At 44.2% G+C, this 72089-nt stretch overlaps 1 protein-coding gene and 1 long non-coding RNA gene across 2 annotated transcripts; one reads left to right on the forward strand and one right to left on the reverse strand.

The window, feature by feature from the left end:
- Window positions 1-38482: 38482 nt before the first annotated feature.
- LOC136488922 (protein transport protein SEC31-like) lies at window positions 38483-56475 on the reverse strand. Its single transcript, XM_066485694.1, has 5 exons — window positions 56273-56475; window positions 41126-41671; window positions 40908-40974; window positions 40010-40113; window positions 38483-39743 (listed from the first exon to the last, which is right to left on the reverse strand). Exons 1-5 carry the CDS (start codon window positions 56473-56475, stop codon window positions 39716-39718), a joined length of 948 nt encoding a protein of 315 aa, XP_066341791.1. The 3' UTR covers window positions 38483-39715.
- Window positions 56476-59099: 2624 nt separating this feature from the next.
- LOC136484931 (uncharacterized) lies at window positions 59100-63269 on the forward strand. Its single transcript, XR_010766266.1, has 4 exons — window positions 59100-59537; window positions 60725-62257; window positions 62336-62413; window positions 63017-63269. It is a non-coding gene; the product is annotated as an uncharacterized lncRNA (long non-coding RNA).
- The last annotated feature ends 8820 nt before the right edge of the window (window positions 63270-72089 follow it).

The raw sequence follows: 72089 nt of genomic DNA on the forward strand, positions 1-72089 counted from the left end.
AGCATACAATTCCTTATCATAAGTAGAATAATTCAGAATAGGCCCGCTCAATTTTTCACTAAAATACGCAACAGATTTGCTTTCTTGTAACAAAACACCACCCAGTCCAATTCCATTAGCATCACATTCAAGCTCAAAAGTCTTATTAAACTTAGAAAGTTGGAGGAGAGGTGCATGTGTGAACTTATCTTTCAGCATGTTGAAGGAGTTCTCTTGTACTTTGCCCCAACTAAAAGGCACTCCCTTCTTTGTAAGCTCATTCAAAGGTGCAGCAATGGTGCTAAAGTCCTTCACAAAATGGTGATAGAAACCAGCAAGTCCTAGGAAACTCCGTACTAGTGTGATAGTCTTTGGTACAGGGCGTCCCTGTATAGCCTCTACCTTGGCTTGATCAACCTCAATTCCCTGTGGAGTCACAACATAGCCAAGAAAAGACACTCGATCGGTGCAAAAGGTGCACTTCTCAAGGTTATCAAATAAGCATGCATCTCATAAAGCATTAAAAACAGCACGTAAGTGATCAAGATGTTCATCCATGGATTTGTTGTGAATCAATATATCATCAAAGTAGACTACAATAAATTTTCCAATGAAAGCACGTAGAACCTCATTCATTAATCTCATGAAAGTACTAGGTGCATTAGTTAACCCAAAAGGCATGACTAACCACTCATACAAACCAAATTAGGTTTGAAAGCAGTTTTCCATTCATCTCCTAATTTCATACGAATCTGGTGGTACCCACTACGCAAATCAACTTTGGAAAACACAACAACACCACTCAGTTCATCAAGCATATCATCCAAACATGGAATAGGGTGTTGATATCGAATGGTGATATTATTAATAGCTCTACAATCAACACACATACGCCATGTTTCATCTTTCTTAGGCACTAAAATAACAGAAACAACACAAGGACTAAGGGACTCACGCACATAACCTTTGTTGAGTAGTTTTTGCACTTGTCGCTGAATTTTCTTCATTTCTTCCGGATTTGTCCTATATGGCGCATAGTTTGGCAAAGATGCACCAGGAATAGATCAATTTGGTGCTCAATCCCTCATATTGGTGGCAGTCCCGCTAGTATCTCACTTGGAAAAACATCCGAATACTCCTACAAAATGTTAGCAATAGCAGGGGGCAAAGAATGCTGCATATCATGAACTGAAATCAAAGCATCCTTGCATACCAAAGCATAGGCAACAGAAGTGGAAGCAACCAATTCATTAATATCAGATTTAGTAGCAAGCAAGCAATGTCCTTTCAATCTTATCTCATCTTTCTTACTACTAACAGATTTGACATTTCTATCGATCTCTGTTTTAGTTTTCTTAGCTTTAGCAACATCATCACGCACAATAGCTTCAGGAGACATAGAAAGCAAAACAATTTTCTTATCATGGTGTATGAGAGAATACATATTTGATCTACCATGATGCAAAGTCAGTAAACTCACTAGTAGCAGCTCTAACACATGTATTTTCAGGAAATTCATGACATGCAAACTTTTGGTCAACGGCAATTTCCCAAGAAATGTATGCATCAGGATCATACTTACCATCAAAAGGAGGTATTTTAAATTTAATTTTACTGAAAGCATCATTATTATTGGGTACCTCGCGTCGGCGGTGACCACCCATACCTCTACAATTATGGCATAGGCGACGCCGGTCATGAGTGTCATGAGCATCATGTTCAGTATCAGTAGTATAATCATCATCATAATTATATTCGAGTCGCTCTTTGTCCTTGTTCTCCTCATTATGCTGCTCTTTGTCTTTCGTGTAGAAGTCATCAAAACGCTTCAGAAGAGTAGCAAGGCTTCTGTCCATACGGGCAATAGATGCCTCCAATCCTATAAGCTTGGTGATGGTGGCAAGTTGGGTGGCCTCCAATTGCCTAATCTTGTCATTGGTCACATGTAAATCTTGATCAAGTCCTTCTGTATGCAGCTGCACTTGCCTTGTAAAATGTTGAATGATGCCCTTAGTGCGAGAAGGTTGTGGCATCTTGTTAACATCCTCTAATCCTAACATGGTTTAAAAGACAAGGACAACAAGAAAACAAGTAAAGAAATAAAAGCCCTACATCTATTAGGATGTAGCTACAGCAAGACGCTCACTCTCAACCCGTTACACAAGCTCTTACCAATTCTTACCTTGCTCAATAGGAGGGGACAACAACCAATAAGTCTGCAACCATGGGATGAAGTGTATCGATGCCGCAACAACAACACCTGTCAAGTTGTAGTCGAAATATGTGGAGTTGTAGGTGGGCTGAAGCAAGGAAGTACTAGCACCATGTTAGTCACAAAAGCAAGCTGAATAATCGTTCAACGGTGGTACTGTGCTGGACCTAGCCTAGACCATGCTAGAGGCGTGAGCCTGGACACAAAGGAAGTCACAACACACCACCATAAACAATGGAGAAGCACAACGAACAACCCCTTTTCTTCCTATTGTTTTCTTTCTTTTCTTTTTTTGTTTGTTTTTTTGTTTTTTAGGGGATCCTCAAAACTGATTATATAAACAAAAAGACTTCACAAGAGTCACGCACCACACAAAGTTTTTCCAAAAGGATAGGGGTATTCCGGTAAAAAAATAGATACTCTCACTCTCTCTCTCTCTGGAGTAAAAACCAAGCCAATATGTATGCACAATGTGGAGGAGTCGAGTACAGGTATGGACTTCTGCTACCTTTTTGGAATACTTCAATATATGTAGCATAAGTGCAAACAGCAACAAGATTTGGTAACACGGCGCAGCAACCAATTCGGACTCCACACCGATAACAACTCGGTCTTTAACATGATTAGGACTACTACTGCACAAAGATGTACTCAGATTTAGACTCAAAATAGCAACAAGGCAGCTATCAATTCAAACTCAAAACCAACTCAGATTCCTACTCAGACTTGAACACAAGGATGTATTCGGATTCAGCCAACATAAGGTTTATATGGTAGCACACGGCTATGACTAGAATGCGACAAGAACTTAAAACTCTAAAGGACTAAAACTAAGACCAGCAACTCGACACAACCGATGCAAACCAAAAACTCATCAAGCCCCAACTAAGCAGTGCAAGCAAAGGCTCAAAGGGTTTATAGGATTGCCGGTAAACTAACCTACTATTTTTTTGCTTTTCTGGACTATAGGAAAAATTAAAAACAGCGAAGGATTCAGAGTCTCTCACCGATAAACCTTGCTCTGATTACCAACTGGTTTAAACCTAGTAGGGTTGAATCCCAATCTTTCGATAAGAGGGCATGGGATAACTCGATCGGTGGATGGAGACGGCGTTCACGGCCTGACTACAGCCTTCCAAGCTATGCCTTAGCAACCGATACACCACCTCCAATGGCTACCGTGATCTTGTGGAGCGTGTCACCCGGCCACTAGGGCACTCATCCTACAAACAATCGAAGAACTAGCAAGAACATGTATAACAAGTACTAAATTTACTAGATGAAGATGAAGGTTTCAAACTCAATCTCAAATAAGGTAGGGTTCTAGAGACAAGAAGACGGGCGGCTGATCCATCACGCGCGCTTACAAGCAAGTAGCAAGAGCTAAACTTGATCTAAATAAAACCCAACTATTCTTGGTGGTGGCTAAGGAGTATATGAAGGTGGAGGGACGACCACTAGGGTGTTGGGGTTGTGCTCCAACCCTAGAACGCATCCCTAATGGACCCGACTTGATACATGGCCCATTGTGCCAAACTAAGGCGACGTAGCACCTTTGGACAGAAAACCTCTCGGTAGTAATTCAGTCATTGTGGCCGCCTCAGAACAGATATGGACTTGATTCTAGATCCATGTCAAAATAGACTTCATAAGGATTCCATGAAGTACTTGAATGCCCTAATCTGAGTCCGTATGCGACCGTGGTGACTATCACAAGTTGGAACTATCCTGGAGTCTAAATCCAGCCTACGTGAATCCTTTTCCCTTTTGCTCCTCTCCCTGGTTCCTAACCAAAACAAGAGTGCACGTGCATCCATGGTCTAAATATGATGGACAGGAACTCAAGAGTGAATTTACTTGATGATTAAGTTGACGAGCACGGGCATGAGTAATAGGACCAAAAACTGGTACTTGTGTTGGCGTGGATGTATCATTGGTGTTGATGTCCTCATCACCTAGTGTAGGAGTAGTGCATATGTGGGTGGTGTGTACATGATCTTAATTTGAAGAGCATGGCAAATCTTTCATAAGGGTCAACAAAGCTTGACAAAACTCACTGCAAAAGCAAGCAGCATATATGCAGAAGTTTTCCTAGTCTAAATAACATGTTTGGCTCTGGTGGGAATTCAAGCTTTGTCATATAGGAACTCATCATGTAGCATTTTATGTTTTTCAAAATATAAATTTCTAGAACTTTGGTGTCACTTTGTGGGGGATTCGACCCTAGATACCCATGGTAGACCACATGGGCTGCGCCCCTAGGGCCGGCCTAGCTCACAGGATGAAGCCTTGCGGAGCACGGCGCTGCTCGGCGTGTCCCACAAGACATCGGGAAGATATCCTAAAGACACTACGAGATCTGTTAGGATACGTATGATCCCATGATTCCTGTAATCTGTTATTACTTTCCGGTTATCTCCTAGATCTAACCGACTTGTAACCCTGCCCCCTAGACTATATAAGGTAGGCAGGGACCCCCTCCAAACACACGCAATATCATACGATAGCCAGTACAATCCAACAGACCACAGGAGTAGGGTATTACATCGTGCTGATGGCCTGAACCTGTCTAACTCTTGTGTCTCTGTTGCCTTCTTGTTCTCGATTACACGCATCTCTATCGATCAATCTACCTTTGTGAGATACCCCTCGGAGGACTGTCAATGATATTCTATTGACAGTTGGTGCACCAGGTAGGGGTGTGCATGCTGTTTCCATGTCGAATAAGATGGTATGTTTTGTAGGCTCTTCGTCCCTCCCATAGCCTGGATCATCAACGCTAATAGAGTCGGAGAGCTCATTGAGCCGGTGCAGATTGATTCTACGCCGATCACCCCAACACCTGCCACTACAGATCTAATCTCGGAACCACCTCCGAGGTCGCCTTCATCGACAATTCACCGCCCGCTCCCCCGCTACTCAAGGAGGCAAATCAACAACGATGATCTGATCGCATCCATCGATCAGGTTGTCCAGAAGCTCATCGATTGCCTCTCCATCGCGGAATTAGCTCTGACCACTCTAGTTCAATGCCGACCACCCTCTGATTCAGATCTATCAGAGGCTAATCAGGAAACACCAAGGGTTATGACCCTGCCTTTTGGGCTCACAAGTCATCGCCACCTATCAAGATGCCCTAAGGGGCAAATTTGTCGACCAGGTTGGAAATATCCATCCTCTCGCTGACCAGCACTCACCGACTGTCAACATGCTATACGTCGGCCGATGCCTCGAAAGCATCCCTCCAAACCATCCTCAAGGAAAATCCAGACTTCAAGTCCTAGGGCTCTATGGAGACTGTCGCCGAAACCATGTCGTACAACCTCCTTTCTCTCCCTTCCATGGAGGCGGAATTTTTAATGTCAGCGTCGATAGCCCCCCATGGGTGGGGAAACTAAGGAGGACCGTACCGCTCACATCAATAGGAACATCAACCATGCACAGCGCCAAGCAAATGAGGCTGCCCTTGTGCTAGTTGAGGCTGCTCGCAACGATCAGCTCAACTCGCAAGGAAGGCCACGCCCACTCCAACACAACCCCGACGACAAATTTGTCCATGTTGACGGCCACGATGTCTACAAGACCCCAAGCGCCAACTTGGCCATGGCCGCCAATGAGCTTGCTCGACTCCCGCAAACACCGGAGGTCGCCAAGGTCATCGCCATGCTTAAAGCGGCACACTGCCAGGTCAACAAGATCTGTCAGGATCAGAGACCTTCCTACTCGATGAGCTCGATTCGCCAATCCACCGCGCCAAGATCTAATCATCACCCTAGCCAAAGTCATTTCGCCGACCAGCACCGTGATGATGGACAACCTCTCTAGGGGGAGCTAGGGGCAACCACATCGACCACCCTTGCCAACACGACCAGGAAGTCGACCAGGATGTCCGAGCGCACATCAACAATCTCCAAGATGCACGATGTCATATTGACGAGCATTGTTTCTCTCGCCATGACAAAGAAGTACGCCACTATCAAGAATACGAGCAAGAGTTTGGTAATCCGGACTCATCCCTCTAGCCAATCAACATCGGCAACGCCGTAGATCACAACGATGATGATCCCAAAGGGCCTCGAGCATTCACGAGGGCACTCTGAACACACCAATGGCCCCGTGGTTTCAAAATCACTGGGGTTGAGCCCTATGAGGGACGGATGAACCCCACATAATGGCTACAAGCCTATGCCACTGCTATGCGCGTCGCTAGAGGAGATACAAGCGTCATGGCGAACTATCTTCCCATCATGCTCATGCCAACTGCGATGAACTGGTTCACAAGCCTCGCCCCGGACTCCATTAGATCCTGGGAAGAGCTAAAGAAGGTCTTCACCAACAACTATATGGCTACGTGCACTCGGCCGAGCACCAAGCACGATCTGAATCGCATCTACCAGAAGCCGTCCGAGCTCCTCCGTAGCTACATCAGATGCTTTTTCAAGATGATGAATTCTATTCCTAACATCACGGAAGCTGAGGTCATCACCACCTTCGTCCGAGGACTCCATCACTGCGACCTTCACTCCAAGTTCAATCGCAAGCCACCAAAAGGGATTGGCGAGATGATTACGACCGCCGATTAGTATGTCGATGCCAAAGAGGCCAAAGTACATTTCAACGAGGATGTAGGCACTCATCGCCCAACTCACCATAGTGACGAGCGACCTGACGACCGATGCCACAGTGACCGCCGCTACGACGACCGCAGTCACCATCGGGACCGTGATTGGCCTGAAGGGTCCAAATCTGGTCAATATCGCCACCGCCGACCAGACCACATCATCGCCACTATTGACGAACCTCACGCCAAGCACAACTATGATGAGCAGTACAAGAAGATCCTCAAAGGCCCATGCCTTCTCCACAAAAATAGCAAGCATAAGGTGAAGGACTGTCTTGGCCTAGCTAAGGAATTGTAGGCTAAAAGTCGGACGACGACGACAACAACAGAGCCAGAGGCTGTCGACCACCTGGGGACAACAACAACACCTTCTAGGATCATGATAAATTGGTCGCCACCATCTTTAGGGGCCTTGCCGCCACCAAGAGCAGAAGAGATCATAAGCTCACCGCCCCTCAGGTGCTTGCCATCAACGTGAAAGACGCCGTTGCCAACCCTAGCTTTCACCCCTAGTCTGAGGTCCCCATCACCTTCAGCAGGGCCGACCAGTGGGTGAACATCCCTTACATAGGGTGTTTCCCCCTCGTTCTTGATGCAACCGTCAGGAAAGTGCTTTTTAGGAAAGTACTCATCAATGGCGGAAGCGCCCTGAACCTCCTCTTCGCCGAAGCCCTAAAGGAGCTAGGCCTTGGGATAGGAGACCTCGCACCCTCTGACTCCTTCTAGGGTGTGGTACCTGGCAGGGCATCCAAACCGCTTGGAGAGATCACCCTCCCAGTATAGTTCAGCATGGCTAGCAACTACCACGTTGAGCACATCAACTTCTACATCGCCGACTTCAACACCGCCTACCACGCCATACTTGGTTGGCCAGCTCTGGCCATGTTCATGGCTGTACCGCACTACGCCTATCTGGTGCTGAAGATGCCTTCGCCTGCAGGAGTCCTGGCCCTACGGGCCAACCTCTCCATCGCCTACGCCTGCTAGATAGAGAGTCTCGCCCTCACCGAAGCCACCAACCTCTCCATCTAGATGGCTAGCATGGTCACCGATGCTAAGATGGTGCCCGCTGACGACCTAGAGATCCCAGTGATGGAGCCTCCGTGCGCCTCCACCAAGTCCAAGGAAACTATGGCGGTCAGCCTTGGCCTCGATGACCCCACCAAGACCATGAAGATCACCTCAACCCCAAATAGGAAAGCATGCTCATCTCCTTCCTACGTGCCAACGCTAACGTGTTTGCTTGGAAACCTGCAGACAGGCTGGGGGTACCACGGGAGAAGATCAAGCACTCCTTGAATGTCTCACCGACCGCCAAACCGATCAAGCAGAAACTCCAACGATTCGCACCAGACAAGAAGGAGGCTATTAGGGTAGAAATAAAATGGCTCCTAGCTGCTGGATTTATTAAAGAAGTGTACCATCCTGAGTGGTTAGCAAACCCTATTCTTGTTCAAAAAAAGAATAAAGAATGGAGAATGTGCGTTGATTACACCAATCTCAACAAACACTGCCCTAAAGGCCCCTTCGGTCTGCCTTGGATAGACGAGGTTGTAGACTCCACCGCTGGCTACGAACTGCTCTCCTTCCTCGACTGTTACTCCGACTATCACCAGATATCCCTAAAAGAGGACAACCAGATCAAAACATTGTTCATTACGCCTTTTGGTGCGTATTGCTATACCACCATGTCCTTTGGGCTCAAGAACGCTAGGGTGACCTACCAAAGGGCCATCTAGATGTGCCTCAATCAACATATGGGCCGCAATGTTGAAGCTTACATCGATGATGTGGTCATCAAGTCTAAGACCGTCGACAACCTCATCGCCGACCTCAAAGAAACGTTCACCAACCTAAAATGATATAGATGGAAGTTGAACCCTTCAAAGTGCATCTTTGGAGTTCCATCCGGCATACTCCTAGGCTACATCGTCAGTGCCCATGGCATCGAACCCAACCTAAAAAAGGTATCCACCATCACCAACATGAAACAGCCAACCTACGTAAAAGTTATACAGAACCTTACAGGCTGCATGGCTGCTCTCAGCTGCTTTATATCGCGCCTTGATGAAAAGGGACTACCGTTCTTCAAACTCCTCAAGGCCTCCGAGTGCTTCTCCTAGTCGGAGGAGGCAGATACAGCTTTCGAGCAGCTCAAGTTGTTTCTAATGAAGACTCCAATCATGACGGCGCCTTGACCAGACAAAACCCTACTGATCTACATCACCGCCACTTCTTGCGTCGTTAGCACAGCTATCATCGTCGAACGCGAGGAGGCCAGACACGCCTATAAGGTGCAACATTCCATCTACTTCATCAGTGAGATCCTTAATGAGCCCAAAACTCGTTATCCTCAAGTTCAGAAACTGCTATACGCTATTCTAATCACATCATGCAAGCTCTGCCATTACTTTGCATATTACAAGATCATCGTGGTCACCGAGTTCCCTCTGGGGGACATCCTCCGCAACAAAGAGGCCAATGGCCACATCATCAAGTGGGCTGTTGAGCTCGACACTTACTCCATTGAATTCAGAAGTAGGCCTACCATCAAGTCACAGGCGCTCGCTGTCTTTGTCGCTGAGTGGACCGAGATCCAAGAGCCCATCCCTGCTACTTGCCCCGAGCACTGGGTGACGTACTTCGATGGTGCCCTCAACATCAACGGTGCTAGTGCTGGCATTTTATTCATTACGCCGACCAAAGACAAGCTCTGATACGTTCTCCAAATTCATTTTCCAGCCTTCAACAACGCCGCCAAATATGAAGCATGTCTCAATGGACTCTGTATAGCCATCAAGCTCGGCGTCAAACACCTCATGGTATATATAGACTCTGCGCTGGTCATCAACCAACTCAACAAAGATTGGTCCTATTCCAGGGAGAAGATGGACGCATATTACGCCAAAATCAGGAAACTCAAAGCGAAGTTCTACGGTATCGAGTACCACCACCTGGTACGAGATCAAAATCAGCTCACCGACCACCTATCTAAGATAGGCTCTTCTCACGCCGTGATTCTGCCTAGGGTCTTCGTTCAAGACCTCTTTACGCCGTCTATTAAGGCAGATAATGAAGTTCAAGAAATCCCCCCCCCCCCCCCGTCGAGCAGTTGGTACTTACAGTACCTTCATCGGCCACCGACTAGAGGGAACAGTTCATCAAGTACCTCACCAGCGCCGATGTACCAGCCAAGAAGACTAAAACTGAATGCATAATCCATCATAGCAAGCATTACGTGCTAGTAGATGGGAACTTGATGAGGAAAAGTGCCAAGGAAGGGATACTATAGAAATGCATCACCTAAGAAGAGAGAGTGGAACTACTTCTTGAGATTCACTATGGTTCCTGTGACAACCACGTGGCCTCGAGAAGCTTGGTCGGCAAAGCTTTCCAAGCTGGTTTTTACTGGCCCATGGTCATCACCGACGTAGAAGACCTCGTCTAATGCTGTGAAGGATGCCAATTTTTTGCCAAGCAAATACACATGCCGGCGCAGGAGTTGCAGACCATCCCAGCATCTTGGCCTCTCGCATGCTAGGGACTGGACATGATCGAGCCTTTTAAGTCAGCGTTAGGTGGTTTTCGGTACATGTACGTCATCATTGACAAGTTCTCCAAGTGGATCGAATACAAACCGCTTGTTTTGGCTACTACAAAGAAGGTAGTCGAGCTCTTCGAAGATATCATCCATAGATTCAGTCTCCCGAATAGCATTATCACCGACCTTGGAGCTACATTCACTGGTCATCATTTTTGGGACTTCTACAAAGACAGATGCATCTCTGTCAAATACGTCTCCATTGCCCATCCTAGAGCCAACGGCTAGGTCAAATGGGTGAATGGCATGATCCTTGATGCCCTCAAAAAGAGGCTATATAAAAAAGAGGAAAAGCATCCGGGCAGATGGCTCAAAGAGCTCCCAGCTACGGTCTAGGGACTACGCACTCAAGCTAGTCACAGCATCAGTGTGTCTCCGTACTTTTTGGTCTACAGCTCAGAAGCCATACTTCTAGCAGACATTGCCTTCCGAGCACCTAGGGTGGAACATTATAATGAAGAGCAAGCCATAGCTGTTCGGACAGAGGATGTCGATAGGGCCAAAGAAGAACGCCAGATCACTTGCATCCACACAGCCAAATACCTAGAAGGCTTGTGAAGATACTACAACCGCAGCATCAAAGGTCATTCATTTGCTATCGGTGACCTCATTCTCCACAAAAAACAAAAAACCGAAGGGATGCACAAACTCTCCTCCTCCTCCTGGGAAGGGCCTTACGTGGTCAAAGAGGTTATCCGACTAGGGTCTTACCGGCTATGTGACTTGGACGGAATCGATATCCCCAATTCATGGCACATCAAGCACCTTATACGTTTCTATCCTTGAAATGCTCTAGATATGTATTCTCCACTCCATAATGAATGAAGTTTTTGTCGCCATAATTTGTCTCCATTATGGTTTAATCTCCTTTTGCGGTTAACAAACTCTAATACGTGATCTCCATAAATGCTCCGCCACATTTCTCCATATCTCCAAGATATTTTGCCTACCTCCGAGTAGCACACGTTCCGCTCTGTGTTCTATGGAGAAAACCCAGTCTCTGATCTCTCCCTACATGTGCTACGGGCTCCACGCTCTGCGTTATGGGTGGTTAGCTGTGGTTCCTTGGTCATGTCTGTTCCTCCTACACGTGCATGGGCTCCACGCTCAATGTTACGGAATCTGGGCTAGCCAAGGCCAAGAGCTCAGTAATGAATTAACTGCTTGGACGCTACTTATACCACGTATAATCGCGTTAGGGTTAACGCTGCAACAATTTTTCACCGAAATACTGGCAAACTGCATAAACATGCACATGTCACTTTACAACATTTGTACACATAAATGAATGTTTGTCTGCGCCCTCGCGTGTTTTAACTATCCTCTCCAGCTATTACAGATTACTCTCTGAGTAGGTCATTATGTTTGGCCCTCTCCATCCACCTCACCGAATAGGTCGACGTCTTTGGCCAGCCTCTTTGCCGCGTCCTCCATCTCATATTCTAGCTCTGGCTGCTTCGTTGCACCAGTCCCTCTAGCAAATCTAGCCCCTATTGCTTATAGATCGATGGTAGGGTAATGAGACCAGACTATCGCTAGGACATGGGTCATGGCGGAGACAGTGGTGTCATGGTTGAAGCTTTTGAAGTTCTCCCATGCCGCCTTGCACCTGTTGATGATGGTGTCCGGACGAGGCGGCCTATCATCGGGCTAAGGAGCTGCCTCCATGTCGATGCAGTCAAGCATTGGCCTGACTCCAGCCACCACAGTGTTGAGTTCTTGCCTCTGGGTTTGCCCCTCTAGCTCCAGCACATCGAACTAGGCCTTGGTCCTTCGACGGTATTCTGCAGGAACCAAAAGGATCCGTCAAACAAAGAAGTCACTTCAGCAATAACTCCAACCATGAACTACTAACCTTTCAGCTCCTCAGCTAGTTTCTCTACTTGCCTAGATGCCTTCCCCTTCTCCTAGAGCTGACTGATCTACAATAGTGATGATCGTCAGCAACATTAAAGTTGTTTAGTAATACAGAACAAGTCCACCGATCTGCAGTACCTTTTTCTGCTCGGAGAGACTTCTCAGCTGCTCGAAGTTGCGCTCTAGCTGCTCAGAGCTGCCCCACAACTGCTTGGACATGGTCACCAGCTGCTCAGTTAAAGCCCTCTTTTGGCATTTCAGATCCCGCGCATTAGATTCGGCAAGATCCTGCTCATGTTGGGCCCTCTAGATGTTTTTCTCCATAAGCTTCACCGCCTCCTTCAGCTTTGTGTTCTCCTTGGCGAGGGGCTCTATCCTCTTAATCAGCTGCCACTATTGTTTGGTAGTTCATGCTATGCCCTGCAAAACCACTAGGATTATGAAGAACTCTAATCTCCAACATCAAAGACAAACATTGATGATGCAATACTAACCTTGATCTGCTTCATCGTCATGGAAAGGGTGGACTCTAGCCTCCTGACCTCTCTGGTGGTATCCTCCTCTTCCATGACCACCACTTCATCACCTAGCTTGCGAAGGATCTAGATGGCTTGAGGTCATGCTTCCTCACGCTCAATCTCTTCCACCTCATCCTCCTTAATAGCTAGTGACACTACCTAGGGGCTCGGTGGCCACACAGCGTGTCCGACCACACCCTCTGACGTTTTAGGGAGTGTCGCCTACTCCTCTAGCACCACCGGCTTCTCCACTCTAGACTCCGACATGGCGGCGGCAACTCCAGCATCCGCCTCTGAAGACCCAGTGGCTCCTGCTGTTGCCCCTAGCATCGCCGCTAACTTGTTCACTCATGTCACCAACTATTCTCTGCCGCCAAGTCCATCCGCAGTGGTGGTTGACTCCTCTATAGGCCACCGAGCACCTAGGGACTCCAGGACGGGGTCTACCGGCATTGCTTCTATGCCAGGATTGGCCCCCGTTTGTTCACCAGTTTGGACGGATGGATTCAGATCCTCCGTACGCCTCGCTCTACATTAGATTAGCTCATCAATCGCCACAACTATAAGGACCCGATAGCAAACTGAATCCAAGGCAAGGAAACTTACACGTCGGCCTTCCGATACATGGTTCTGAACCAGCGCTGCCTTCCTGAGCCCCCAGGCATGGCTCTAGGGTCAACCCACGTGCCCTAGGCTAAAGGTCTCGTGGCCCCCACCTTTGGCCTCACCTCCGCCTATCGCTTGGGGACTCCCTTTGCTTGCTGCTCGGGGACTCCCTTCGCCTGCTGCTCGAGGACTCCCTCCTCTCCTTTCGACTGTACCTCCACATGTGTGTTGTGTAGCGGTGCCTTAGTGCTCAGAAGAGGAGCTACTAGAGCCCCATCATCGTCCAACCACTCGGACATCGCCACACTCTACGTCCGAGTGGTCTGGTCACCGCCAAGTGAGATGCTGCCTGGCTTGCAGGGAGTTACACTAGCCGTCTTCCTCTTCTTGCGGTCTGACTCATCTACCGCCACCCTTTTCCCTAGACTTTCTCCGACACCAGGGGGACTCTCTGTCCGACCAGCGTCTGCGCCTCTAGACTCCGATGAGGCGCTGACAGCAACTTCCTCAGGCTGAGTTGTTGGCTAGGTGTCCATTGCCTTTGGTCAATCACTCCTCAGCATGCCTGAGAAGTACACCGCTCGTTCCTATGAATGGATCTTTCCACAAGTGAATCAGTTCACTTCTCAGCAACGGTACAAGATAAAAAGTATAAGGAACAAACAGTTGAGACTTTTACCTAAGGAGGCAGGTTCATACAATTGAAGGCTTTCGTCTGCCCTTGCACACTGAACGACATGTTCAGAGTGAATAGTTCATGTGGCAGAACCTCTTAAGTTATAGGGCCCACATGCACCTGTCACTGTCCGACGACCTTTGACATATATGCATATGTTTCCAATAAATTAAAAAGACTGTCGGGTGTCCTCGGGGAACCCCAAATCATCCATGATTTCTGAGCAGGATCACATTACAGAGTCATTGCAGTATTACAACATTTATTCAAATATATACATCAGAGTAAAATAGCGGAAGTCTTACGATAACTTAGTTTACAAACCAGTTGTTTCAAACCTTACAACTAAGTTCGATAATTATTACAAACCATAGTAGTAGTGGAGTGGCATAATTAACATAAACTTATCACACAAAATAAACATCCTGCCCAAGGATCACACATTTACTTCTCATCGTCAGAACGAACGATAGTCATGCAGCACGATCCAAAACAGATCTGCTCATGAGGCTCACCTACAACAAGGGGTCAACGAACCCTGAGTACAGAAGTACTCAACAAGACTTATCCGAAATATTAACTGATAAACTCAGTAATGCAGGCTCAGGGATTCAAGGTATAGCTTTAACAATGATCAAAGTTCTTTTGCATAAAAGCCCTTTTAACAACATTCTTTATATAGAAAACTTCTTAAGAATTATATACAAAGCTGACACGATCCGCACTGAGATCATGAAACTTTATATCCAGCACCTTCACAAGCCTTATTCAAGTTCCAGTTATTAATTCTACGATGATGAACAGTGAGTTGAGTCTCCTTAACCGAGGAGCAACGACGATTCGAACCGATTAAACCCAGCTGGGGATTCCAGACCACACGACATATGCAAGTCCCCGACCTGCATATACCAACCTACCCTTGGATCCCCTAAAACAAGAACGGGTCCGCGCCACCCAAGAACACAGTACTCCACCATTCCAGCCCATGGCCACGTGGGTACAGGCTATTCCCACCATCTCTCCACTCCTAGTGCGCGAGTAGCCATTCTCGTAATAGAATTGCCAAGTTCAGGCTTACCGGAATATGTGGTTAGTACTACAAATTCTCACCTCATACAATTCAACAACGGACGTGCCTTAATCGACATAGGCGGAAAGAACCTGCTCACAAGACCTCCATGTCTTGTGGCTCACACACACCGAGTCCGCTCGGTCTAGATTTATTACTCTACATTCCCATATCACATGCTAACAAAGTTAACCAATGTTCCGTTTAAAACTTGCAGGTGGCAGGTAGTCACCTGACTTTCATCGTTCTACGCATAGCTAAGCAAAACTAGACATATACGAATTTAAAACTGGTAATATGGTAAACATGGAATAACAAGGGTGGTAATGCAACAATTAGGCTTTTACTTAACTCCTAATTACTTAATGCAGTAATGGAAAGTAAAAGCGAAATTTATTTATAAAACACAAGGTAGGGTTGTATGCATCCGGGGCTTGCCTTCGTTGACGGAAAAGTTCGGCTCCTGCGACGTTACACAAGGATTCGATCCGACCTCAACAGACGGATTAACCTCCTCAACAGCTTGATTAACTACCACGTTTTCACCTTCGTTCACTACACGTAATAACAATGCCATGTTCAACATGATGCGGAATACTAAATATGATGCTCGATGATGGATACAAAATTAACAATTTGAATACAACTTTCCTTCGCGGTACAGTTGCAAGTCAACAACTAAATCTTTTTCATAACACATACATCAATTGCCAAGGATCATCATCACTAATGACCCAAGGTCATCACTCAATCCAAAAGTCCAAACAAAACCTAAATCATTAAAGGTTACTATTCACTTTTATGAATTAATTATTTAATTCAAAATTATGAAATAAATCAACTTATTCTAATTGAGCTCAAAATTTTAGTACATGTTCATTACATGTTAACTAAGTGGCAAAACAAATTTCATAATTTTTGGATAAATAGATAAGCCTGGAAAAATCATGGAAATCCATTTATTAATAAATTGAGCAATTTTTATCACATTCAAAAATACTGAAAAACTTTACTTCATATTTTTCTTAAATACTATACATCACAGAGAGGACACACAAAAATTTTCATAATTTTTGGAGCTCTAAATAAATCTACACAAAATTAACAAAAACAGACACTATTCATTCAAATCTGAAAATAGAAAAATCATTTGAACGCTGAGTCACTGACAACGGGTCCCACATGTCATCTTCAACCTCCGACGTTGACCACGGCAGCGACGGCTCTGACCAGTGATTTCTCACCGACGGTGAGATCAATGGTGATGGCCAACGTACCAAAATGATCACCAAGCCTAGGCGCATCGATTGACGTCCCTATCAGCACTGATTACGGTCTTACACTAGCTCGTCGTCGGCCATGGCAGACGCGGTGACACGGCAGCGCTACGCCGGCGACTACAGACCGGTAGCGGTCAAACTAAAGGTCGAGAAAGCACCAGTAGCTCACCTCGAACATGTTGAAGCAAGGAGCAATGTCGGAGAAGCAACGGAGAGGCATGACGACGATCTCGGTGATCACGGCAGAGCAACACGTCGTCGGCGATGGTGTACCGGCGACTACAGTGATCAAAATGAGCAACCAGCTATGGATTAAGTACTACAGCATCGAGACGAAATAGAATCAGCCAAAACCAGGGACGAAGATGCACCGTATAGCTCTGGCCACGGCGAATCGTGCTCGGCGGAGGAATTGCCGGCCACGAGGAAGAAGACAATGCAACTCGAGTTCCCAACCAAGACTAGCCGAATTGGTGGGTTGGCTAGATGCGCAAAGATACGGTGAAGCTGGAGCACGCTTTGCCGAGATAGAAATGGCGCTAGGTCGATGGCAAAAGCTCGACGGAGCTGCGGCGGTGATGACTGGAAAAACAGAGAAGAAAGAAGAACGACGACGACGGCGTTTTGGTTCTTATAACGCGACTCAGAAGCTCAAGGAAGCCACGCAGGAGACGTCTCCGCACCAGCGCGAAGCCGAGGACATCCACGCGTGCGCCTGGAACGCCGAAGAAGGTCGCCGGTGGTGTAGCCTCGGCGGTGGACACTGTTCACAGTAATTACAAGTTTGCCATTCGCCAAAATTCTCAAATTACTCCTAAATTTTCATAACAACTCAAAAATCTCCAAAAATAAAAGTTGTTCAAAATCAAAAGTTCTACAACTTTGCTTTTATAACCATCTCCTAATTCGGTCTAGATTTTGAAATGAACTTTTGAATTTGAATAGGGAAATTTAACGAATTACGCCTTTTTGAATTACTCAAAATTTTTCTAAACAACTTGAAAAACTCCAAAAACAAACTTTGTATAACTTGCCAACCTCTACACTTTTGCTTTTGGGCCCAACCCTAAAATATGCTTAGATTTTGAAATGGATTTTTAGGGTAGGGTTTAAATGTCGAAAAGCGGGGTTTTCTCGAAAAATTCAAAACCCAGACAAACTTTGAACTTGAGTCAAACAATACAATTCAACACTCATTACACAAATGTAAACTTGTTTTAATAAATGCACATCAAAGTTTTCACCAAATGCCAAATGCTTTGCAATGCATATGATGACATGTCAGATTTTAATATTTAGACACCCGAGGTGTTACAATCCTTCCCCCTAAAAGAAATCTCGCCCCGAGATTCAAAGCCATAGGGTAAGTAATGGAAAAGGAAATGTGTCAGTCCAGAAACATCCAAAACTTGCCTATAAAACAGCTGAGGTTCCTTTACAAAACACAACTTGTAGCAACCGAGCACAACTAACACTACTCTATTCTATATTGACGCTAGAAACTCTGGAAACTTTTCTAACAAGTAATCTTCTGATTCCCAAGTAGCTTCCTCTTCTGAATGTTGATTCCATTGTACTTTATAGAACTTGATTGTCCATCTTCGAGTAACACGATCTTTCTGATCTAACACTCGTATAGGATATTCAGAATAAGTTAAATCCGATTCTAGTTCTACTCCTTCAACTTCAACATTCTGTTCAGGCACTCGGAGACACTTCTTCAATTGAGAAACATGGAACACATCATGCACAGCTGCGAGATGTCCAGGTAGTTTCAAACGATATGCTACTTTTCCATACCTTTCCAAAATTTGATATGGTCCAATATATCGAGGCACCAACTTTCCTTTAACACCAAAATGGTTAACTCCCTTTATTGGTGATACTTTTAGATATACAAAATCTCCTTTGGTAAATACCAATGGTCTCCGTCTTCTATCTGCATAACTCTTTTGTCGGGATTGAGCTATCTTCAAATTACTCTGTATTTGCCTAACCTTGTCTTCTGTTTCTTTCACAAGGTCAACTCCAAAGAATCTTCTTTCTCCAGGCTCAGACCAACTCAATGATGTCCTGCATCTACGACCATAGAGTGCTTCAAATGGAGTCATTCTAATGCTTTCCTGATAACTATTGTTGTATGAGAACTCGGCCAAAGGTAAGCATTCATCCCACTTATTGGAATAGTTAAGGACACAACACCTTAACATATCTTCAAGCACTTGATTAACTCTTTCAGTCTGTCCATCAGTCTGCGGATGATAAGCTGTACTATACAGAAGTTTGGTACTCAATGAAGAATGCAATTGTTTCCAAAAGTTGGAGACAAACTGTGTACCTCTATCTGACACAATAGTCTTGGGTACTCCATGGAGACTCATGATTCTTGCTAAATACATCTTGGCATATTGGATCGTGGGATATATTGTCTTGACTGGAAGAAAATGTGCTGACTTAGTGAGTCAATCTACAATAACCCATACTGAGTCAAATCCCTTTGATGTCTTGGGTAGACCAACAATAAAGTCCATACTTATGTCCTCCCACTTCCAAGATGGAATAGGTAATGGTTGTAATTCACCAGCAGATCTCAAATGTATAGCTTTCACCTTTTGACAAGTGTCACACTTTGCTATGTATCTAGTAATCTCTATTTTCATTTTAGTCCACCAGAATCTTTGCTTCAAGTCATGGTACATCTTGTTACTTCCCGGATGGATTGATAACCTAGTAGCATGTGCCTCATCTAGAATTGACTGTCGCAACTCAGGAACTTTTGGTACCACCAGGCAATCCTTGAACCATAACACATCTTCATTGTCAATACTAAAGCATTTCACTTTTCCATTCTTGACTCTTTCCTTGATATGGGCTATACCCTTGTTTTCCTTCTTAGCAGCAATAACGTGATCTCGAATAGTGGCTTCAACAATTATGTTGGTCAAACTTCCTTGTTGAATTACTTCTACATTCAGCTTTTCCATTTCTTGACATAAATTCAAACCCATTGTTCTCACTGTCAGACAATTGCAATAACCTTTGCGACTGAGGGCATCTGCAACTACATTTGCTTTACCAGGGTGATAATGTACTTCCAAATCATAATCCTTAATCAGTTCTAACCATCTTCTTTATCGCATGTTTAACTCTGACTGAGTGAAGATATACTTTAAGCTTTTGTGGTCTATATACATTGACACGTATTACCAAGCAGGTAATGCCGCCAAATCTTCAGAGCATGAACCACAGCTGCTAACTCCAAGTCATGAGTCAAATAGTGTTCTTCATGTTGCTTAAGTTGCCTAGATGCATAGGCAATGACTCGGCCTTCTTGCATCAACACACATCCAATACCAATACTTGAAGCATCACAATAAACATCAAATGGCTTCTCGATGTCAGGTTGGGCTAATACTGGTGCAGTGGTTAACAGTCTCTTCAAAGTCTGGAAAGCCTTCTCACAATCTGATGACTAGACAAACTTAACTTGGTTCTTCAACAATTCAGTTATGGACTTTGATATCTTTGAGAAATCTAGAATAAACCGACGGTAATATCCCGCCAGACCTAGAAAACTCCGAACTTGATGAACTGTGGCTGGCGGTTTCCAATCAAGCACATCTTTCACTTTGCTGGGATCAACTGCAACTCCTTCGGCTGACAAGACATGTCTAAGAAATTGCACTTTCTTAAGCCAAAAATCACACTTGCTGAACTTGGCATATAGTTGATGTTCTCTCAAGCGGGTCAGAACAATTCTGAGATGTTCCACATGTTCTTTCTTATTCTTGGAATATACTAAAATGTCATCAATAAACACCACTACAAACTTGTCTAGCTCAGGCATGAATACTGAGTTCATTAGATACATGAAATGAGCTGAAGCATTTGTCAAACCAAAAGACATTACCAAGTATTCATATAATCCATATCTTGTGGTAAATGTCGTTTTGGGAATATCTTCAGGCTTTATCTTGATTTGGTGATATCCTGATCTCAAATCTATCTTGGAGAAAACTTTGGCTCCGGCCAATTGATCAAAAAGCAGATCTATCCGAGGTAATGGATACTTATTCTTGATGGTCACTTCATTCAATGGACGATAGTCGACACATTACCACAAAGTCTCATCTTTCTTTTTCACAAAAATTGCCAGACATCCCCAAGGTGAAGAACTAGGTTGGATAAACCCTTTCTCAATCAATTCTTGTAACTGAGTTTTCAACTCGGCCAATTCCTTAGGTGGCATCCTATAAGCTCTCTGAGAAATCGGAGCTGTTCCAGGTTGTAACTCTATATTGAACTATACATCCCTATCAGGTGGTAGACCGGGTAAATCTTCAGGAAACACATCTGGAAATTCACACACTACCGGAATATCTCTAATCTCTTTGACAGCAGTTGCACAAATCTTGCCCACTGATTTTCTTAGGGTTGGAAGTTGGATAAGAAGTTGAGAATTATTATCAGGCAAACTCACTCTTAAGGTCCTATTCAAAGCATCTATAACAGCCTTATGCTGGTACATCCAATTCATTCCTAAGATTACATCTATATCCTGATCCTTAAGGATAATCATGGTAGTGGGAAAAATATGCCCACCCAGGTTTACGGGTACCTGGTATACCATTTCCTTAGTACATAGACGTCCCCCGGGCGACTGTATAAAGAAACTTTCCTTTGTTGCCCCAATTGAAATTTTATGCTTCACGACAAATGTTCTATTAATGAATGAATGCGATGCGCCAGAATAAAAAAGTATAACTGTAGGGTGATTGGCAACAGGAAACATACCCATCATCACTGGCTCCCCTTCTGGAATTTCTCCAGCTTGAATATAGAACACCCGTCCTGTCTTCCTCTCATCTTTGCCCTTCTAAGCATTCTGATTGTGGTTCTTGTTTGGTGCCTGACCCTGTTGTTGATTGGCAGGAGCCTTCTGATAATTTTGATTAGCCTGCCTAGGATATGGACATTCCCTGGAGAAATGACCAGTCCTTCCACAATTGTAGCACAGATAGTTGTGACCCTGGGATGTTGGAGCATTGCCACTAGAAGCATTGGTTGACTGTGAACTCGGATATGTTATAGCAGGACGAACATTTGACTGTTGCCCAGCTTGGAACTGTGGCGGACGATAAGGAGGACGATTATGCTGTACTGCATGATAAATCACCCTCTGCCTCTTCTGATTTCCCCTCAAAGATCCAGACGGCACACTCTTTTTCTTTTTGAGCTCCTTATGTTGCCGATACTTTGACTCTGAAGCAATTGCAATATTTACTGCCTCATGGTAAGTAACATTGGTGCAAGTGGTCATCATAGTCTGCAACTTGGTATTCAGGCCTCTCATAAACCACCTCTTCTTCTTGGCATTAGTATTGACATGTTCGGATGCATATTGGGACAGATGATTAAATCTTCCCATATACTGCATCACGGTTTGATCTCCTTGTTTCAAAGCAAGGAATTCATCTAGCTTCATAGCCATAACTCCTTCGAGAATATAATGGGCTCTGAAGGTTGTACAGAACTCAGCCCAAGTTATTGGAATGCCAGCTGGTTGCATAGCCACTAAGTTTGCCCACCAAGCACTTGCTGCTCCTCTAAGTTGTTGGGCGGCAAATGTAGGTTTCTGATACTCCGTGCATGGGATAAGGTCAAATTTCTGTTCCATGGTTCGAAGCCAGTCATCAGCCTCCAATGGTTCATCTACCTTGGTGAACACCGGGGGTCTTGTGTCTGTAAAATCAACATATGTAGCCTCCTGTCGGTTATGGTGGCATCCACGGTTTCCGTACATCTGATTCTGATTACTCTGAGCCATCTCATGAAACAAACGAGAATTTTTAGCCGTCACATTGACAAGTGCAGTTATAGCATCAGCTAAATTGGTTGGAACTAGTGGCAGATCTGGAATACCGTCCTCATCTTGTGAAGTTCCCGGAATAAATGAACCCCGTGTACGACGCATCTGCTCATAACAAACCAAACTTTATTCACATGTCTTTATTGAATTGTACCAAAGCTTACTCTAGACACCTTACATAGAGTTTACTAATATACAAACAAACCCAAGAGTACGAGAACAAAACTACATAACTTAGCTAGAGCTACTATTATACAACTCTACTCTTTTCCTCAATTTCTTCAAACTTCAGGCTCGGTATCCATTCTGGAATTATTACCGCCTTCATCATCGCTTTCATCGATCATTACTAATTCTTCAGGATCTTCTTCTTCTTCCTCTCTCGATTCATCATCATCAGCAAGGATGACATCAGGGTCCATGGCATCAGCTTGAGGCTCATGATTCAGATTTAGTAGATTGCTAAGCCTATGAACTTCCTCATGTAGATATATATTATGTTCTTCTAAATCATCTACATAGAATTCTAGCTCATTAGTTCTAGCTCTAGCTACATTTTCCCTATGCCAAGCTTCATTTCTTCCTTCCACCATACGAACTAACATACTTTCGCAGTTCCTATGTGCGGTGGTGAGCTGCCTCAATTGACCCTGTAATTCTCCTATTTGTATAACATCCAAAGCCCTATCTCTCGTAGATTGTGCTAACTCCATAGAAACCCTCAATATCTCTGCCTGGGGATCAGGCCTAGTACTGCTACTGCTAGCACCATCATTTCTAGGGGCAAGTTGGTGACGAGGAACTCCTTTGGGTCCGGTGGACTTACGGGGTGTCATCTTGGCACGAGCCATACTATAGGAAGCCAATTTAATCCAAGTAAGACCATTTGATCAAAATCCAAAAAGTATCTACGATGGATTATATTCCTCCAACCAGACTCACTACTTAATTCCAAACTAAGAGGTGAAGGAAGTAACAAGTGAATTATTCATGATGCATGCATCGTTCTTACGAACAAAAATATCAAAGTTTATAATGCACCTAAACAACATTTATTTTTATATAGGGCATAGTATAATTACTACTCCACCACACAAAAACCTTTTAATCAAATAGGGAATGGTGAGAAAGAAATAAGATAAGTCAGAAGCAATTTGGACCAAATTTTCAAGTTAAATTTAGTCATCCCAATTCATTTTGAAGTTTTTGAAAAACAATACAACAAAAACCTTGTAACAATCGCTCTGATACCATTCTGTGGTAGAACCTCCTAAGTTATAGGGCCCACATGCACCTGTCACTGTCCGACGACCTTTGACATTTATGCATATGTTTCCAATAACTTAAAAAGATTGTCGGGTGTCCTCGGGGAACCCCGAATCATCCACGATTTCCAAGCAGGATCACGTTACAGAGTCATTACAGTATTACAATATTTATTCAAATATATACATCAGAGTAAAATAGTGGAAGTCTTACGATAACTTAGTTTACAAACCAGTTGTTTCAAACCTTACAACTAAGTTCAATAATTATTACAAACCATAGTAGTAGTGGAGTGGCATAATTAACATAAACTTATCACATAAAATAAACATCCTGCCCAAGGATCACACATTTACTTCTCATCGTCAGAACAAACGATAGTCATGCAGCACGATCCAAAACAGATCTGCTCATGAGGCTCACCTACAACAAGGGGTCAACGAACCCTGAGTACAGAAGTACTCAACAAGACTTATTCAAAATATTAACTGATAAACTCAGTAATGTAGGCTCAGGGATTCAAGGTATAGCTTTAACAATGATCAAAGTTCTTTTGCATAAAAGCTCTTTTAACAACATTCTTTATATAGAAAACTTCTTAAGAATTATATACAAAGCTGACACGATCCGCACTGAGATCATGAAACTTTATATCCAGCACCTTCACAAGCCTTATTCAAGTTCCGGTTATTAATTCTACGATGATGAACAGTGAGTTGAGTCTCCTTAACCGAGGAGCAACGACGATTCGAACCGATTAAGCCCAGCTGGGGATTCCAGACCACACGACATATGCAGGTCCCCGACCTGCATATACCAACCTACCCTCGGATCCCCTAAAACAAGAACGGGTCCGCGCCACCGGAGAACACAGTACTCCACCATTCCAGCCCATGGCCACGTGGGTACACGCTATTCCCGCCATCTCTCCACTCCCAGTGCGCGAGTAGCCATTCTTGTAATAGAATTGCCAAGTTCAGGCTTACCGGAGTATGTGGTTAGTACTACAAATTCTCACCTCATACAATTCAACAACGGACGTGCCTTAATCGACACAGGCGGAAAGAACCCGCTCACAAGACCTCCATGTCTTGTGGCTCACACACACCGAGTCCGCTCGGTCTAGATTTATTACTCTACATTCTCATATCACATGCTAACAAAGTTAACCAATGTTCCGTTTAAAACTTGCAGGTGGCAGGTAGTCACCTGACTTTCATCGTTCTACGCATAGCTAAGCAAAACTAGACATATACGAATTTAAAACTGGTAATATGGTAAACATGGAATAACAAGGGTGGTAATGCAACAATTAGGCTTTTACTTAACTCCTAATTACTTAATGCAGTAATGGAAAGTAAAAGCGAAATTTATTTATAAAACACAAGGTAGGGTTGTATGCATCCGGGGCTTGCCTTCGTTGACGGAAAAGTCCGGCTCCTGCGACGTTACACAAGGATTCGATCCGACCTCAATAGACGGATTAACCTCCTCAACAGCTTGATTAACTACCACGTTTTCACCTTCGTTCACTACACGTAATAACAATGCCATGTTCAACATGATACGGAATACTAAATATGATGCTCGATGATGGATACAAAATTAACAATTTGAATACAACTTTCCTTCGCGGTACAGTTGCAAGTCAACAACTAAATCTTTTTCATAACACATACATCAATTGCTAAGGATCATCATCACTAATGACCCAAGGTCATCACTCAATCCAAAAGTCCAAACAAAAACCTAAATCATTAAAGGTTAATATTCGCTTTTATGAATTAATTATTTAATTCAAAATTATGAAATAAATCAACTTATTCTAATTGAGCTCAAAATTTTAGTACATGTGCATTACATGTTAACTAAGTGGCAAAACAAATTTCATAATTTTTGGATAAATAGATAAGCCTGGAAAAATCATGGAAATCCATTTATTAATAAATTGAGCAATTTTTATCACATTCAAAAAGTACTGAAAAACATTATTTCATATTTTTCTTAAATACTATACATCACAGAGAGGTCACACAAAAATTTTCATAATTTTTGGAGCTCTAAATAAATCTACACAAAATTAACAAAAACAGACACTATTCATTCAAATCTGAAAATAGAAAAATCATTTGAACGCTGAGTCACTGACAACGGGTCCCACATGTCATCTTCAACCTCCGACGTTGACCACGGCAGCGACGGCTCTGACCAGCGATTTCTCACCGACGGTGAGATCAACGGCGACGGCCAACGTACCAAAATGATCACCAAGCCTAGGCGCATCGATTGACGTCCCTATCAGCACTGATTACGACCTTACACTAGCTCGTCGTCGGCCATGGCGGACGCGGTGACACGGCAGCGCTACACCAGCGACTACAGACCGGTAGCGGTCAAACTAAAGGTCGAGGAAGCACCAGTAGCTCACCCCGAACACGTTGAAGCAAGGAGCAAGGTCGGAGAAGCAACGGAGAGGCGTGACGACGATCTCGGTGATCACGGCGGAGCAACACGTCATCGGTGATGGTGTACCAGCGACTGCAGTGATCAAAATGAGCAACCAGCTATGGATTAAGTACTACAGCATCGAGACGAAACAGAATCAGCCAAAACCAGGGACGAAGATGCACCGTATAGCTCTGGCCACGGCGAACGCGCTCGGCGCAGGAATTGCCGGCCGCGAGGAAGAAGACGATGCAACTCGAGTTCCCAACCAAGACTAGCCGAATTGGTGGGTTGGCTGGATGCGCAAAGATACGGCGAAGCTAGAGCATGCTTTGTCGAGACGGCAACGGCGCTAGGTCGATGGCAAAAGCTCGACGGAGCTGCGGCGGTGATGACTAGAAAACAGAGAAGAAAGAAGAACGACGACGACGGCGTTTTGGTTCTTATAACGCGACTCAGAAGCTCAAGGAAGCCACGTAGGAGACGTCTCCGCGCCAGCGCAAAGCCGAGGATGTCCACGCGTGCGCCTGGAACGCCGAAGAAGGTCGCCGGTGGTGTAGCCTCGGCGGTGGACACTGTTCACAGTAATTACAAGTTTGCCATTCACCAAAATTCTCAAATTACTCTCAAATTTTCATAACAACTCAAAAATCTCCAAAAATAAAAGTTGTTCAAAATCAAAAGTTCTACAACTTTGATTTTATAACCATCTCCTAATTTGGTCTAGATTTTGAAATGAACTTTTGAATTTGAATAGGGAAATTTAACGAATTACGCCTTTTTGAATTACTCAAAATGTTTCTAAACAACTTGAAAAACTCCAAAAACAAACTTTGTATAACTTGCCAAGCTCTACACTTTTGCTTTTGGGCCCAATCCCAAAATATGCTTAGATTTTGAAATGGATTTTCAGGGTAGGGTTTAAATGTCAAAAAGCGGGGGTTTCTCAAAAAATTCTAAACCCAGACAAACTTTGAACTTGAGTCAAACAATATAATTCAACACTCATTACACAAATGTAAACTTGTTTTAATAAATGCACATCAAAGTTTTCACCAAATGCCAAATGCTTTGCAATGCATATGATGACATGTCAGATTTTAATATTTAGACACCCGAGGTGTTACAGTTCAGCTGCTAGGCGTATCACATTGTCCCTCAACAGCTTCTCCGTCCACTCCCGAGTGCTGTCAGTGTCCTCCTTGAAGTCAAAGCCCGCATGGGCCCTCTCCTTGCAGGGCTAGACTCGGCGCACTATGAAGCTCGCCACCACCAGTGCGTCGTTCATCTTCACACCCTTTTTTAGGCTGAGGAGCTCCCTCACCTGCTCCATATCAGCACTGCTTGACTTCTCTGACCAGCTCCTCTGGTTCTCCAGAATGTGGTTGACATCATAGCGGATGGCGGGATGGCTCTACTTCATGTAGAACCACCTGGCATTCCACCCCTTCAGCGAGGTGTTCAGTGGTACAGTGATGTACTCACCCACCATCCCATCACGGAGTTGTAGATACACACCATCGACCACTCTGGAACCACCGCCACCCTTCTTCAGCTAGAACAGGTGTCAAAAGAGGTTGAAGTGGAGAAGAATTCTGAGATATGCCTCGTAGAAATGGATAAAAATTGAGATGTGCAAGATGGTGTTTGGGTGGAGATTGCACAGACTAACTCCCCAGAACTCCAATAGATCCCTCAAGAAAGGATGAACATGAATTCTCAATCCACGCTAGAAGTAATCTTCAAAAACTACAGCTTCATCGATATGAGGCATTGGGTAGGGCTCACCGTTGGCCGACCGCCATCTGGCGGTGACACGGTCCAGAAGAACGCCTACCTCCACCATCCTATTGATCTCTGCCTCTTCCATGAGCGACGACACCCACTCATTATCATGACTTGCTCGGCGATCGCCTTCTTTGGGTTACCAGATCCCTTCTTTGACGCCATCTCTCATATTTGGATTGGGACTAGTGATAGAAGAGCGTGTGGATGTGAATCAGGGAAACTGCTAGGGCTGAGGAGGAAGATAAAGTGGCGAAAGTGGCAAAGGTGGGAGCACGAAGTGCAGTGGCGCAGTTATCAAGCACTGCCCCCACTTTTCACATTCAAGGGGTTTTGGGAAACCGCTCTATGATTTGTGCCGCTCTGAATTCTCTGAAGCGGCAATATGCACTGTTACCTGGGCTTTCGCGCAACTGTAGCCCATATCGCCCATTTTTCACCGCAATTTGTTACTGCTCACCGAATATTCGTCAACTTCTCCGCAATCCATTAAGGCTCAGTAACTCCTATTGTACAACCATTACTCCGGTTTTTTCTCCACGATTTGATTTCTCCAAGATTTCCACTTGTGGCTCAGGGACTACGTCATTAATACGACTTGTTTTCCTCACCACACTGGGGACTTCTTCTGTTCACTGTTGTTTCTGACCCTAGCACCATGTGACCACGTCACCTACTGTCAGGCTCGTGGACTAAGTGTGCACACTTCACCTTGCGGTGAGTGTGCGTTTTTCATTTTAGGGCTCTGCTCGGGGACTGACTATCTGCTTAGCTGGTCTTCTGCTTTTCTTCTATTTTGGACCCTAGCACCACGTGACTATGTCACCTACTATCAGGCTCAGGGACTAAGTGGGCACACTTCACCTTACGGTGAGTGTGTTTGCTTTAATCTGGAAGACTCCGCGCCTAATGAAGTTGAATACTATCTCCCTTCCTTGTGGTTAGACTCTAAGTGGGCACACTTGGTCCACTACGAGGAAATTTTTGAATTTGAACTTGAGCTCCTTACATCCTTATGGCAAGCCTTACTTGGGATACACTGCTCGGCGACGGTTGATAACTGCTCGGCGATGCTTCACAACTGCTCAGCGACTCATTACGGTGGTCGGACCATGAGTCTGACTGCTCGGCTTTGTTCACACTTGCTTGGACAAGCTCAAGACGGCGTTGCACAACAGATACAAGGCGCTCGGGGACTAGCTGTGGGGGATACGGCCCCGGATACCCATGATAGACCACATGGGCTGTGCCCCCAGGGGCAGCCTAGCCCACAAGATGAAGTCTTGCAGAGCACGGTGCTGCTCGGCGTGTCCCACAAGACACCAGGAAGAAATCCTAAAGATACTACGAGATCTGTTAGGATACATATGATCCCATGATTCCTTGTAATATGTTATTACTTTTTGGTTATCTCCTAGATCTAACCGACTTGTAACCCTAGGCCCCCAGACTATATAAGGCGGGCAGGGACCCCCTCCAAACACACGCAATATCATATGATAGCCAATACAATCCAACATATCACAGGAGTAGGGTATTATGTCGCACTGATGGCCCGAACCTATCTAACTCTTGTGTCTCTGTTGCCTTCCTTTTCTCGATTACACGCATCTCGCCGATCAATCTACCTTCGTGGGATACCCCTCTGAGGACTGTCGATGATATTCTATCGACACAGCCTTAGACACAACTCAAAACCAGCTCCTAAGTTCAAAATTCTAGTTCTCAATTTCGTAGTTTGAAATTCTCTTGGTGGAAGTAGTTTTGGAGTAAGAGAAAGGGTTAGAAAGTTTCAGAGTGAAATCTTGAGAAAGAGAGAGTGGAAGCGCTGCTAAAATTTGAGCAAGGAAAGAGATTTTAAGAGTGGTAGTGCTATCCAAATTAAGAGAGAAAAATTAATAGAATTAAGGTGGAAGTCATGCCAAAATCTTAATTAGAAATTCATTAGGCAATCTTGGACGACTGACTCTGGACTGGCTAACCGCTAACATATTATTTTTTCTAATCCATTCCACTAGCTATGTTGTCTTTTGTTTATTTTGCAGGAAGATGAGCAAGTTAGTAGGCAAGACCAAGCGTGTGGCATCAGTTTTGTTCGACGAGAAGCTCGTCTTCCTGAGCGATCACCTGACATGGAGATTGACGCTCCATCTCCCACTATCGGAGCATCGTCCCAGTCATCCCCTACTGAGAGAAACATTCTTTTGCAAGAGAAGCAGCTCAAGCTCCGGGGCGAGACAGAGAAGAACATCTACAAGCAGCTGAAGACCCAGAGGTTCATTCTCACTCTTGTTTATGATCTAGCCCTGCTACAAGCAATAGGTATGAACACTAAATTTGAAACTATTTTTAAGGCCGTAGGATGGGAGAATGTTTGGGAAATTGATGAGCCGGGGTCCAAGCTTTTGACAGCTGAGTTTTTATGCACGTTGCAACCTACCGATTCTGAAGTTTCATTTAGACTTTTTGGAAAAGATGTTTCTATTGCATGGAAATAGTTTAGTGAACTTCTAGGATTTTATGCACAATGTGTGATTGATGTAGACACTGCTATACAAGACTTTGATAGGACAAAATTTTGGATTGAAATATCTAAATAACTTACTTGCTACCGTCCCTGAACAAATAAAATTCATCACCCTACTCTACGATTCATGCATAAATAGTTAGGTTTTTCTTTATTTCCTAGAAATAATTTTCGCACTATGAGGAATGATGAACTTAAGCTGCTCTATGTCATGGTTAAGAGAAGAAAAGTTTCACCTGTTCAGTTTATGATGAAACAATGGAAAGAAATCCCTGAATTTAAGGGAGATGTTGGGTGTACTTCTTTGGTCACCCGCATAGCTAAAATTTTGGGTCTTTTTGGAAATGTTTTTGTTGCTTACATTGATGAAATTCCTCGTTGGCATATCGATTATGAATACTTTGTCCAAGCTCACATGTTAAAGAAGAAAAAAAGATGGGAAACTTGTCCTGATGTATATGGACTATACAAACAAAATCTCGTTACCAGACCAAAATCTTGGTCTGTATGCGGTGCAGTCTTTTGTCTTTGATTTACAGGTGAAGGAGGCAGCGCCTTGCCAGAGCGCTTCTACGAGACTCACTCACAACCCGCAACCCCAGTACCTTGGCGACAATCCAATTCCTGAAGGACCTGCCATCACCAGCTATGTAGGCTAGCACCAGCTGGGTTGTTCCTGTCTGCATTAGCCTGAGCATGTCGGTTGGGAGCAACCCGCTCCTCAGCACGCTGAGAGCTCCTGGCATTAGAGCTCAAGTGCACAATGGCAGGATGACAACTTTAACTACTATCAGCAGCAGTCCTACGAAGAAGTTTCCAGTGGACACCAGGGAAGGCGCATGTTCCTTTTCTAGTTATGGCTGCCATGACTAGCACATGGGCCACCATCAACCGCCCATAAGTGGTCATGAGCAGCAGGCAGAACACCCCCGCCTCGACACCAGGTTAACCACCATCAAGGAGACACAGCATGACACCCAGAACCAGCTTCACCAGCACTCCTAGTGGCAAGCAGAAATGGGAGAACACATCACCACCATCCAGCAGTACCAGGAGCAGGAGAACGAGAATTGGTGATACTTGTTCTAGGGTCTCCACATTGACCTGCCTTTCTGAGAGACTGCAGCAACACCTAGCTTGGGGGAGGAGCCCCCGTTTACCTAAGGTAAGTTTTCTTTCTGGTATTTTATTATTTTCTTCAATCTTTGAATTTGCTATTTATTAAAAAATGCATAACTAAGAAAACAAATAAAAATTTGTCTTAGTCTTTTATATATTAGTAGGTGTGATCTAAAAAATGAAAACCAAATAAAAAGAGTGTGTATATAGTGGCTTTAAGTTTGCTTAAAGTTTGTTTTAAATTTCTATTTTTTAAGAGCCAATAAATAAAAAGGAACTTGAAGAAGATGATTCACAATGGAAATGATGAATAGTTGATCTGTTATAATTCCTTTCAAGTACCTAGTTTTTAGCCTTGAATCCTCTCGAGTTTTGGATATGATTGTTTTGACATGAGAATTTGCTCTGAACTTGAAACTCGTGGGTAGCAATGCTTAATCTAAGTTTAGGTAATTGATGGATATGATATGAGAAGGTCTGAGCTGCTATTTATCTTGTTCCAAGTGATACTAAAATTCTGGAAGATTTCCTTTGAAAAACATAAAAAGGCAATATGATGAGTTCCTGTATGACAAAGCTTGAATTCCTACCAGAGCCAAACATGATATTTAAGCTAGGAAAACTTCCACTACTTTTATGCTACTTGTTTTGCATTGAGTTTGGTCAAGCTTTGTTGACCCTTATGAGAGGTTTATCATGCTCTTAAAATCAAGATCACGTACACACCACCCACATATGCACTACTCCTACACTAGGGGTAGGCGCAAAAACTTGCATTTCATCTAGATCCACAAAAAATGTTTTACTCCTACACTGGGAGTAGGCACCAAAAATATTCTTGATAGGTTTTTTCATCCTCCAAATAAATGCTCCAAATTCCTGTTGCTATCTCTCAAAAGTTTTTTTTGCAGAAAAGAGACATGTGGCTATGCAAAAGTTATTCATAAAAAAGAAAGAAAGAAAAAAAGAGAGAAAAATGGACAAGTATCCGAGATATTTAAAACAATGGGTACTTAGATGCCCGCCTAAAAAAAGAGAAAAGAGATGAATAAGATAGCCCATGTTTTCTTCCAATTGTTTCCATTTCAAAAGAGAGATAAGTTTTCAAGGAGCATAGTAGAATTAGGCTAGCCACCATAAATATCCACCATATATTCCACTCACATGCACATCTTGATTTGATTGTATGACTCAACTCTCTTTGGATCCGAGGTTTGATTTTACAATATATGTATTGCAAGTATGCACTTTCATGTTATCACCATTCCTATGAGCTCCACATAAACTTTAGTTGTAGGAAGGAAGGCATAACATTATTTTTGCCTTGGTGAGGATCCACAAATACCACATATGTTGAGAGACTTGAGAGTATCATACAATAGAATCTCTGAGTTTTATTTTGAAACCATGCTAAAACTCCAAAATAATGGTTGAACAAAGAACTTAAGACATAGTGCTTGACTTGATCGTTCTGTCTTTCAATTGCTCAAGACCTTAGTGAAGGCTACAAGCCCCATAGTTGAAGGTAATATGGGTAAGTTTTAAAGTCAGAACAGTTTGTTCTAATCCGAAGGAGAATTCTTGTTTGAATGCCTGTGTACTTTTGAGGAGTGAAAACATTGATGCAACTCCTGATCCATTGCTAGGTTTGGCATTGCTCAGGGACGAGCAAAGGTTAAGCTTGGGGGAGTTTGTTGATGGTAGTTATCATCCATTATAAACCACCAATATAACTTGAAATCATGCATGAAAATAATCACCAACATAGACTTAGGGGTTTAAACTAACAAATTCCACAAGTTTTGGTGAATCTATGTTTTCAGCAGGATTTATCCAGAAAACTGTCAAGGGGGATCAAAACGTCAAATAAAATCTTGCTTATTCACAGCGAAATTAACTCCAGAAGGTTCCAGACAATGCTAGAAGCCACACCACCGAAGCAGACCTACAGAGGATGATATGTGGGGCTGACCAGCCCCACCTGTAGGCCAGCCTGGCCCCTAGGCCCACCTGTCAGTCTCCGCCTCGCTACGTCGGTTCTCCACCGCCTTAAGGATTGCATCTACGTCGTTTATTCAAGTTGGTTTGATCCGAGGGCTCAGAATTGATGCTCTAGGCCTATATATACCAGCCCCTGCCCCCCTCCCTGAAAGCATTGCATAAGTCAAGATCAGACCAGAAATTAGGGTTTTTAGAGAGAAAAGAATAGAGCTCCAATTCTTTCAAAGTTCTAGTATAGGCTAGCTAGAAAGGTTCAAGTAGAGTTTGGGCTATTGCTCAGGATTCTGGATTCACCATTTGGAGACTAGTATAGCCATTGTATCTCTCTTATTTATGACTTTGTGCTACTTCAATATTATGTTGTTATTTATTATGTTTCTAGTTTGCTCTAGTTATATGCTTGATATAGTTATGATTGATTATGAATATATGCATATGTTCACAAAGTGCTTAGGTCAATACTCGAGTGAGTTAAGTGGTCAACATTATGTAAGCGTGGTGCTTAAATATTGTTTACCTGAGGATGCATTCTACACTCTGGGTCATGTGGTAGATCACGGATGTGACACTCCTGTTGAGTCCTTTGTAGTCCACTCCCTGTTTGTACAGCAAGTAGAACCCGGTTGTGAAGGGAGTCAAGCTCTGTTCTTGATCTTCCTTAGTAATGTTCCATATGCATAGATCCAAAGTTATTTATGCTATAGATGAGAGTATATATACTTGGGAGTACAAAAGACTTAGTAGATATAGAATGACTTAGGAATTTTCTGCTCTTAACTAATCTCCTACCTAGCCATACTACATTTATGAGTATCTATTTCTATCTCTGGAATACCATCAATACCTTACACTTATAATTTATTTATCACTTGACTTACCCCTGTAATAGCATGAGAGTGATGATCTTATCATAAGTATACATATTTGTCAATATCTCTGTGCCAACCCCATAGCTCCTCCCTGTGGATAAAATATAAATAACGATACCTGGTATACTCCCGAGTGAAATGCTACAATGGTATATTATATGTGCGCTTGGGGATACTTTATATATATATATATATATATATATATATATATATATATATATATATATATATATATACAAGTGTTCTTAATAATTACCAACAATGCATTTCTGGCATCATGCTAGGGATGACAACTTAGTAAAGAGTGATGCTAAAAAATGTCAACAAACATTTCTGTGGTTCCGCTACAAAGCTTGTTGGTATTTTTAAACGCACACAGATAAATCCGCAAGCGTACAGATACCATTGTAGCTTTCACCCGGGAATATTCCAGAGTATCGTATTTATCCACAGGGAAACAATGGTTAAAGAAGTTGATAGTTCACCATCATATATCTACTAACTAGTATACCGACTAAACTAAAGTGGGGGTAAGTGTTGATAATGATAGGAGTTATGAATAATAGCACACATAAGAGAATTCTATGGTAAAATAGAGGAGCAGTTTAGTTAAGTTGAGAGGACAACGGGTGAGTTCAAGGTTCCTAAATACTTCTCTATTACTTTGGTTCTTTAGGGTATAACTAATTCATGGGTAGATATAGTGATCACATGCAATAACACTTTGGAGCAACAGTACCTTTCCAACTCTCAAGGGGGATGAGAAAGCGTAGTTGGGGGAAGGCTGCCTAAAGCTCTATGAACACCAATCCTAACGTGGTGGATTACAATGGCCTGATAGAGTTGTCACCCCTGGGGCTACCACAACTAACCGTAGGATTGAGCATAATCTCAGGTAACCTATAGTCTAGACACCATGTCTATACTATGGATTACTACTCTAGTCACATATGATAACTAAAGCACTCGATGCGAGCGGAGATCCCATGCTAAGGTATGATAACTATACTAACCATACATATGAAAGGCATAAAAGTAGATAGAGAAGATAACTATATTAAAGCATAAGTCTTGCAAAGGTGAGATACAAAGATATACTCGACCTATGAAGATTTCTCTAGAAACTGAGCTCAGCTCAACTCTCCCTAACTCTCAACTAGAGCTATTCTACTTCTACATATTGAGAGCCGGCTCTGATTCTGATGAGGAGGATATGAATTAGGGTTTCAGGATGGCTCTAGTGAGGGGATAGGGGCTACTATATATAGGCCGAGGTGGAGTAGGGGCAAGGAATTGTGGTGGAGTAGGGGGTAAGGAATCGCCACATCATCGATCTGCGTCAACTCCCTCGATCACCGTTGGATGAATCGACCTAAAACTGCCTTAAAATCAAGCGTCCAGATCTTAGGAAGGCGTACAAGGTGGCGGAGGGCGAGGGGCCTTTGTAATGGGCCGGTCGGCCTCATCACTAGGCCAGCCAGCCTGCTACTATGGCAGGTGGGCCTCCCCTTTGGGTGGTGGGTCCTGGGCTCTGTCTTGAGTCATCTTTCATAGGTTCATGGGTTGAATCACTTGTTGATCTTAGTTTGCCTATTTAGAGTGTATGACGGTAGTCCCAGTTGCTATTTTCTGGATAAATCCTCCTGCATTTACATATTCACCAAAGCTCATGGAATTCATTAGTTTAAACCCCTATACCTATGTTTGGTGATGGAATTAGGTGTATATGTAGGATATATTAACGGTTTATGATTGACATTAACAACCGTCAACAATGATCTAGAAGCGCTTCTCCTTCTGCTATGGTTTTGTGGTCAAAGGACCCTCCGGTAGTGATATCAAGCTATAGGGCAGATTCCTTGCTTAAGACGTAACCAAAAATGTTGTATCAACACATGGTCTGGTATAAACAAGGCTAGGCCAGAGTGTGCTAAGATTGGAAATCTAGCCTAGGCTACACCTATGGTTTCCTTCTCATGTTGGCGGGAGCTGAGAATCTCTTGTCGTAGGAAAGCAATTTGAGATATAGAGAAGAATACGGAACATAATTTGTCCCTCAATTCTTCCCAATCTCTGTTTACCTTGCCTACGTTGTGGGTGGAGGTTGTTTTGCCCTCTCAAAAGAAGGGAAACAACTTCTACCAGAGGTTTTTCTGGTGCCCATGCCTAAGATTGTCTAGCACGCACAGAGCTGCTCAGCACTCCCATAGATGATGGCAAGAGTTTTTGTAAACTTAACCAAAGAAGGTTTGTTCCCAAACCATGGCTATAAAGCCAGGACGGAGTTCATAGCTAGAAGCTGTGATTGGCTTCGATGGTGGTGGCTCTAAGAGCTCGTCCTTAGGCGCAAAAAGATTTTGAGTTCAAGGCTTCATGATGAAAAGAAAAAGGGATATATTTTTTTGAAAGGTAAAACACAAAGATACACGGGTGAACTGGGTTCAGAGATAATTACGACAACCGTGTCACGGCAACGGCGCTAGAAATGCATGTTGGTATTTCTTAACGCATACAGAAATAATCCGCAAGCGCACGGAATTACCGTTGTAGCATTTCACCCGGAAGTATTCAGGGTATCGTATTTCCACGAGGAACGGAGGTGTAAGAGTCTCTTAAGCTAGTTCACCTAATGATAACAAGAAGAAGGATAGCCTGGGTAGTCAGGTTTTCTAGGGATAGAGATCCTAAGTTAAGATAGCTTTGCCACTATAGACTTGCTTCGGGCAACAGATAACACTTGGTCTGCCAAGCGTTGCCGGCCTATGGCTCTACGTCGTACCCGGACGTGGGGGATTACGAGGGAAGGGACATGGCCGTCGCCACCTGTCGCCTCCCTCTCAACCGTGGAGTGCGAGGCAAACAAAGGTAGCCTCTAGCCTAGACACCACGTCTACACTATCGACTACTATTCTAACATCAATCAGGTTATCCGTCTTTATTAGGGCCCTTTACTAGAGTATTCGTCACAAGGACGAATGACGAACCCGCAAGTAAATAATGAACAAGCCTAACTTAAAGTAGGACTCACCACCAAAGATAAACATGAACCTTATACTCCAAGTAGCATTTGGATCGTAGAGGTACGAGTGGAGAGGAGCCGACGATTGCCGGCATTCCTTCTGCTAAGTGGCACTACAAGGATTCACCTCTAATGCCACGCCACATGATTGTAACACCACTAATTTGGTTGCCACAGGGGGTTGTATTGCAACCTTTATGTAAAATGGTTGCAATATGCGCCTATAATGCAACAGACTAAATGTGTTGCAATATGTGTGGTTAGTAGTTACAACAGGTGTGCGCTACTACAACCATTTAAAAATTGTGTTGCAATTAGTTGGCATTATTGCCATGGCGCTTTTGGAGTTGCATTAGTCTTGATTTTCGTTGCAATTACTTGGTGTTATTGCAACTATATTGAATTTGGTTGCTTTTGCTTGTAACTATTACCACGATTGTTCTAAGTTGCAATAATCTTCAGTGGTGTTGCAATTGCTAGGTGGTTATTGCAATCAGAATTTTGAATGGATGCAATAGCATGTTCGTATTGCCACAGTTTTTTGGGGTTGTAATAATCTTCTGTGGCGTTGCAATTGTTAGGTACTTATTGCAACTAGAATCTTAAATGGACGCAATATCATGTTACTATTGTCCACGGTTTTTTTTGTGTTGCTATAGACTAGTGTGTGCGTCGCAATAAGTTGTGGCCAAAAGGTTTGATACTCTGCTACGCTATGTGATCATACAGCCATACTAAACCGTTTATAAATGAGTGATTGAAAATATTAGTAGAAATACAACACTGAAGCCAACTTGAGAGAAGAAAAAAATAGAAAAGCACCAATAGAGGAGCAAAACAAAGAAGCACCAATAGAGGAGGCGTGTTTGGTAGGGCTTTTAGTGACTCTGACTCCATGTATCAGAGAAGCCAGGGTCAGAGGAGCCAAAAAATGTCAAACCTCCAGTAGTGGTTCCCATGATCATGTCACTATGCCAATTTTACATTACTTCATGCGTACCAACTTTCGGATTATATACCGACTTCATTTTTAAGTAAACATAGAAGACCTTCATATGCAAACATAATATTTTTCTATTCTCAAGTAAATAGAGAAGGTACCTTGTGAAGCAACCTTAAAATGAATTTCCCACATCATTAAAATGAATTGACCACAAAATTAATTTACAACCGTCAGGCAAATTGAAAATGGCCACATTGATTACATCTCTTGGTAAATCAGATTCATTCATAGTTTTTTTTTTACTCAAAGCTAGCTCTACAGACCTTGTTATTGAAACCAGAGACTCGACAACATCGCAAGTCACCAAACTTTTTACAAACTCTGGGAGGGGGTTTGTCCAAACACAAGACTCACCCGGGATCCCAACTCATTCCTAAACTAGCTAGAGCATGCGCAGCTGAATTACAAATTCTAGGCACAAGGAGAACATCATTGCAGAAGAAAAGCTCTTGAAGGAGAACACGTGTGTCCCTGATCAACATACCACTGGCCGCCAGGTCCATTGATGACGTGAGGAACGCCTGCTGTAGGAGTTATATGTTCAAATAATTGTCACATGCCAAACTCCACCCAAAATACATGACCTCACTTGTTACCAGGTCACATATCCAAGCCATTACCAAAATAAACAACTACATCCAAACCACACTACACCATGACACAATATTGACGACATGTTTGGTGTCACCAAAGATCCTATCAGCTACATACATCACATGTTTGTGCATAGAAGCTAGCAGGTCTGTGTACACTATCAATTGATTTTTAGAAGAAAAAAATCTCTTGAATCATCAGCAAGTCAGCTTGTTGTTAGTGTTTGCTCTTCCAACCCACCTCCTAGAATAATCTGTAAAACAGATCACCAAGCAGCAGCTTCTAGAAATTAAAACGAAGTATTTGAAGTTGAAAACTTTGATGATTACAGCTTTGGTCAATCAGAGAAAGACAACACAAAGTGCTTTGACAACATAGGCCTTGTTTAGATTGAAAAAAATTTCAACCCGATGAATAGTAGCACTTTCGTCTTATTTGGTAAATATTGTCCAATCGTGGACCAACTAAGCTCAAAAGATTCATCTCGTGATTTCCAACTAAACTGTACAATTAGTTATTTTTTTTACCTACATTTAATGCTCCATGCAAACGGCTAAAAATTGATGTGATGGAGAGAGTGAAAAAACTTGGAATTTTGAGGGTATCTAAACAAGGCCATAGCAAACTAAAACAAAATGTGATGAGTGTTGGTGTATGAGTGCATTGATCCTTAGATGGCAAATATTATATGAGATGGGACTAAAATCTGATGGTTTAACATGAGTAAAAATAATATAGACCAACTATTTTCATTGAAAGAGCCAATCATTTCTTACAGTATTCAAGAAGTGTCCCATAGCTAGCACTGGAAGTTATCTATGTCCACACTGTAAAAAACCACAGTTACATAATGTGAGCTACCTAGCTGCCCTACTCCAGCTAGCATAATATACTTCCAAATCCCCCACTACTTTTCAAATAGGATAGTACTATGTATTCTGATCACTAAACTTGTCCAAAGAGAAACAAGCCTAAATATTGTAATGTTGAAACAATAAATTCACAATGCCTATGCATCTGAACAGTGGGAAATTATGAAAGTAAACTTATTGGAAAAAAGTAAATTCAGAAAGGTATGGTAATTGTAGCTTACAACTCAACAGTCTCCAATGTAATCCAAAAACAGTGAAAGGAACCTGTTGTTGCATGGACGGTCATCATTAGGCCCTCAACAATGCCAAATTCCATGTTGATAACCTGCAGACCATGAATGTATACTAGCATGTCAAGTAATGAGTAGTGATACTGCAATGGCAGCACTGGAAGATACTCGGCATCCAAAGGGCATGGAACTCTAAGTACAAAGGACTTGCATCTTTTATAATTTTGCAATTACAGTATGTCAAATTATTCTATTTCATAATTTGAACTTACTAGCCAATCAATAAAGGATCAGATACATTTACGAATCAATATATATTCACTTTTTTACAGAAACTACGACAGCTTATGCAAGCTGTCTGAACTTTATCATTACACAGAGCAGAGCAGGTACGCTTTGAAACCTTGGACCTTCCTACTCTTACCTTTTGCTAGTAGCTGAGATTTGCTTCTCATTAATCTCCAAGGTTGACGCATCGAGAACCTTTCTGGAGCCTTTGAATGGATAGTGCGTTGAATCATCCAAGGTTTTGTACTCCCTCCGTTCCAAATTATAAGTCAGAACTGCTACTGAATGCACTTGTGAACTGCTACTGAATGCTGCCTGGGAGGCTGTGAACTGCTACTGAATGCACTTGTGAACTGCTACTGAATGCTGCCTGGGAGGCTGTGAACTGCTACTGAATGCACTTGTGAACTGTTGCTTCTTCTCAATCTGAACCACACATGCAGGGCCTCTTCTCTACTAAGGGTTATAGTAATTTGAAGTAAATATATAGATTAAGGACAATATCCAAACGCAGAAAAAGAACAGATGAGGACACGATCTACCTCAACTGAAATAACCGTGTACCTATGTGTGTGAGAGAGAAGGGTGATTCGTTCATCACCTGGGTGATGTGGACGCGGCATCCATGGGAGGACTCACGGACATATACGACTTGCCGGGTTTCACGCCTTCACCTCAACACCTGCAACATAAGAAAGATTCAGAAAAAAAAAAAGATGGATCAGGCCATGGACAACGAATGGAGTTCTTGGGATGCAGCAGCTTCTCCCTCATGGCAAGATCTGCTGGCGACCATGATAATACCTGGGACCCTAATACCTGTAGTAGTCGCCCTTCATCTTGACCTTGGACTCAGAGGCGCTGGCGGATAGGACGAGGCAGGAGTCGAGCAATGCGAGGATGTCGTCGTAGATGCGGGCGAGCTCGGCCTCCTCCACGAGCAGTAGGTGCAGAGAGAGGGAGCACGCGTGCCTGCGTAACATGGAGCTAGCCGGCGGCGGCGCTGCCGCCGCCGCCGCTGCACCCGCGCCATGCCAACAGAAGGGACCGGAGCTGCCCGCACCCGCGCCGCACTGCCGCCCAGCCTTCCTTCCTTCCTTCCTGGCGTTTATGCAGCGGCAGTGGCAAGCAGATGGGGCAGAGTCCGTGCGGCTGGGGGAGGGCGCCGGTAGCGGAAGGGACTGGGGCGGCGGCGGCGAGGCTTGCGGTGGTGACTGGTGGGTGGATGGAGTGCGGTGGTGGGTGGACAAAGGAGGTGAATTTGGGACGAGTAGAGACTGCAGACACGGGCGGTGGAGAATTTTCAATTGACCAATAGGCAGAGACGCGCGTGGCACGGCGGGAGAGGGAAAAAATTGGCGGCGGCTGAAAAATTTGGTGATAGGTAAAGGCAAAAAAAAAAAATGATACCCCACGATTCAATGTCACACGATTTTTCATGACATATGATGACTTAGAAACCAAATTTGCAAAGTAGAGTACGCATACATTTGAATTTTCCTTCTAAATTCATCTTGAATCTTGAAATGTATTTGTATGTTCATAAATATATCTTTTTTCTACGACGTAGAGTACACATACATTTATAGGATTATATGTCCTTGTGCATGATTGTGTATGGCATAGTGATCCACCATGGGATTCGAGTAATCAGTGGTGTAGCCATGTGGGCACAGTGAGAGCTATTAGAGAAAGTTTGTGTGTTAGGCTTTGTTTGCATAAAAATTTTGGAACTAATTTGTTATTTTTATAGTCAAAATGATTTTTTGCATGTTGGTGGAAAATCATAAAAAACATATTTTATATATATATGATTAAGTTATTTTTGTCAAATATATTTTTATTTTCCATTTATAAATTTGCTTTCCATTTTTATATAATGAACAATGATTAATTTTTCAAGAGATCCTAACACTACTCTATCGATGGATTATGCCTATCGAATTTTAACCGTAATTTATTAGAAGCTGACATTATTAAGAAATAATAGTAAAAGGAAAAAAAAACCATGGCACCGATGGATATCAACCTAAGACTAATTTGTTGATACCAATTCGGGTTATACACAAGTAAAGGCTAGCACCTTCTAGGAACACTGGGGAGGGGATATATCAAGGTTACTTAGGTCAGTAAGGCCACCTAGAACACCAAGGAATCTCGTCGAAAGAATCGTTGGCCAACATGAGGTTGGAGGAGCAAGGTTAGGAAGAAATGAGTAATAAATGTATTTTTGACGACCCTATGTTTTTCGACCACCTTGACGACAGAAACATAATTGTGAAGTATGTTATGCGCTTTGGCAATTTCTCACTGTTACCACAACCTTAATTAATAAAAAAATAAAAAAGGAAAAATAAAAGCTATGGCACCAATGTGGGTCGAACCTAAACCATGCGAATTCCAAAATTAACTATACTTTATTAGAAAATGTTATTATTAAAAAATAACACAAGAAAGAAAAAAAATCTTATGTGGCAATTGGCGGAACCAGAAGAATAACTTAGGAGGGGTGAGACGAATGTAAGACATAGAGATACAAAGCACTTTTAACAACTCCTTCACATAGAAATAGTTACTGTTACTATGCTGCTACAGGACTATTAAAAATTCATACGGGCCATGAAATATCGAGGCATCTCTGACAAATTTTAATCATTTTTACAAATTTTTAGGTGTGAACATGATATTTTTAGCTTTAGGGTCGATTTTTAATGTGGGTTCTGCATATAGACTTAGAGATATCAATATGCATAATGTTGTCGTAGGCCTTGGCCTTCGAACACCATGTGGTTGCCGAACTAACAAGAACTCGAAAAAAGTTTCACGGGAGAGCGGGGTGGAACAAAAGGAGAACGACGAAGTGGATTCTAAAATAGAATATATCACCCTTCATCCTTCTTGCAGCAACCGCTGTAACAGAACCGACCAATTATACGAAATTAAGTAAGAAAATCATCCGTTAGGGCAGACGATTTAGCAAACTTAAGCCCATATAACCCGGTAGTCCGTGAAATCGCGAAGGATTTCAAACTAACTTCCATTCCAGCCAAGATCGTAATAAGTTTAGCGGTCACCATCACATATTACATAAAAGTTCACAGTCTCAGATACATTAGAGTTTCAACATAGTTATTACAAAACCAGTTCGAATAAAAGTAGCGGAAGTCATTTGTTCAAACCACACACACTCACGCGGAGTTTTAATATAGTGCCAGCGAATGATCATCTCCAACAAAAGCATCAGATGAGACGTAAGGAATGACCATGCCCATGGTCCTAAGCATCACCCATCGCAGGATAAAGGCAGTTGATACAGTAGCCGTAATACATCTGCCCATCTGCAACAAGTGGGAATAAAACCCTGAGTACGAGAAGGTACTCAGCTAGACTTACCCGACATAACCGAAAATAAGCGACACCAAGGATTATGAAGGGCTTTATAGTAGGGTAGCTGACTCATTTGCAAAAAGAAGCATTTTTAGCATTTCAAGAACTTCTCGAAAAGCTTTATTGCCACGTTAATTATTATTAACCTGTCGACTAGATTTGCACCTATACTAGAGTAAACAAGTGATTAAGCAGATAATGATAACCAATGATCATTAAACAACTTCCATACTGTCATATTCATTATAACTGTCCAAGTGTTCCATAACATTTACTACGATGAAGTAACTCAAGTCAAGTGCTCACTATCCAGGAGCGATGGCGATTCGAATCGATTCCTAACCAGCTGGTGATTTATTCCTTACACAAACCTCACTCACCCGCTAAAGTGAGATATTGATCACCGAGTCAACTTTCCAGGAATCACGAGTTTGCCAGGAACCACATGTACCCGGCGGTCGACCGACTGCACTTTGGTCTTATCATCCCGCCCCCGTGTCCTACCACACCTGCTCCAGCACAGTGCGTTGCGGGCAATCTACTCGGCCCGAAAAATCTTCCAGCTTCGCGGTCGGAAGGTACTTTATCCGGCCAGCTAAATGTAAGGCATGCGTTCAACATGACTCGAGGCCCAACAACGGTCGATCCTTAATCGACACAGACGGAAAACACTATAGTCCGAAACTCTGCAAGTCTCCGTCCGGTCTCAATTTCATTTAACACTTAGTTATACCATGACTTCATAGTCATCCAAGCAGATCCAGGTAACCACCTATAGCTCGCAGGTGACAGGAAATCACCCGACTTCTATCGGTCTAAGCCAGCTAAGCAATGACTCGACTGCGGATACCATGGTAACAAGGATATAGTATAACAAAGGTAAACAAGGTATAATGCAGCAACGGTTGCAAACAACTCCTGAACGTAATGCATCAATTAAGTAAAACATTTAATTAAATAATTGCAAACCGGGAGAAAATGCTCCGGGGCTTGCCTCTCTCGAAGGAGCTCGGACGGTGATCGGGGCACTCCAGAAGTTCCTCAACGTCCTCCTCGTCGGCTTCTGGCACTTCCTGCGGCTGCACCTCGAACTGCTCCTCGGGCTCCTCGGGTATGACGACTGAGTTCTCGGTTTGCGATCCTGTATGATGCAATGCGCGTAAGTGATTATGCAAATGGTGCATCGAATGAGATGAATTCAATGGATATGTTTAAATGCAAGGTAGTCAACATCATCCAAGAAACTATACTACAAGCACATGTCATCTACTGCATTCTCTTCTACTACTAATATGTTAAGCCAACATATCTTATGAAATGCCTCAAAGATACACCAAAGCTATTATTATTAACTAACCTTGTATTAAAGAGGATTATTTTATTTCCTTTTTAATTAGGGCTACAACAGAAATCTATATTTCTGGTGCTTATAAAAATCTGAGAAAATTACAGTAGCATGGTACTACTCTAATTAGCCTACCATCAGATTTTCATGGTGTTTGAATGAGTGAATTAGTCTACACAAAAATCACAAACTATGGCAAGATTTTATACATAAAAATACTTTGAACTGTGAAAAGTGTCAAACAACAGAATTAATATTTTTCCTAGGTTCTTCATAGCATACAATGACTGTACAAAAATTATCACATGCATGTTTTATACAAAATTTGTTCTCTAGCAAAAATAATAAAAATCAGCCATTAAAGGTACTTGAACTACACCTAAAACTTTTCCCACAGTACATGCATGAAACATATTTTTCCTAGGAAGTAAATGACATAAGAAGATTAACAAACTTGAAATCATATTTTTCTGAAGCCTATAGATTTTTCTACACATTTTTCAAGTTATCAGCAATATACATAATTAAATAAAATCCTACAGAAAAGTATCCCAAAAATGACATGCAATAATTTTCCCAAGTAGATCTGATGCTAAGGAACCTAGCAAAATTTGTTTCAACAAATTTGGATCAAATTTGAGCACCCAAACATTTTTGAAACCATTTCAGATTTCAAATAATAAAGAATAAATGAAAACAAATCATTTAAACAATGCTGGGCCGGCCCGCGGGAAACAGCTGGCCCATAGCCACATCTGGCCCGCGCGGTCCGAGCGAAAAGGGAGTGCGGCGGCCTGGCAGGGCCTCGGCCCACGGCTGCTTTCGGCCTGGCCGGCCTGGCTGGCTGAGGCAGAGTGCCTCGCCGGTGTGCGCGCTGGCGCGGCGGCGCGGCTCGGCCAGCGGCCGGCGGCCATCTCCGGCCACGGCAGGGCGAGCTGGCAAGTGCACGGGATGTGCGAGGAGAAGGCGAGTGCGGTAGGGTAGCTAGGCGAGCCTGGAGAGGAGAAGGAAGACGGCTTCCATGGCGGCCGAGCACGGCGGCGCCATGGTCGTCGGTGGTGAGACGCGGGGAGGCTCGACCTGTGCTCGGAAGGCGGCGCAAGCTCGAGCGCGACTTGAAGGAAAGCGAGGCGGAGTTGCGGGCGCGAGGAATCGGGGAATGGTGCAGTGGTGCGGGAGCTCGACGCCGGCAGAGCGCGTCGGCGAGCTCGGCAGCACGGGCGCGCGCTGCTGTTGTTGCTGCGCTTGAGGGAGCGGGAGTGCGAAAGGAGGTGCGCAGCCAGGGCAGCAGATGTAGGCGGGCACGTGGGAGCGGGTTTAGGCTACGGCTGCCGCGCGGCGTGAGTTGCCAGCACAAGGCGGCCACGCGGCGGGCGTCGCCTGACGCGGTCGGGAGCGTGGCGCAGCGAACGGCGCGGCGCGCGGAGAAGGAGCCAGCGTGCGGGGCTGGGCTGGGCCGAGGCGAGGTGGGCTGGCGCGGGAGGCGCGCTGCTGCGGGCGGCTTTGCTGGCGCGCTGGGCCGGCTTCGGCAGGCGGGCCAAAAGCGAGGCGGCGGCCCGCGAAGAAGAAAGATCCTTTTCCAAATAAATTTTTTCAAGGAATTTTTAAATGCCATCTTTCAAATATTATTTTGAGCAAGAAAATGACCTCTTTTGAAAATGTACCAAAAATGAAAGTTGCTTAGAATTTAATTCTCTACAACTTTGCTTTTATGACCAAAGCCAAATTCTTTCTAGATTTTGAATTGTAACATCAAAGTCCATGTTTAGCTCAAAACCCTAATTTTTGGAATTTATTTTTGAAGCCAAATTTTGAATTAATTTGAATACAAACATTGCTCCAAAAATTGAACTAAACATTGCTAGATGATTTACAATAGTAGCCAAACATGTTTTACTAACCTAGCAAGAAAAATTCAGGGCAAAACAATTCTTAAACAGGTGTATGCAGCATTTAGGTTTCACGCATGTTTCAGATGTTTCAAAGCAATGTTTCAATTGTTATTCACATGATTAAGCATGTATGATTTGGATGCTTGATGATGCATGATATGCGTGATTTGCAGTGCCTAAATGCAGGCAGAACACCGGGGTGTTACAGCCCTTTCCCCTTATAAAAATCTCGTCCCGAGATTTGGGTTATGAACCATTTGTTATAAAAATCTTCATAAGCTTTTTGTAGATACTCTCCTATTTCCCAAGTTGCATCTCCCTCATCATGATGATCCCACTGTATCTTGTATGTTTTCACCACACTATTTCGAGTAGCACGTTCCTTCGTGTCTAACACTCGGACTGGTTGCTCACGATACACCAAATCTGATTTGAGTTGAATACCTCGAGGTTCTATTCTTTCCTCTGGAACACGCAAACATTTCTTGAGATGTGATACATGGAAAACTGGGAAAACTGTACTCATTGTCTCAGGTAACTCTAACTTGTAGGCTACCGGACCTCTTCGTTCCAAGATCTTGTATGGTCCTATGAATCTCGCGACAAGCTTTCTTCGGATTCCAAACCTTTTCTTCTTCATTGGTGTGACTTTCAGATAAACATAGTCACCAACTTCAAACATAAGGGGTCTCCTTCTTCTGTCTGCATAGCTTTTCTGACGTGATTGGGCCGCTTTCATATTCTGCTAAATAATATGAACTTTCTTCTTGGCTTCTTCTACAAAGTCAATGCCATAATACCTTCTATCACCAGGCTCGACCCAATTCAATGGTGTTCTACATTTTCTGCCATATAAAGCTTTGAATGGGGCCATCTTGATGCTTTCTTGATAACTATTATTATAAGAGAACTCAGCTAACGGTAACCATGACTCCCATGATCCCTTGGAAGACAATACACAGGCTCTTAATATATCCTCCAAAACAGCATTTACTCATTCAGTCTGACCATCTGTCTGAGGATGATAAGCGGTACTGCGAATCAAACTAGTTCCTAAGCCTTTGTGTAAATGTTCCCAAAAGTGAGCCATGAACTGTGAGCCTCTATCAGACACTATGGTCTTTGGTATACCATGCAACCTCACAATTTCTACGATATACTTCTCGGCATATTGAGGTGGTCGATAATCTGTTTTGACAGGCAAGAAATGAGCGGTCTTGGTAAGACAATCCACAATTACCCAAATCGAATCATGTCCTTTTGGGGTAGTGGGCAAACCCGTGATAAAATCCATACTGATATCGTCCCACTTCCAACTAGGGACTGATAAGGGTTGCAACATACCGGCAGGTTTCATGTGAATGGCTTTCATTCGACAACATGTGTCACATCTGACAACATAAGCTGTAATTTCTTTCTTCATTTTGGTCCACCAATAGCGAGATCTTAATTCTTGATACATCTTACTACTTCCTGGATGGATATATAGCTTAGAAAGGTGAGCTTCATCCATGAGTTTATTCCTAAGCTCTCGATCCTTGGGAACCACAAGACGATTGTCAAACCACAACACGCCCTGTTCATCCACTTTAAAGTGTTGATACGACTTTTCTTTTATTTTCTCTTTGATGTGGAATATCCCCTTGTCAGTTTTCTGGCCTTCTATTATCTTACTTTCCAAATAGCAACTAATCTGAATACTATGTAACACAGCAGGATGCATTAGATCGAACCCATCTTCAAGTAATGGCTGCACATTTAAATAATGTGACTTTCTGCTCAAAGCATCTGCCACTACATTGGCTTTACCAGGATGATATTGCACATTCAAGTTGTAATCCTTTATCAATTCCAACCATCTGCGATGTCTCATGTTTAGCTCTGGTTGGGTAAAGATATACTTAAGACTCTTGTGATCCGTGAAAATATTACACACATTACCAAGTAGATAATGTCTCCAAATTTTGAGGGCGTGCACAACTGCAGCAAGTTCAAGATCATGTGTTGGATAGTTGATCTCGTGCTTTCTCAATTGACGCGATGCATAAGCTATGACTCTCCTTTCTTGCATAAGAACACAACCCAATCCAGTCTTCGATGCGTCACAAAACACATCAAATGGTTTCTTGATATCTAGTTGTGCTAGAACAGGAGCAGTGGTCAACAGTTTCCGCAAAGTGTGGAAAGCTGCTTCACACTCCTCTGTCCACACAAACTTGTGATCCTTCTGTAGGAGGCTTGTCATTGGTTTGGCGATCTTTGAGAAATCTGGTATAAAGCGACGGTAATAACCCGCTAGTCCTAAGAAACTTCTTATCTCAGGAACTGTGGTCGGTGCTTTCCAATTCATAACTTCTTGCACCTTACTTGGATCGACTAAAACTCCATTCTCTGACAGAATGTGACCAAGGAAAGGAACTTCCTTCAACCAGAATTCGCATTTGCTAAACTTAGCATACAATTGATGATCTCTAAGTCTAGTCAAGACAGTTCTCAGATGCTCTTCATGATCTTTCTCGTTCTCGGAGTACACTAGAATGTCATCGATGAATACTACCACAAATTTATCCAATTCTGGCATGAAAACTATATTCATCAAAAACATAAAGTATGCAGGAGCATTTGTCAAGCCAAAAGACATGACAAGATACTCATACAACCCGTATCTGGTGGAAAATGCAGTTTTCGGTATATCCTGTGGCCTAATCTTAATCTGATGATAACCGGATCTCAAATCTATTTTTGAGAACACCTTGGCCTTGGATAATTGGTCAAACAGAACATCAATATGTGGCAAGGGATATTTATTCTTGACGGTCACAGCATTGAGTGGCCTATAATCTATGCACATTCTCAATGTGCCCTCTTTCTTCTTTTTCACAAACAAAGCGGGACATCCCCATTCAGACTTGCTTGGCCGAATAAACCCTTTTTTTAATAATTCTTCTAATTGCTTCTTCAGCTCAGCTAACTCGTCTGGAGGCATCCGATAGGGTCTCCTTGAAATCGGAGCTATTCTGGGGACTAGCTCAATTCTAAACTCAATCTCCCTATCTGGTGGAAGACCAGGTAGCTCATCCGGGAATACGTCCGGAAATTCACACACTACCAGAATCTGATGAATAGGAATGACTGCCGTAGCACATGTAACACTTATCAGGTCTGTTCTCCAAGGCAATGGTACTTGGAAAGTACCCTCACCCAGGGGATCCTTAAGGGTAAGTACTCGACTTCCAGTATCTATGACTGCTCCCCAATCCTTCATCCAAGTCATCCCTATAATGACATCCAAGACTAACCCAGGCATAACTATCAAGTTCACTCGGAACTTCCTGCTACCTAATTCAAGGGTTGCCCCTCGAACCATCTGGTTGGTCAAAACATCAGCCCCTGCTGAGCTTATACGGTACCCATAACCCAATTCTGTGCATCGTTATCCATGTTTCTGTGCAAATGCTTGACTCATAAAAGAATGCGATGATCCAGAATCAAATAGAACAACTGCAGGGTTTTCGTTGACAGGAAACTTACCAGCAGTGACGGGCTCTCCCTCTGGAATTTCATCCACTGTCGTACTATGCACTCTAGCATTATAAGTCTGCTGCTTCTTCTTGGGCGGGTATGGACAAAACCTCGAGAAATGACCGGGCTGATCACAGTTATAACAGGGTCCTCTCACTGTCCTGACAGATCCCACAGCTCCCTTGGAACTGCCTTGTACCGCAGTTGCGGCTGCTTTGTTGGGCTGTACTGCCATCTTGTATGGCTTTTGAGGTCCACGGAAATTCTGACTTCTTGGCTGAGGTGGCCTGAATCTAGCGCCAGGTGCCGATGGGCGATAAGGAGGACGACCTCCCATAGGTGCTCTAGCTTGAGACGGACCACCTTTAAAGGCTCTCTTGCGTGTCTTGGCTACGGTGCTGGCATTGTTATTCTTCTCCTGCTTCAGACAGTCGCTGATGAAGTCATTGAATCTGACGCGGTTGTTGGTACCAACATGCTTCATCATTTTTGGATTGAGACCCCTCTTAAAACTGGCTATCCTTTTAGCATCTGTGTCAACCATGTCGGGAGCATAGCGACACAAGTTGTTGAAGGCATGCAGGTATTGCGTCACGGTTTTGGTGCCCTGGTTCAACGCCAGAAACTCTCCCAACTTCATCTCGGTCAGCCCTGGTGGAATATAGGCTCCACGGAAGGCCTCAGCAAACTCTCTCCAAGAAATCTGAGTATTTGGAGGGAAGGTAGTGCGATGGTGCTTCCACCACATTCCCGCCGGTCCTTGCAATTGAAGTGCAGCATACTCCGTTTTTAGAACCTCCGTCATCCTCAACACACGGAATTTATCTTCCATCATGTTGATCCATTCCTCAGCATCGAGTGGCTCTGTTGCTTCCTTGAATACTGGCGGCCTGGTGTCCATGAAATCTTTGAAGCTGCTATATTGGTTCACTCCCATGCCACCACCTTGATTGTTACCACGTTGAACGTTGTTGGCGATGGTTCGAAGAAGATCCTCCATGTTCTTCTGGGATTGTTCCGCATTGCGCTGACTCCCGAGCAGCTGTGCGAGAAACATCTCGGGGGTAAACGGGGGAGGAGGTGGCAAATGCGGTTCGTGGGGAGGTTCATTGTCATTGCCGTGGTTTCCACCACCACCACCACCACCACTGGTCCCCGCACCGTTAGCACCGGGGTCAGCAGCCTCATATGTGGTTCGGCGAGTGTTTGTCATCTGCATATTTCAGCAACAAGTAACGATTGAGTGAAGCTGTAATAATTGCGAGTGAAGGAAAAATTTATGCCGTACTGAATTTACTAGAGAGAATAAACTCATACAATAAAACAGAGGCACAACAATTGCATCCCAATTAAAACAACAGCACTTAATCGAATTACTTTAATGGCAAACATCGCGTCCATACAATCACATTGCCAGCATACATACACTGGACTTTTTATGCGTTCAGACATCACATTCGAAAATCAAGTTCCAACCACATGCCAAGTCTCATACGTTCGAAGCAACATACGATAGATTACATGCCAACAAAAGAAATGTCATCGCAACGAGACCTAGATACTAGCGCAAGGCAACTAGCCTACTCCTCGGGGCCATCATCAGGATCGGAGACGTCACCATCGCCCCCAGGTGAAACTGCAGGCTCGTCCTCGTTGTCGTTGTCAATGTCCATGCCAGCGGCGTCTGGTGGAGCATATGGGCCAACCCCATTGTAGAGCGCGTGAAACTCCTCGTGCAGGTAGCCGTTGTATTCCTCTAGCTCATCGACCCTCTGCAGCAGAAGGTTTCTTGCATTCTAGGCTTCATTCCTTTCCTGAACCAGCTGTCCAATCATGCGGTCTACATTGTTGTTGGCTTGAGTCAACGTATGCACTCGCTGCATAGCTCTATCACCTCTCTCAACCGCCTGATCTCGCTGTAAGTTCATATCAGCCAACTGCTCCTACAAGCTAGCTATAGCACGTGCCTGTCTCTTCTTCTGCTTCTTCCCTTTTAGCTTATCCTCACTATGCAAACCAGTCAAAGTCCAGTAGGTACTCTCGAGACCCTCATACGCTCTGATGGCGGTGAACATAGCACTCATTGCCTGGTTGTCGCTAGCCCGTCCTTCAGCTGGACCTCTGGCCAATGCACTTCCTTGAGGCTGAACCCAAATGGCATCATAAGGATCATCCCTAGGAAAAGTACTAGCGAGAGCTGTAGCAAGCTCACTGGGAAATCTGCTCATAATGTCTCTGATGACACGGAAGGCTGCTCCCTCCGCACCCTTAGCTGGAGTGCGACCCTCAAACTCCAAATGCCAACCATCCCAATTTGGAGCATCACCGAGAGCAGGAACCGTGATCTCCACTACTGCGAGTCCATCCTCTGCTAACTAGCTCTTGTTCCAAGAGTACACCAGCTCTTGACCCTCTGGGTACCCCCACATCATGGAGCACTCTCCAAAGCAAAGTTGGCATGCCAAACTCGCTCAAGAAGGTGTCCGTGGTGCGATGCTCCCTCAGGGCCAACGGACGTCGAGGTGCTCTTCCACCGGTGGACTTACGGGCGGTCTGCTTCGTGCGGGCCATCTGTAGCAAAAGTCCTTTCATTACCTCGGGGAAACATATTTTAGGTGATACAACTTTTATCAAAAGGAGATAATCAATTTATAAGGGGAGGAATGCCTGACATGAATGAAATGCATAAGTAACATGATGTATGTACGTGTTGTACGTTCTCACAAACTTAGAAAATAAATAATTTCTAACGACGAATTCGGTGGCATACAACGATCTCTCAATATGTAGCTAATACGTTCTACACGATAGCGTTGTTATGTACCTGCAGAAGATTCATTTCAGCCCAAATTTCCAATGAATGCATAAAAGCAGTAAAGTTTTATCTACACGCTCTACACGAATCTCCAGATACGTGTACAACGGTAGTAACTACCCGAACCATCGTCCTACTGACGACATCGCCTCAACAGACGGAAGACCCATACATGAGATACCTTTGTAAAACATGCGTAGAACATGTAATTACTCCAGTATCATATAAGCATTCACCCTAGATCGGCAGTGTATCCGATCATGCTCTCACAACTCACACTTACCGACGCGTAGAGGCAAATGATCCATTCATTACCACTCAAAAAAAGTGGCACTCATACAATAGCACGCCGTATGAGCGACGAAAGAGAATATGATGCAAGAACCCCAAGTCAGTACTTAATTAAGCCACCTAAAGTCCTTAACTAGGCATAAAGGATATGATCACTGGCACACTTTATAGTTTTAAAATCATGTTTTCCAAATGCCTTTTGTTTTAAATACACTTGTGAACAGTAACACACTAACCATGCTCTGATACCAACTGTAACAGAACCGACCAATTATACGAAATTAAGTAAGAAAATCATTCGCCAGGGCAGACGATTTAGCAAACTTAAGCCGTATAACCCGGTAGTCCATGAAATCGCGAAGGATTTCAAACTAACTTCCATTCCAGCCAAGATCGTAATAAGTTTAGCGGTCACCATCACATATTACCTAAAAGTTCACAGTCTCAGATACATCAGAGTTTCAACATAGTTATTACAAAACCAGTTCAAATAAAAGTAGCGGAAGTCATTTGTTCAAACCACACACACTCACGCGGAGTTTTAATATAGTGCCAGCGAATGATCATCTCCAACAAAAGCATCAGATGAGACATAAGGAATGACCATGCCCATGGTCCTAAGCATCACCCATCGCAGGATAAAGGCAGTTGATACAGTAGCCGTAATACATCTGCCCATCTGCAACAAGTGGGAATAAAACCCTGAGTACGAGAAGGTACTCAGCTAGACTTACCCGACATAACCAAAAATAAACGACACCAGGATTATGAAGGGCTTTATAGTAGGGTAGCTGACTCATTTGCAAAAAGAAGTATTTTTAGCATTTCAAGAGTAAACAAGTGATTAAGCAGATAATGATAACCAATGATCATTAAACAACTTCCATACTGTCATATTCATTAAAACTGTCCAAGTGTTCCATAACATTTACTACGATGAAGTAACTCAAGTCAAGTGCTCACTATCCAGGAGCGATGGCGATTCGAATCGATTCCTAACCAGTTGGTGATTTATTCCTTACACAAACCTCACTCACTCGCTAAAGTGAGATATTGATCACCGAGTCAACTTTCCAGTAATCTCGAGTTTTGCCAGGAACCCACATGTACCCCGGGGGCCGACCGCCTGCACTTTGGTCTTATCATCCTGCCCCCGAGTCCTACCACACCTGCTCCGGCACAGTGCGTGCGGGCAATCTACTCGGCCCGAAAAATCTCCCAGCTTCACGGTCGGAAGGTACTTATCTGGCCAGCTAAATGTAAGGCATTCGTTCAACATGACTCGAGGCCCAACAACGGTCGGTCCTTAATCGACACAGACGGAAAACACTACAGTCCGAAACTCTGCAAGTCTCTGTCCGGTCTCAATTTCATTTAACACTTAGTTATACCATGACTTCATAGTCATCCAAGCAGATCCAGGTAACCACCTATAGCTCACAGGTGACAGGAAATCACCCGACTTCTACCGGTCTAAGCCAGCTAAGCAATGACTCGACTGCGGATACCATGGTAACAAGGATATAGTATAACAAAGGTAAACAAGGTATAATGCAGCAACGGTTGCAAATAACTCCTAAACGTAATGCATCAATTAAGTAAAGCATTTAATTAAATAATTGCAAACCGGGAGAAAATACTCCGGGGCTTGCCTCTCTCCAAGGAGCTCGGACGGTGATCGGGGCACTCCGGAAGTTCCTCAACGTCCTCCTCATCGGCTTCTGGCACTTCCTGCGGCTGCACCTCGAACTGCTCCTCGGGCTCCTCGGGTATGACGACTGGGTTCTCGGTTTGCGATCCTATATGATGCAATGCGCATAAGTGATTATGCAAACGGTGCATCGAATGAGATGAATTCAATGGATATGTTTAAATGCAAGGTAGTCAACATCATCCAAGAAACTATACTACAAGCACATGTCATCTACTGCATTCTCTTCTACTACTAATATGTTAAGCCAACATATCTTATGAAATGCCTCAAAGATACACCAAAGCTATTATTATTAACTAACCTTGTATTAAAGAGGATTATTTTATTTCCTTTTTAATTAGGGCTACAACAGAAATCTATATTTCTGGTGCTTATAAAAATCTGAGAAAATTACAGTAGCATGGTACTACTCTAATTAGCCTACCATCAGATTTTCATGGTGTTTGAATGAGTGAATTAGTCTACACAAAAATCACAAACTATGGCATGATTTTGTACATAAAAATACTTTGAACTGTGAAAAGTGTCAAACAACAGAATTAATATTTTTCCTAGGTTCTTCATAGCATACAATGACTGTACAAAAATTATCACATGCATGTTTTATACAAAATTTGTTCTCTAGCAAAAATAATAAAAATCAGCCATTAAAGGTACTTGAACTACACCTAAAACTTTTCCCACAGTACATGCATGAAACATATTTTTCCTAGGAAGTAAATGACATAAGAAGATTAACAAACTTGAAATCATATTTTTCTGAAGCCTATAGATTTTTCTACGCATTTTTCAAGTTATCAGCAATATACATGATTAAATAAAATCCTACAGAAAAGTATCCCAAAAATGACATGCAATAATTTTCCCAAGTAGATCTGATGCTAAGGAACCTAGCAAAATTTGTTTCAACAAATTTGGATCAAATTTGAGCACCCAAACATTTTTGAAACCATTTCAGATTTCAAATAATAAAGAATAAATGAAAACAAATCATTTAAACAATGCTGGGTCGGCCCGCGGGAAACAGCTGGCCCATAGCCACATCTGGCCCGCGCGGTCCGAGCGAAAAGGGAGCGCGGCGGCCTGGCAGGGCCTCGGCCCACGGCTGCTTTCGGCCTGGCCGGCCTGGCTGGCTGAGGCAGAGTGCCTCGCCGGTGTGCGCGCTGGCGTGGCGGCGCGGCTCGGCCAGCGGCCGGCGGCCATCTCCGGCCACGGCAGGGCGAGCTGGCGAGTGCACGGGATGTGCGAGGAGAAGGCGAGTGCGGTAGGGTAGCTAGGCGAGCCTGGAGAGGAGAAGGAAGACGGCTTCCATGGCGGCCGAGCACGGCGGCGCCATGGTCGTCGGTGGCGAGACGCGGGGAGGCTCGACCTGTGCTCGGAAGGCGGCGCAAGCTCGAGCGCGACTTGAAGGAAAGCGAGGCGGAGTTGCGGGCGCGAGGAATCGGGGAATGGTGCAGTGGTGCGGGAGCTCGACGCCGGCGGAGCGCGTCGGCGAGCTCGGCAGCACGGGCGCGCGCTGCTGTTGTTGCTGCGCGTGAGGGAGCGGGAGTGCGAAAGGAGGTGCGCAGCCAGGGCAGCAGATGTAGGCGGGCGCGTGGGAGCGGGTTCAGGCTACGGCTGCCGCGCGGCGTGAGTTGCCAGCACAAGGCGGCCACGCGGCGGGCGTCGCCTGACGCGGTCGGGAGCGTGGCGTGGCGAACGGCGCGGCGCGCGGAGAAGGAGCCAGCGCACGGGGCTGGGCTGGGCCGAGGCGAGGTGGGCTGGCGCGGGAGGCGCGCTGCTACGGGCGGCTTTGCTGGCGCGCTGGGCCGGCTTCGGCAGGCGGGCCAGAAGCGAGGCGGCGGCCCGCGAAGAAGAAAGATCCTTTTCCAAATAAAATTTTTCAAGGAATTTTTAAATACCATCTTTCAAATATTATTTTGAGCAAGAAAATGACCTCTTTTGAAAATGTACCAAAAATGAAAGTTGCTTAGAATTTAATTCTCTACAACTTTGCTTTTATGACCAAAGCCAAATTCTTTCTAGATTTTGAATTGTAACATCAAAGTCCATGTTTAGCTCAAAACCCTAATTTTTGGAATTTATTTTTGAAGCCAAATTTTGAATTAATTTGAATACAAACATTGCTCCAAAAATTAAACTAAACATTGCTAGATGATTTACAATAGTAGCCAAACATGTTTTACTAACCTAGCAAGAAAAATTCAGGGCAAAACAATTCTTAAACAGGTGTATGCAGCATTCAGGTTTCACGCATGTTTCAGATGTTTCAAAGCAATGTTTCAATTGTTATTCACATGATTAAGCATGTATGATTTGGATGCTTGATGATGCATGATATGCGTGATTTGCAGTGCCTAAATGCAGGCAGAACACCGGGGTGTTACAACCGCTGTGGGTCTTATTTATATATACGCGTAGACTTTACATGGGACCGAAATGCCCTTTGCACCTACTGTAGATTCAAAGCATATCCTAGGTAACCAGGGTAAATCCAATCAAAACAGCCTATGCCACCCCTAGTCAACACAATCCCTAGTGATCACTTGGCCCTCGCCCGACTCAGGGAGGGGACCTTCGACCTTCACGAACGACACCCATCGACCTTCGGACAGGCTCTTCTGCCTCATCTACCATTTCACCCGGGGCGTCCCTTCCTTCAGTCATGATCCTCGTAAACCTGACGAAACCTGAAGATTTCCTACAGACGACGGATACTAATATATAACGACGAAATGGTACTTGAACACTCAGAAATGATGAATACCAATCGCGTCCATAAGGCTGCCCATTCGCCCTACGACGAACGCCCTTGTGGCGCACCCCGCACACGCTAGTGAAGTTGCCGCGTTGCTGAATGCTAGAGAAGTAGCCTACAAGACGGCAGAGGGTGAGGGGGTGGCAAAGAAGGATGCCTGCCCCCAACACATAAAGTATGTGACTTTTTCACTGCGTTATACTCACTTTATCAACAAAATGATGTAACTTTGAGATTTGCACAAAAGTCAGTATTACGGGCTTGATTGGTTTGCGACCTAATTTTTGTCATGTCAAAGATTTGGCAAATCAAAGTTAGGTAAAAAATTCACCATAGATTTGGAATGTTAAATGTGAAATGTGAAATGTTGGTAAGTTTTGGTAGCAAACCAAACAATAGCCTGAATTATGGCTTGCCAAATCCTTGCATATTTTGGAAGCCAACCAATAAGGCCCTACATTCTTTTTGTTGATAAAGGGAGTATTGAGTAAATTTTAGTCGATATTATCATAAAAAATTCATATTATGAGATCTTGTAACATATGTCCTTAAATATATTTTAATGAATTTTAAAAGTCTTATCTAAGGTACATATAGTTCAAATTTAAATTATTTTCAATCATTAAATACACATAAATTCAAAATTATTGACTATCAGCTTGTTCGCTTGCTCGTAAACGATCGTAAATTTTCAGTCGGAAACAGTGTTTTTCTCTCACACCAAACCAGCCAGGAGTAAATAATCCACGATACGATACGGCCTCCCGCATGGTCCTAACCTCCGTACACTTTGGTCCCCACTCCTGTACAAAAAATAGTAAAGTTCAAAAATTAATAAAACTCCAAAGTATATGTAGTATATTACATATAATAAATGGACCATGCTTTTTTCGACATCTAATTAGAAATTAAAAATTAGAAATATATAGAGAGAATAAAATGCCAACTATAATACGCACCCCAAAATTAGCTACTCCCACTATCCGCCGCGCAAACCGCAGCCACCAGCCAAAAAGTCCCGCGCTCGTGCTCGAAACAAAAATCCCAATCTCAAATCCGGCCCCTCACATCCATACGACATCTCCGCCCAAACACGCGGCCCCTCACATCCAGAAACCGACGCTCGGTCTTTTCCTGGCGATTCTTCCCCTCTCGCTCTCTCCTTCGGCAGTCGGCAAGACGGCGACTCCCACTGTCGGCGCCCCTCCTCCCCTCCACCGCGACGCCCCTCCTCTCCTCTCCCTGCTACGTTCGGAGGGGCAGGACGCCGCCGCCTTAGCCGGTACTGCTGGCCCCGCGCTGCCGCTGCCAGCCCGGGCTGGGCGGGCGAGCTGGCTGGCCACGTGCCGCCGCTGCCGTCCCTGGCCGAGTGGGCAAGCTGCTGCCGCTGCCGTGGCTTGGGTGGGCAGGCCCTGCTCGCCCCGGGCTGGGTTGGGCCTGGACCCGGTCCTGATCCATGTCGTCTCCGTCCGATCTGCGCCGTGCTGTGCTTCTTCAGCCCTCAACGGTGAGATCCGGCACCGTTTTCTCTTGATGAATGTGTATGGAAGTTCTGTGAGATGTACTGTAAACTGTGGTTCTAGGGTCAGGGTTGGCCAACAATCCCTCTCCTCTTTGCTCTATTTTTCTTTTCTGTAATTTTGTATCAGGCGGTGCTTCAGTGATTAGTTTCAATCAGATTATGATTTATTTGCCAGTTCTCTTGGCTTATTTGATCTTGTCAGGATAAATTGATTTGTTTCAGTGCACCAGCTCAGCAGCGTACAATAGATTGATTATTGACCTAGGCATAAACGAAAACTACTTTGGATTCTTCTGCTGTTAGCACATACTTATTCTTGAATCAATGATTGTCACTTTAGTTGAGTCAAAGCTAGCTTACAGCAGCGATAGAGGTATATTACCATGTATTGGGTGGTATATAGATCATAGTGTTGTAAGATTCGCAACGTTTCAGTGACTGTTACCATGGATTTTGGCCTGCTACATGTGTATGTATTTGTTTTCAATTAGTAAGTATATGCTCACTTATATTTAGGGTGTGTTTAGTTCGCGAAATGAAATTTTTTGGATGTCACGCCGGATGTTTTGGGGATGTCGGAAAGGGTTTTTGGATACTAATAAAAAAAACTAATTACATAGCTCGCCTGGAAACTGCGAGACGAATTTATTAAGCCTAATTAAGCCATCATTAGCGCATGCTAGTTACTGTAGCACTTATCCGTAGCACTTATGGCTAATCATGTACTAATTAGTCTTAAAACATTCGTCTCGCGATTTCCAACCAAACTGTGCAATTAGTTTTTTTTTCGTCTATATTTAATACTCCATGCATATGCCGCAAGATTCGATGTGATAGTTTGAGGTGAAAATTTTTGGGAACTAAACCAGGCCTTACACCCTGGATCTATAGCAATCATTATGTTGGCAAATATTAGCTACTCAGTCTGTAACTCTATAGCATATCAGTGGCCTTGTTACCACTGATTTTGGGCTCCTAGCTTGGGGGGAAAGCTAATTTGCTCAACAGCATGTAAGGTGTTCCTTTTCAGGGATGACTATAAGATTAAATTTCTGTACCATTCTTGCTCTTTAGTTGTGAATTTGTGACCCTATCTGAGATTGGTGCACTTGCTGCTGTTGCTTTCCTTCATAGTTGATTAAGATTGCACTTACAAATTGCCCCTGTTTCAGAACATATTCTTCCCTTAGAGGACCTGTCAGTTCATCTACTTTGGTTTCCCTGTGATGCTAGCTGATGGTACGTCTGTTTTCCTATATATACTTTGGTTCCCCTGGCAGTTCACTTCATTTACTAACTGGTTAAATTTTTGCAATCCTTTTGAGTACCTGAGTGTGACTGGAAGTGCCACAAATTTGAGTTTGACATTTGGTGTTGAAGAAACCTTCCTCTATGTTAATTGAGATGTTGGTAGTCTGTTATAAATTGATTGACTTGCCTCTTCTTTTTTCTTGGTAATGTGTTTTCTCTGACAATTGGTGAGACAAGAAAGGGAAATTTTGGCTATAGCTGTATTTTGCCACAAGATGTAGCTTAATTGTTATTGTTCAGAGATGGTAATTTTATAGCTCTCTGTTCTCTGTTACAGATTAAGCTCAAGATAATCAGTGGACATGTCCTGATCATGCTTGTAATTCAGTGCTTCATTGTTTAACGAGTTGTGATGCAATATTTGCCAAGTTTATATTGATACACACCACTTTTGATCTATTTCTGCCATGTTAAAACTATTTTCCTCGACTGCTTGTTTGCTTCATGGTGTCCCAGATTGTTGGATAAATTCCTGTTCGGCATAGCAAGATGCGTATAAGTTCTATATAATCTGTGAATATCTTTTGGCATGAGATAAATCTGATATTTAATCATTGTTTTACAATCTTGCTGGTAGGGCGCCGCGAAGCAGCATTCTTTTCTAGTCAGTACTGAAAAGACATACCATGACACCATAGCTGGAGTAACAGAATATATAGTAGCAAACATATATTATTACATTAATAAGGGAATCATCGATTCTTAGGTTCCATGGTCATTTTTTGGTGCGCATTAACTATGTTCTCAGAGGACACTTTTTAGAAATATTGCCTAATAAGCACGCCTTCTCTTTTTCCTGCATGAGAGAGCATTTGTTCTGAAATTCTCAGCAATTGAAACATACTATCGATGTTGTGTTCAGAACTGTCTACCTACTTCTCCATGGTATGCACATCCTCTGTCCTTTCCCTGCTTAGTAGATTATTGTGTTTGCCTCAATACCTAAACTTTTCCTAGAAATGTTGCACAATTGATAACGAAACAGACCAACTCAGTTATGCGAGAATGACATGCTAAATGAATTTATGTAGTGATTGTGATTTAGAATCATTGCACACAAGTGCTTGTAATGATTTATAAATAAACAAAGAAATCTGCTACTGCTACTCTATTATGTAAAATGTAAATAACCAAACATATTCAGTATTTCAGTGTTGGCTATTCAGATTCAGATATTCAGTGTACACTGCTTCTTAAATTAAAACAACGAATTAACAAAAGAATCATGTAGTTTCTTCCTTGTGCTATACTTTCTGGAAAATTTTCTTTCCAGTTGCTCTGTCGATCTCGTTTTTTGTTGATTATTAAAAGGGCGTACCCAGTGCAGTGAGCTCCCTCGCCTGTGCAATGCGAGGAGACCGCGACTCGAACCCAGGACCTTCCGGTCACAGGCGGTAAGACTCTACTGCTTGCACCAGGCCCGCCCTTCGTTTTTTGTTGATTATTAGTTGTACTTATTATTCAAAGTGCAGGCTACTGAGGGGCAGGTGGAGGCATAGTTTGCTAACGCTTTGGTATCCAACACACAGCTGCATCGTCTTCACATGGAGGTGAATTTAGTTCTGGTTTGGGGTGGACTAGCTTAATTAGCAAGGCTTAGCTTCAAGCTTAAATTGTGCAAGTGGTTTTGCCGTGTTCTCTGTAGCAATCCTATGCATGCTATGATGAGATGCATCTGAATCTACTTCATTATATCATGTGATTATCATCTAAGTCTAGTGCAAACAAGTTGCCATATGATAATCATCTAAGTCTAGTGCAAACAAGTTGCCATAAACATACTTCTGACTGTGCTTGGTGATTATCATCTACTGGATTAACAAGACACATTCTGTTTTTGACAAATGGTCTATACCCTGTAGCTCAATATTCTGTTCTATCAAATTTGGTATCATCTCTATAAATTATTGTTGCTGCAGGGTACATTCCATTAAGCCCAGCAGCCGATAGCAAAACACATTGCCATTGCTGTAAGAAAAAATTGATCATATCGTCTTTTGATGGATCATTTTTTACTTTTGAGTGATTCTGCAAATTTATTTGCAAACCTGCTAGTCTTTCGTTTAAGATTCCAAATTGCTGACTTTGTCAACTCAATGCTGATGTTGCCAAAATAATAAAATTTCAGTTTGCCTGATGCATATAACTTTTAGGAGCAAGATGGAGTTTGAGTGGAGGCACGAATGCACGATTGATGGGATGATCAACATCAAGACAACCTTTGCTGCAGTGCTACATAGCTCATTACATTTTGATGTGTTCAAACTAGCTAGTGTGTGTTGGATACCTTATGTGTGTTTAGTTGTGCGTGTGTTATCGACTAAGTTTGACATCGGATGGTTTCATTAATGATTTGTACGAACAAAATATATTTTGGTTTAATGGATGTCTAAATGCTTCATTCATCGTATATTGTTCGGCGTGTAATTTTTGTTTGAAGCCACCAAACAAAACTTTGCAATTTGGACTATTGGCATAATCATTTTGTGTTGCAATATATGCTATAGCAAGTTAACAACAAACAAATGGTGTGGCAAGAAATCTCATACCAATGAAACAATGGGCGTGGCAATAGTCTCCAAACTAGAGCAACACAATAGTAAGCGTGGCAATAGAGGGTCCAAGTATAGCAACCAAGTATTGATCGTGGCAATAGAGACTTTCACCTATAGCAACCAAACATTTGTCGTGGCAATAGAGGGTTTCATCTATAGCAACCACATATTTAGTGTGGCAATAGAGAGGCCACCTTTAGCAACCAAATATTTGTTGTGGCAATAGAGGATTTCAGCTATAGCAACCACAAAGATAGTGTGGCAATAGAGAGGCCACCTCTAGCAACCAAACATTTTGTCGTGGCAAATAGAGGATTTTACCTATAGTAACCATAGAGATAGTGTGGTAATAGAGGGTACATCTACTGCAATGCAATTGATGCTTGGCAATAAGGTCTAATAGAGGGTACATCTACTGCAATGCAATTGATGCGTGGCAATAAGGTCTATTGCAACACCCATTGTCGTTGCTAGTACAACTATTGCCACTCTTTGGGTATGTGGCAACAGGTATCTCTAGCAACAACGGATGTGTTGCAATAGTTGCTATTGCAACACCCACGGTGATTGCTTATAATATGGCTTGCAACACTATATGGTGTTGCAACAACACTCTATTGTGTTGCAAAAGGGGAAAACCTATTGCAACACCAAATTGAACTATGGTGCAAACTTTAGACCACGGTTGCTGTGGCAACGCCTCCCAATGAATTTTTTGTGTTGCAATTTTGTCTATTGCAACCATTTTTGGCATATTGCAATATTTTTAGGCCGTTGCATCAGGGGACCTTGTTGTGTGTACAAGGAGCCCCAAACACACAAGTGGAGGTAGCCGACAACTCCGGTACTTCCCCACTCTTACTCACTCCCTATACTAGAACTAGCTAGAGAGCTAAGATATGAATGGAGCTCTTCTCTTCTTGTCACATTGTGTCTCTCTTGTGTTGTGTGTTGTTGTCTTGAATGAGAGGGAGTGAGGGGGTATTTATAGGTGGAGAGGGGGAATGGTGGCCTCTCAATGCGCCATGTCAGCGATCCATGTGTCTCTTCACCTTAGCCCTTGGATCAAACCGTCATAAGATGAATGGTGGAGATGGAGTGGAGTTGTGCTTCCTTGCATGCCTTCCTATCTTAAGCAAACCACCATTCCTCCATACAATTCCTCTAGAATACACATGGCACCAATGTTGGAGAGGCAGTAAGAGGCAGCACATGAAGTTTGGGCCTAAACGGGCTAGGTAGGGGGGTGGCCGATCCCAAGGGTTGGCCGACCCTTGACCGAACCCTCTTGTCATCGCCTTCATGTGGTGGACTGCTAAGTGGATGTGGGCTGCTCCTTGGGTGGTCTTGCGCCCAAATAACTTGAGTTGATGGGCCTTTCTATTTATTCTTTGTGCATGTCTGCTTTACGCTTCATCGGAAAGCGCCTTCTTGGTGTATTTTCATGTATTTGTGTTTATGTCCTGCAGAATAATAATCTCCAAATACATGTGGAATTTGGTCAATGGTCAATGCATATGTGTTTAAGATTGCTTAGCCACCGGTGTTTGTTTTGTTGTATTTCTTGTCCACTTTAGGTACATTTCTTGTGCTATTCCGATATGTCCTTCTACAATTGGTCAAACACCAAAACTTATGGAAATTGTTAGTTCTAAAGCCCTATGTCTAAGTTTGGTGTTTATTTGAGCATATTTTATATGAAAGTTGGTGATTAGAAATTGGAGTTAAGGACCGCCAACACCCATCTCATCCACACACATTCTCCCATCCTAATCACACACATCTCACCACACTCTCACTCTCTCTAGGCGGCAAGGACAACTCTCTCTCTCGTGCCTTGCCTCAACGACTCATGCCAGATCCACACAAATACCCAGGGGAAGAAAAGAAGGGACTCCTCTCTCTAGTCAAGTGAAGCAGTAACGTAGGAAAGGTCCATAGCCATGAAGAAACGACATATGTATCAATCGATCAACCAAAACTCTGCAGAGGTTTTACATCCACCAAATACGCCATCATTAGCGGTGCCCCACCTAGGCTGATTTGTGCTTACATTCTAAACTAGGAGGATACCATCCTGCCACTTAGCCCTAAGACACCCTAGATCAAACAATGGCACGTTGAGACTGTGAAACGTAAATACCGGGCCAATGGCAATACACACCTAGAAAGGATCGGGTCCCAATGCCCTCACCTCCCACACTATCAACTACAACCTAGCAGTGATAAGCTTAGGCCGCAATCATCTCCTTATCCCATGGAGCAAGTGGGTGTAGGTTCCTATGTACTGGTTCCTAGAACATATCAGTGCTTAGGGTGACTGACGAGATCCTAACATATGGGTATGTTAAGCCTCGGGATCTATGGTTCCTGACCAAAGAGACTCCCCAGCCGACCCCTCTAGGATTGTCTAGGGGCTCAGGGGCTATACCCATTAGGTACACTCGCACGCACCCTCAGACTAAGGAACTTGCTCGAGTCTGAGCATGCCAGGGCCTCTGCTTAGAGCTTGAGGGCTCGCCCGAGCCTCAGGCTCTCGATTGACGAGAAACCTGAGCCTGGCCCTCAGCTCTTGCCTAGCCTACGACGACAGCCAAGGTCCAGGCATAAGAAGACATGCCCCAAGCCATCAAGCTCGGGGACTCCTCGACGTAGCACCTTGTGCGCCTTGCCAGCCGCTCCCCCGATAGGGTCACGCACGGGGCATGACACAAGAAGACAAGTTCCCCCTTGACCTCTAGGGGTAAGGATGGCCAACGGGCTGGCCCGGCCTAGCACGACATGGGCCCGTGCCAGCATGGCCTGGTAGCCAATGGGCCAGCATGACACGCCGTGCCTCTCGGGCCGTGCCTCATAGGGCCACGGGCCTGGCCTTCGGCTCAGGCATGGCCCAATGGGCTGATTTCCATGCCGAGCCAGCCCAAGAAGCATGGCCATTTTCACAAGCCATGCCAGCCCAAGGCCCACTGAGCGGCCGCATGGGGAGGCGAGGAGGAGGTGGCCATCGGGGCTAGGAGCGGCGGAGCTCCAGATCTCGAGGGTAGGAGCTACGCAAGTGGCACCCTCCCTCAAGCGATGGAGAGGAGGGGATGAAGAGGGGGTGAGCGAGATGGAGACTAGAGAAAACAAGGAGGGGAGGGAGTCGCTGGATCTGCCCGCCCACCCGCTCCTAGCCGCACGCCATCGAGGGAGACTAGGGGAGGGAGGGAGGCAGGGACGGGGAGGAGGCACCATGCCAGCATCGAGGCAAGGGTGTGGAGCTAGATCCATGGTGGAGAAGACCCAACATGGCCAGATCCACAGAGGTGATCTAGTGTCGTCGTGGAGGTGAGGGATGGTGAGGAGGACGACGAGCATCACAAATCTAGTGGAGGCGGGATCAAGGAAGGAGGCAACATGAGGCTGAAGATGGTAGTGGTCGCCGCCCACCAACAAGCTTGTCTTGGCACCGGATCTACATCGGAGCGGAGCTCGGGGCCGGCGCACTCGCTCCCATAGTGGCATTGCTCAAGGAGAGGGAGGGGTAGGGGCGTCGGTGTCCACACTCGGCCATCGGCGCTGCGAGGAGAGGAGAGGTCGCATGAGGAGCCAAGGATGCCGAGGAGAGGGAGGAGACATCCTAGACTCCTACTCCCACGTCCGCTCTCGCCTCGCCCGATGTGAGGGAAGGGGAGGGGGTGTCTGCTGTGCCGGCTCTAGGGTTCAGGGTGAGGCGTGAGGGAGAGCCGCCGTGGGCATGCCTGCTTATATATGAGAGGGGAGGTAGGCCAGGGACAGCGGGGAGCACGTGGGCCGCGCTGTGCCTTGGGGAGGGGAGGAGGAGTGAGGAGGAGGGGGAGGCTGGGCCACTGCTGGGCCGACCGACATGGGCTGGGCCATGTCGTGCCAGCCCATGGGCCTGAGTAGCGGCCCAGGCATGGCCTCCTCCCTTGGGCTAGGCCAGCCTAGGCCCACATGTCACCGGGCCGGGCCATGCTCGTGTCAATCTAAAAAAGCGGGCTTCGTGTCGTGCCATCATGCCTCAGGCTGCATGGACATTTATATCTAGGGGCTTAGGGGCTCCCTGGCCCACACATCAGCCCCTAGAGCCGACCTCCTTCGCCACCAAGAAGACTCTAGAAGGTCCACCTGGGGGAGGCCGGTCCAAGCCGACATAGCCTGACACGCAGAGTGTTAGAACAGAGTAGCCGAACGACGTCTAGGGCTTGTTTAGCTCCACGACATCACCACGGTCCATAGAGCACCGCTGCAAGACCCTCCTAGACTCCGATGTATGTAGACCATAGGCTCAACCCCCCAAACCACCATGTACCCAACCTATCTCTATATACAAGGGGTAAGGTCAGATCCTAGAGGGGGAAGGACAATCCTAGATAGATCATTCCATTTCTCATTCATCTGCTCCTGCTCGGCACCAAGAGCAGAACAACCTAGAGAGAGAGGGGCACCGAGATCTCCTCCACTGCACCCGTCGTCTTCCCCCTCTCCAACGAGGGGAAGACTCCACCGGCGATGAGGGAACCTTAGGATTAGTACCAAGCTAACCCCCTACCAGATCTCTTCATTCCTCCTGTACACTCTATTGTAACCCCCCAATTTTGGGTGCTCTTAAGGATCATCAGCTGCTGGACGTAGGGCATTGATCGGTCCAAACTAGGATAAACCATTACGTCCTCTCTATGATTTTTGTGTTCTTGAGTCCATCCAAGCCACCAGAGATATGTACTTTGACACCAACTCAAACAACAATGCTTGTCGCTGTTTTGACACTGCGATAGATAACACGCTAGGTAGGGGGCAGTGTCAAGTGTGATTCAGGCTCTACGGTGGCCGGAGCCACCCGCCTCATCACTAGAGCAAGCGACACTGCCCTAGACGATGGTGTTCACTTCACTTGCAAGTTCTTCATCACGGCCGACGCCTTCGCTCTGGGCCAAGTCCTCTACTTTTGGAGCTTGGTGTAACACCCTAAAAATTTGACCTAATTTGAAAATCACTAAAAATTTAAACTTTTTAAAACTTGGCATAGGAACTAGAATATATAACCAACATAGATAACATTTACCAAATAAATTAACATAGGAAATAAAACTCGATGAGTGAAACTTTGTGTGTGAATGTTTAGTTGACTTGTTGAACTTATGGTCGTACACCTTGCATACTCGTGCATTCAAATTTGAATTCAAATCATATAAACATACGCATATATATATAATCTGGGAAATAGAAAAGAGAAAGGAAAATAAGAAAAGCCACTTGGGCTCAATCTCCCCTCTCCCTCTTTCAGACCGCAGCAGCAGCCCACCTCCCACCCCTCTCCTTCCCTTCTCCCACGCGAGCCGGCTCCGTCCCGATGCGCGCCCATGCCCCTCCCTTCCCCCTCTCCTTCTCGCTGACGCCCAGGTCCCGTGTGTCAGCTTCGTCGTCCACCTCCAAAGTCGATAGCCGTACACGGCGCAGCGCTGCGCGTCAACACCCGCTAGCACCACCCTGGTACCCACGGATGTAAACGGTTACATGATTCGACATGAGACCCCATGACACCCCTTTTTCTCCTGTCCCCTCTCCTCCATCACTGTGAACTCAGCAACGCTGATGTGATGGTCACCACCGCGCCGAGCCACCAGAGTAGCCACCAAGGCACTTCAACATGCGTGTGGGCAAGCTCCAACTATGGTGAAGTGACCTAACAAGGTCAACCATGAGCACACGTGGTGGATAAGAGTGGCTAGGGAAATATCTTGTCGTAGGGACACCGACCTAGCCGGCCTATAAATAGGCCTAGTGGGCAACGCTCTCGCCTCGACCTCTCTACCATCCACTCCATCGAGGGTGGGAACACACCATCTCCCCCTTCATTCCACCTCTCCCCTCTTCCTCCCCACCCTTTTCCGATTTCCTCCAATTCGGGAGTTCGTCGCGCCACCTTCCCTCTTCTTCTTCTCCGCTGTGTCCTTGACCGATTGAAGTGATCGGTAAGTCCTAGAGCCCCTCCCTATCTCTTTTGGTAGCCGGCGAGCCCTACTCTGCCAAGTCGCCATGACCATCGGCCATCACCGGCAAGGTCGCCCAGGGCACCACACCACCTCCACCACACTCACCGCTCACCCGCACTCACGTACACGCTAGCTGTTGCGACGGTAGACACTCGTAAGGCCAGGTCCACAACACAGCGCTGCCGCTGTCCCTCCACTGAGCCACCACCATCGCTATGAGCACCTGTTGTCGATGGCAACCCCACCATCGGCTACGGTGTGACCCTGCAAGCACCATACACCCATCATCTTTCATCACCAAGGGCCGACACCGCCGATGTGACCAACTCTGGTGAGCCGAGCCTTCCTCCTTCCCTGTTCTAACATCACAGCAGTTACCCCTACCCGCCACCGTTTCCCCTCTCCCCTTCACTGTCTCTGACGTGTGGCCTAGGCACGTGACGGCATTACAATCGCCTCCCATCCGTCCCTCCCCCTCTCTTTCTCTTTCACTGACCTATGGGCTCAAGGCCAAAACACTGCTGCCACCATCTCCGCTGATGTAGGCAGGGTGGCCCACCTATCATTCGCACACACACACACACACACTACACACACAACACAGGGTACACTTTAGAAAATGCTGGGTACACCCGCCTAGTGTACAAAGAGAGCTAAAATTCCTTCTTCCCAGCTTAGAAAAATTCCTAGAAAATTTGTAAATAAACTAGATGCACTAGGGGATTCAATCATGTAGTATGCACATATTTTCATGCACCAGAAAATGCATATAAAATTCCACCTAGTTAAATAGCTATAGGATAAACTTATAAAATATATAACTTTTAAACCCTAACTCCTTTTTACATGAAACCACCTCTAAAATTCATCTAAAATCCAACCCCCATTATTTGCACCTAGTACCACCATATTGTTCTATGGTTGCTTTTGCCTTTTCTTTTGTGGTTAGTGGTAGTATTATTTCGATTGATATGCCTGACAGATGATGGTAATCGTCAGGAGGACAAGGACCTAAATTTTGTAGACGTGTCGGAAGGTGACAACGACAAAGCAAGTCCTAGCTCCCCTCCCTACCATCTTGCTTTAAACCACTAAAATGCTAAAACATGACTATAAGATTATTACCCTAGAATATGAGCTTGGTCATTATGATTATTGTTAAATTAACATAAAGGATTATCTTGCTATTTCATGAGCTCCACACTATGACTAGATTTAGGGATAATAATGGAACTTAAAATTGTTAAACCTAAAACTAAACCCCGACATGGGGCGAGTGGTGGTATACTATGGAGGTAGTATACCATGGCAGGGATGCCTGGAGAGTATTCCTATGGGAGATACTCGCCTCAGTCACATAAGGACTAGATCGTAGTCCCTCTCGCCTAGTGAGATATTACGTACAACCACATGTCTATATGGGTAGGCTTGATCTCACACCCCATTAGATAGAAGTATAATTTCTACTAGGAGGCCGGTGTAGGCAGCGGAATATTAGGAGCCGACATGGGGGATAGGTTTTCTTCTGTGGTCCGGTTAGCGTGGATGCTATGTGATCTTCCACGTTAAGCTTTTGGTTTTTGGCCGCATTTGAGCCCTTGATTTTCTTGGCCGTGTTCGAGCCATGTTTTCTTTTGTGATGATTTGGTATCATCATGTTGGGGGGATTTGGTATCTTCCCGGTTTTCGTGTTTCCAACCCCTCAGAAGTCGTAGTAGAGTTATATGGACATCTAAGGTCGCGTACATTCGGGTATGAGGTCTTGTTAGGTCTATTTTGTCCACTGATCATGGATGAAGTTGCACCTATCATGTTGGGAAATTTGTACACCTCTATAGAGTTACTTAAACCTTTTCGAATAGCCACGTCCTTGGAATGGGCAAATGCTAGGATGGATACTATGATTAGTTTTACTTTTATGTGGAATGAAACTAGTAATGGAATTAATGCTAATCTGGGTACTAGTGGGAATGGTAATACTCCGCTAGGGCCCAACCCCTAATTATAATCACCACTACACTTCTATTTCCACCCTATGGTCGGGGCTTGCTGAGTACGTATGTACTCACCTGTTGTTGACACACAGACCTTGGCACTGAAGAAGACTATGACTTCGACGAGGAAGCGTACCGTGAGGATTAGGAGTCCCATAAGGAGATACGTTTGTAGGAGTATGACATCGAGGCTAGGGTTTTGGCCGTGCCCAAGTTGCCTATGGAATAGGACACCGCTTCACTGTATAATAATTCCGTTGTAGAGACCACCAATAATGTCATTTCACGGCCGTAGTCTTTGGCTGGATATGTAGCCTATGACCATGCCCATTTGGGCTACTATTGTAAGACCTTAATTCTAGATATCAATAAAAGCTCGGAACCTTTTATTATATATCTATGTACCATTACTGTGATTTAGTGCGTATTTGTGCGTGATCTTGGCGCAAATACGGATGCACTTAGGACTCTCAAATTGAGGGGCCGACAGAGTGGTATCAAAGTCGAGCTTGACCGTAGGATGAATCCCTAGGATTAGAACGCGTTAGATTGTTTTATAGCAATACTAATAACCAAAAACCTAATAATAGTAAAGTTGACAAACTTTCCCCAGTGTCGTTTCTCATTTGCAAAAATGTTTCTAACCCTTATGGTGAATTTTTGCAGCAATGGATGACATAT

The sequence above is a fragment of the Miscanthus floridulus genome, chromosome 10 (assembly GCF_019320115.1).
Source record: "Miscanthus floridulus cultivar M001 chromosome 10, ASM1932011v1, whole genome shotgun sequence".
Classification (NCBI taxonomy): Eukaryota; Viridiplantae; Streptophyta; class Magnoliopsida; order Poales; family Poaceae; genus Miscanthus; species Miscanthus floridulus.

Excerpts from the sequence above, each read along its gene's own strand:
- LOC136488922 (XM_066485694.1), bottom strand. The coding sequence starts at position 56,475 with ATGGCCGCCGGCCGCTGGCCGAGCCGCGCCGCCACGCCAGCGCGCACA. Across the intron at positions 40,975-41,125 it reads ATGAAGGGCGACTACTACAG|GCGTGAAACCCGGCAAGTCG; the intron begins GTATTAGGGTCC and ends GTTGAGGTGAAG. Across the intron at positions 39,744-40,009 it reads ACATTGGAGACTGTTGAGTT|TGTGGACATAGATAACTTCC; the intron begins GTAAGCTACAAT and ends GGTTTTTTACAG.